Raw genomic sequence first — 69,498 nt, 5'->3', positions numbered from 1 at the left:
TAAAAAACTATTCAAGATTTTAAAAAAGCAACATTTGCTTTGGCACGGTGAGGATGGCGAAGGGAGGAGACTGGTTAACCCACCTTCTGATGGCTCAGCTTAATTTACATATCACTGGGTAAAACACGCAAACAGTGAGCAAAGTCTTCAGTGTATGATAAAAAAACATTAGAAAAGTAGAAAGATGATGATGATGATGATGATGATGATGATGTCAACTAAAGACCTTCAGGCTCCTACAAACAAAACAGAAACATTCAGGTAATCATTGATGAAATATTCATCCTAATAGTCAACAAAATATGAAATAAAATCCAGTCTTCAGCTCCACTGTTTCAGAAAAAACGTTTTTAAAAAGTAAAAAAAGAAAAGTTACAGCCTGTCTGAATGAACAGGTTCTTCCCTCTGAAACTATTAGCTGTTTGCAGCAACTTCAGTCCAAGAAAGATAAACAAACAGGAAATAAACTTACAGGATGTGGTCGTTTAAACACCAGCTCCATTTTCTGGATCAGATGAGTTGGTGTTGGATCCATCAACTGGATTCTGAAGAACCAAAAGGTTCAGAGAAACAGAGATTAATGTTCAGCTGATCCTTCACCTCATGTCTGACGTTCAGACGAAGAGATCTGTTATTATAAGAGAAACTCTGAGACCAACTGAAACGCTCACCTGCTGGGATTTATGACATTTCCACACGATGATGATGATCATGATGATGAGGCCGAGGACGAGGACAGCGAATAAACAGGCTGTTGAAATGAAAGGACCTGCACTTCTTCCTGGGTGAAAGAGGAAACAGGATGCAAGTTTTTTCTCTTTAATAAAGTAGGAAATTAGTTGATGTCTAATTGTTTGAAACTAGGAAGGAAAACTAAACCTACCGTTTGTTTGAGTGGCATCTCTTTGAGGGCTAGGTTCAAAGAGGGCTGTAACAGAAAAAAAAAAACTGGGTTGTTTTTACAGAAATATTTGTGATTTTATCCAGAAAGCAGGCGGATTATTTTAATCAAACTTTAGTTCTTCCTAAAAACATCCCAGAATTTCATCTGAAACACTTTAATAAACGTAGAGATGCTGAAATCCACAAAATATTACAGTATTCATGTTTCTGTGAAATATTAGATTTAGGGTTGTTGTAAATGATTTTAGTAATCGAGTACTCTAAAAAAACAATAAAATAAATTATTGGTAAATACAAACATAACAGCAGTATTACTATAGGCTATCAACGTTGGCAAAGATTTTCATATTCATGCAGATCTACAATAACTTTTCTGTAGTTAAGAAAATTAACCTGTAACAATAATATAATAGCTCACTTTTAAAGTACATCTGGACAAAAATTATACAAAAATCTAAAAGTATGTTCAATCAATCAATAAAGAGGCAGGCTCACAAAGACACCAACAAACAATGTCTATACTCCAGTTTTTAGTTTATGTATTCATCTTCAGTCAGTTTAGGAGATGAACTCTCACTTTGGCTCCTTCATCACACAGAAGCACATCTACCAGCTCTGTGCCGCCACCAGGTGCTTTGCCAGCCATTTGTTGCGACCCGAATGGTGGTAAATTTATTTTCCGGTTCGTCTGTAAAGCATCAGCTGCGCTCAGATTATATCTGCATGCGTCTGCACATGTGTTAATACACACGCCGCGCTCTTCCTCACTGTTGGCTCTGAACCGACCACCAGGCAGCAGCTCTGGGAGGAGAGAGGCTGCCGTACTCCAGGCATCGAGCCAGATAATAAACGATGCTTATTGGTCCCCCAAAAACAATAAAAACACAGATATTATTATTGATCAATGAAATTCCCCAGGACCGAACATGGAAATTAGACCTTATGCTGCTAACACTTAGCATTCATTACCAACTCACAGGCGGAAGTGAGAGAGCTGCACAACACAAATAATCACCTGACCAGAACAGGTGATTATTTAAACTGTTAAACAGTAAAACATAAGTTAACGAAGCTTCGAGGCAGACAATTAACCTCGAAGAATTTTAATAATTGAAGAACTCAAATCATTGGAGGAATTGTTACAGCCTTAATTAAATAATCCGATTTCATAAATAAAATGAGCAAATACTCACTGCTGGGTTTGGGTTGAGGGCAGTCTGGAACAGAAACACCAGGATTAGTTCAAACTGTTCTTTAAACCGTGGAGCAACAAGAGGCATCTAGGGTCAGGCTCTAGAGCGCCACCGATGTGGTCGAAAGGCAACTTCATTTCTTAACAGTGCACCTGAATAATATCAGAGCTCACCCCAGTTCAACCAGTAATTTGAAGGGAAAATAATTAAATACAAAAACATCCTCACTTTTCCCATAGTTTTGCTCAAAAACTGCATTTCCAGTCTGATCTATTCACACTGCTACACAAATTTCTATATTTGTGTCCCCAACCTGAGCACAGTGAGACTGATGTAAGCGCACAGGTTGTAGGTTCGAGTCCAGCTTCCTCCTGCCACATGTTGGTGCGCCCATGGGCAAGGCACTTTACCCCAAACTGGCTACCAATCTACGTAACGTTGTATAAATGTGTGTGTGTTTGTGAGTGCAAATGGGTGAATGTGACTTTGGTGTAAAACGGTTTGAGTTGTCAAAATGATTGGAAAAGTGTTATATAAGTTCAGTTCATTTACCATAACTCCATAACTCCTCTCTGCTCTGAACGTTAAGAGGAGTTATGGAGTTACGATAACTTCTCTGAAGAACTCCTCTGAACATCCTCAACGTTCACAACGTTAAGAGCTTTTAGACTTGACCTTTACGTTGGTGCAGCATTCGGTAAGAAGGAGCCCAGAGGGGTTATGTAGTGCTGGTGCAGGTGAACCTGCTCTGCCACAATAATTACCCCAAGTTTGAGACTTTACAATTGCAGTATGTAACTTATTTAAATATATATAAAATAAAATATATATTTGTACATATTTGTTAAAATTATCATCATGTAGCAACAGTATAATACAAGACTGATAATTCAAAATTGAGTTCCTCTGCCTTCTCCCAGTACTAAGGGCAGAAATACGCTGAGTCAGTCAGAAACCACCAATCAGAGGCAGGAGGAGAGTCTTAGTGCTGTCAATCATGCTCGTGTAGGTGCTGCTCACCCTTCCTCTTGCTCTCTGCTACACTACAGCTGGTTCACCACAACACAGTCTGCCAGGAATGCTAAGGCTAGTTAGCATAGCCACTGATGACGGCAGATAAATGGTTTTCCCGTAACAGTAAGTTGATTCTAAATGTGCTAATGCTAATTCCCCGCCGCCAGTTCTTGTTAGCTTTAAAGTTTTTATTTTTTGATGGGTTTCAGTGTGAAATCTAGAAACATGTTCAAATATAAAAATGTTTGTGGATCTTCTTACCGGTCTTGTTGAAGCTGATGTCGCCATGTTGACCCTCGAATATCGGCTCCTCCCAGCTCGTCAGGTTGCATAAAACCATGACGACGGTTTCTGCTCCAACAGGGTTTTTGAGGCAAACAGAACATTTACGTTTTGAGGCGTAAACAGACGAGAAGTCGCAGGAAGTCAACGCTGAACCATTTCGGAGCCAGAAGTCTCCTGCAGTGCTATGCTTGTTGTACACCATATCGATGGATTCAGCCTCTGACAAAGGGCAGCTGAAGCAGATGTAGTTTGCCTGAACAACAAGAAACAACAAGTTTAAGTTAAAGACAAACAGAATTAAAGCTAAAAGCTCTTTCAGCTCTGGAACAAAAACGATGGTGAAAAAACTCAATCAGTGTCGAGATGAAAACAAACTGGAAACCGATTTTAAAAGACAACAATCAGACCTAAGATGTTAACTAAACTTTACACCTCTTAAATTTAACATTTGACAATCTAAAATCTTTTAATTAATCTGCTGGAAACATTAAATAAAATTTAATACCATTGTCATTCTGAATAAACAGATAGTAAAATTCAGTTTATGCTGACATTTAACTGCGGCTTAGTTCATTTATGCATTGGGCCGGTGTTCTGTCTGTCGGTGCTACCCGTCTAAAACTGCTACCGTCATGTTTACAAACAGAAAATTATAGCAGGTTGTTATTGTTATATATATTGGATAACACTATTCGAGTGACGGGACTGAAGTGGAAGCTTAGCAGTTATGGTTAGCTTAGCATTGGAACAATTTATATACATGACAAAACCACAAGAAGATCACTTCCTTCATCTGAATATCCTACCTGTTTAAAATGAAAAGCTGTAGATGTTTGACCCAATCCTTTATTAGAATATAATGCCTGTTAAAATATATTTGAAACAGATGTTTGTAAGAATAAAACAGCATCAGACAGGGGAAACGCGTTTTTATTGGAATTAAATTAAACACAGACTAATACAGATCACCGCAACTCTTTTTTGCATATTAATACGTTGTATGACTTTATCAAATGCAGCCACAATGTGTCCCCAGACTGCGCAGGTCGTTTTCTTCCTGAAACGATAGGATATGATTAATATACACTAATATTACACGGCTATTAAACTAAAATATTTTAAAGGGACGGTTATAAAGCCAGGTATAAATAAAATAAATTAATTATAGCTTACCTTAATCATCAACGAAATAAAACAGACAAAACGAATCTTCCGCAGGTTGGATGTATTGATAAGAAATCTGCCGAGTAAGCAGTATGTGACGTAGCATCGATGTGCGCATCACCACAGGGATTGATGGGTAGCACAGACAGTCAGAACACCGGCTCTAAATGCAGTCAGCACTGCATCATGTTTTCAGATCCACTGGCTGATGAATTAGTTAGGATTTAACAATGTGCAAAAAAATTATTTCTTTTTTTTTTGCTTTGTTATTTTTAATACTCTATAGTTGTGTGTTAACATCTTCCAGTAACATAATTAATCAGTAATATTTTTACATTTCCCATCACTGTAACATTGTTTAATATAAAAACATGGAGGCTGCCTGAATGAAAAGTTTGGACTGACATCAATTAACACAGATTATTAACCTGAAAACCTCCAGGGAGGGAACGGCTCTGTACTCTGTCTGCATACACTCAAACACAGCTACTCCTCTGCCGGTGCTGAAGGCTGTGTGGTTCTGTAGGATCTCTGAAGGTGTGTGCTCACCTTGCCCTCCAGGTTCTGGGAGCTGCTGACGCCTGAAACCAGAACAAAAACCACGACTAGAACCAGCAGATGGTAGAACTTCCTTTGGCACATCATGTCTGATCTCTGCAAAACAAATAAAAATACAAAGTTAAAGGTAAAACTTCAGCCATTCAGTTCATGTCAGCAACTCTTCTGCTTTTAGACAAGGACAGAAACACCTAAATCTGATTTAGAGATTATATATAATATTTCATAAACTCATATTACACCAGCTGCAACACCAACTGTCTTGATGCAGATCGTAAGACCGGGGTTCGGATTATTAAGTCGTTTTAAGTTACTATGTTTTATTATTATTATTATTTAAAGTCGTTTCGAGTGACAAAAACGAGGCGGGCGTATCCAGTTCGACGCTGTGTACTCTGAATGCAAACCCTAAAGCGTTTTTCTCTTCTCTTAAGAAAGCCTCATGTGGGAACCTTTAGTGGTTGCTCCTCGCTGTCTGGCTACACATACCAAATGTTGTGAGTACAGCAAATATAATATCAAAGTTAACTAAAAGACAGTTATTAGAATTGACCGAGGCTGTGAATCAAATGCAGACAATAGTGTGATGGTTTCGCTTAAAAAACCACAAGTTAACATGAAGAATTATATTTAATTAAGAGCGGAACGCAATCCAGACATCCAGACAGCCCGACTCGGACTCTGGCTGTCCTGGCATGTTGTTTTAGTGAAGGCCACGCGGTGTTTGCCCACAAGATGGCGCAAGTTTCCATTAAATTACAGTAGGACCGAGTAATGGCACTTAGACTTCTGAAGGAGTGGCAGCTAGTGATGATGATGATGGTGGACTCCACCCAAGTGGAACTCCAACCCATAAAACTGTACCTTGTATTTTGATGGAGTCAAAAAAAAGTACCGTCCCTTTCAGTGCTAACGTTTATTAAAGTTTGTTAACACTCTAACAAAAAGTTTTGTTAGCACAGAGGTTTATTAATCTCGTAATTAATAAACCTCGGTAGCCTCCCGCTAAACGTCGGGAGTTTTGCAGTTATTTGGAGGCCCAGCAGAGCGGCACCGTGGAAGCAGACGTTTTAAACCAAAAACTTGTTCTACAATAAGGACAAACTAAATCACCACATATTTTGGTTGCGTTTTTTTAACGGTATCTGTGGAATGAACAGATATATTTTTAATACTTATTCAACAACAAAATCTTTTTTTTTTTACTTAATAAGAACCGATTTGGACAATAAAACATTTTGCGTTCTTACCATGATCTGCACCGAACAAGAAGATATTTTTGTTAATATTATGATCAGTGTCTAATTCAACTGGAATAAAACAGCAACTCACTGTGATCGTTGCGGACCCGCGTTAGGTGGCTGGCTGTCGGTATTAAAGGTGTCCTCATCTGGATGATTGGAGCGGAGGGAGTGGGTCTGGTCCGTAACGAAGCTCCGCCTCCCGTCGCTTCCGACTTCCATCGAGGTTAAGTTCTGGTCGACAAAACCCAAAATGAGGCGCATAGTTCGATCAAATTCCTCCATTATCTCCAGAGAAAAATACATCGTCGGTGTCGCCAACACTTAATGCGCTCTTCTAGATAAAATAAACGTTAAGTCTTCAGTTATTCCAACATAAATCGTGACAGCAGACGAGGTTGTCTCATCGTCTGGTGGCCGGCGGATGAATACTAACAACACCTGTTCCTGTTACACCGATGCGTCGGCGCATGCGTCAAGCCCATAGACCAACACCAGTGTTGGTGCGTATTGATTTCAGCAAGTCACGTGACCGACACAGGAACTGTTTCTAAATTGCGTTGATGCGCCAAACTGTGTTGATAAGGAAGCGAACCTGTCAACAGGATGCATTTGCCAAAAAGATTCTTTATCTTTTATTGTACGGCGTCAACTATGGAGCCTCAAGACAAATGAAAGTTTCCCGCAGTGTGGGACCTTTTTGATCTTACATCGGAAAACAAGTTTTCATTTCGTTGTTTCATCCGGTTCTTTTCAGTTTGTACTTGATCTGTGTGAATCCAAATTCAGCTGAAATTCAGTCTTTCTTTACTTTCATATTATGTTCTGCAGGTTAAGTGTCGCACATGTTTGACAGAAATGTCTTATTTAAATAAATTCACCTCCTCAATGCTGAGTCTTTATAGGGCAAATCATGAGAATGAAGTCCCAGATACACCTGGATAAACTCAGGTATGCAGCCATTCTACAAATTACTCAGTTGCTTTTTATAAATTATTTCATATGAATGTATTGTTTAGTAGTTTTTTCTACAGCAGGAGAAGTTGTGTCAAAAAAACAGAACAGACTAAATTACAAAATGTTGGAAAAACTTATTTTTTTGAATGAAAATTTGTGGGGAAAAAAAACAAAACAAAAAAAAAGTCCACCATCATCCTCATTCCAAACATGTTCACTTTCATTTTCATCGCTTGGTTCATATTCACATTATTTATTGACTGTATCGAAGAATATAAAATATATTTTGAATTTAACTGAATATATGAAATAATACAATATATAATATACAATAAAATACAATGACTTAAATCTTATTGTATAGATTAGCCCAGTGGTTCTCAAACTTTTTTCAGTGATGTACCCCCTTAAAAATATATTTTTAGTCAAGTACCCCCTGACACGGGCAAAACATTTTTGGAATTAAAAAGAGGTACAGTGCTATAAAATCACTGTCTGATTTATTAAAGCCAAATAACTTATATCAATGAACCTGACAAATACATCCATATTGCAAACATTGCATGGTTAAACAAAAAAGAAAAACAGAAGACGGTGACCACCAGGAAGGTATAAAACCAGTCAAACCGTTTTATTTTAAAGGATATTGAAACTAAGTACTGAATATAAAATTCAGTGCATGAACACACATTTATATTTTATCGAACTTTTTACAAAATAATTTTTCCCAAGACTTATTATGAGGAGCCTACTGATTTTTTAAAGATATTTTGAAAAGCTTCACGTACCCCCTGCAGTTCCTCCACGTACCCCCAGGGGTACACGTACCCCCATTTGAGAACCACTGGACTAGGTCATCAAATCAGTCTGTGAACTTCGTTGCCTGTAGAGATTTTGAATGTCCAGCAGGTGTCAGTATTCAGTGACGCAGCATCGACGCAGTATCAATACAGTTTTGCTTTGGGTCGAAACGATACATGACGCCTCATTTACCCATCACTAATAAAAACAGAGATAAATTACAAGATTTCAAATTTCTTAACATTTTTATTGACAAGTCAACTGTGTAAAAGTTCAAAAGATAATGTTTGTAGTTTGATTTATGTGTTACCATGGCTACAATTTGATGCTATGAGTTTAATTTTGTGTTTGAGCTTTGGATTGCTCTAATAACAAATGATCACTGATCACTTTTAAGCTTGGCCTGTTAAGCTTGGCCCCCTTTCCCAGATTCCACCAATCTATATTGAAATTCATAAAGAGGGGCCCCTAAATCATATTCTGCTCAATTTTCGGCTAGCCTTGCGTGAATAAAACTACTGCACTGCATCCTTCTGCTGAACGCAAGAGACGAAAAGGGAGATTTAATTAATGTGTCACTATTTGGGGACCAGGCTTTTCCGTTTCCTGACGGTTTAGTTCATTGTCACAGAAGTTTTTGGGTTGCATGGGACTGGTCGAGGATTAGGGCCAGTGAAAAAGAAAAGATCAGATTTTTTTTCTCATGTTATTGACTTTGATCTAAAAGTCAAGTACAGAAAAATCATTTTCTGTATGAATACTGATGCTCTTACTTGAGTTTATATTTTGTCTTCTTCACTTAATTAAGACAATTTTACATATTCAGATTAAAAAAAAAATGAAATCACCAAAAGTCATAATAAAAACAAGACCAAAAGGAGACAATGGAGAAAAATAAAGAAAAAGTACGAGGTCTACTTATTTTCCTGTCACTCTAGCGGAAGGATACCTTTGAACTTTCAGGTGTTGTTCGGAACACAGAATAATCACGTGACTCCTCCGCTACAGCCGCTGCATTATGGGAGTAGATACGTGCGTTCTCCGGTAGGGGCGCTGTTTAAAACTGAGTGGCTGGAATATTTTCCCGCGAACTTCTTTCTTCCTTTCCACCTCACTTCCCCCGAGCCTCCAACTGAAGCAGGTTTTTAATAAAACTACAGGGACAGTCCAGGTTTCCTCCCGGACCGAGCAGAAGGACGGTTTCAATCTTCCCGCTCCGGTTCCGAGCCGCCAGCAGGACCGACAGGATGAAGTATTTCACCAGGCTGAGAGTCAGACGGATCTATGAATGGCGCGGAGCTGCGCTGGGCTTCAACAGGAAGCTCCAAACTTATGAATATGGGTGAGAAGAACCGAGCAGCGCGTTTCATAACCGCTTTAATCTGACTAATGGACCATTTTATCACCTGATAATAACTAAACAGATCTTTGCATCTTTTTAGGAGATTAGAATGCCACATGAGAAGTTGATTTATTTCAGTTGTTAATGTCAAATTAAATTTATGCAGATTAATTACGCATACATTTCAATAATTTCAGTGATTATGGCTAAATATTACATGAGACCGAAAAATTAGGATTATTAGACAATTACTGAGCCTCTTCACAGCCTCCAAAAAAACTCCCCAGTAAGCTGCATTCAGACATACTGATGGAAAGTTGTGTGGAAGGATAACTGCTGCCTTGAGTATTATGAAGGCAAAGTTTATTAGTCAAGTCCTGCTGGAAAATGAAAGCAGATCTCCTTACAGATGGATCCAGTGAGTTCAGACTTGATCCAACCTGTTGGCCCCAAACAGCCGATGACTCGGTTCTCCTGAAACATCACCGACCCTGGAAACATCAAACTGGACCTCAGACAGCTTTAGGTTCTCAGCCTCTCCACCGTGAGACTATGAGGCCTTGATTTTCTAAATGAAATGCAAGATTTACTTTTATTTGTTTCCTGTTTTCTTTTCCTTCCACTTAATTTTCCGTGACTATATCTGAATGCAGCACTGTGTAAACCTCCAGCCTCTTCAGGCCATAATATTGACCAACCATAACTAAATCATTTTTATCAATGTAACATTAGTTTTTTTCCGTTTGGTTTCCAGCTCTCTCTCCATCAGGGTGGAGGGTCTCCCTCATTCCACCGTCATCAGCGCCGGGCAGCACATCCTGATCGAGGGCGACGACGACGACAACCCGTACGTCGCCCGAGTGGTGCGGCTGTTCGCAGACGGTCGGTTCCAGGAACCGGATTTAAACTAAACCAGCTGACCCGGGTCAGAGCGAGCTGACCTTTGACCTGCTGCCGTTCCAGAGAGCGGCGCGCAGAAGAAGGCCGTGGTCCAGTGGTACGTCCGGGTGTCCGAAGTGCCGCCGGGCAAACTGAAGCTGCTGGGCAGAAACCCTCACCCACAGGAAGTCTTCTTCTACGAAGGTCGCAGCTGTGAGGACGAGGTCAACGCCGAGTCCGTCCTCCGACCCGTTCAGGTCACCGACGCTTTTCAGTTCCACTCTAAAATAACCATGTTGACGTTAACTGAAGGTCTGAGTGGAAAAAATAATCATCTACTTTTTCTCTCAAATGTAAATTTACCAAAACGTAATCAACTAAATGTATAATTAGAGAAAAAAACTACAGATTCAATAAATTAATTCGTCAACTTAAAATTAATGACATTTCAAGACTTAATGGACGATTATATTCTGCAAATTATATTTAAAATACAAAACTCTTATATTGCCAACATATTTATTAATTTGAGAGGATCAGAGTTTTAAAAGTCAAACAAATGTTAAACAAATGGATCAAATTTGATCTAAAGAATCAAATGAATTTATTCTTAAAATTTAGTAGAATGCTGTATCGTTATAATGATTATTTTTATTTAATTTTGCATGTTTTGTGTTTAAAGATGCATCTATATGGATAATTGGATATGTTATAGATGGACTTTTGTAAGATTAATTTTATTTGTTCTTCTATTTATTTTCATTCAAAACTTTTATGTCTTGAATTCAGATTCTGAAGCTTCACATTTTATTATTTTATTTGTTAAATATTTTATTATTTACATCGTAAATGGAATATAAAAAATAGTTTTCTTAGATAAAAATATGCTCAAAGTTTTATAGAAAAACATTTAATGACTCGGTGCATTTTTTATTCTTAATTTTTTTAGTATTTTAAATCTTTGTCATTCTGTTTAATTTTTTTAAATTCTTTTTTATTATTTACAATATTTATTCTTCTTTTAATTAAATGGGTGTATTCCTATTGTGTTAGTTCAGTCATTTTCTGATATTTATATTTAGATATTTTTATTAATAATTAAGTATTAATAATAATAACAATAATGCTATTTATTTATTTAATAGATGTTAAATAATAATACATAATTATAATCATTTTATTATTATTTTGCAAGGTTTAAGTCATTTTCCATTCTTTGCTCTTCTATCTGATTTTATTAGGTTATTTTTGTTCATTTTCATAATTTTTATTTTTTTTCTGAATATTTTCGCTCGTTTTAAATCCTTTCTCTGTGATCTGGTTGTTGACCTTTTGACCTCTGAAGCCCCTCCCCCTGCAGGTGAGACACCTGGACGCCGCCGCTCCGTTCCCCGTCTCTGAGGACGGAGACATTTTCTACGTCAAACTGTCCTGGGATTCCAGAACCTTCCGACCCGTCGACCCGTCTCTGCTGGACGCTTCTCGTCCTCCCTGCCGCTCCCTCCCTCTGTCCCCGCCTAGCTCGCCCCCTGCGGCGGCCCCGGCCCCTGGGGGCCCGGCCCGCCGCGCCCTCCCCACCCCGGACCCCGCCGTGATGCGTGGCGCCATGGCGACGCCAGCGAGCAGCAGGAAGCCCGGCGCCGAGGCCGAGTCGCTGCACTCCCTCACCAAACTGTCGGCCTCCAAATGCCTCAGTGCCAAGCGGCGCAGCGCCACCTGCAGGACGCCGGGCGTCCGCAAGAAGCTGCAGCTCAGCAGTGAGTCTTCCTCGCTCGTCTTTGTCAACCAGGAAGTAAAACTGGCCAATCGCAGCTCTCTGTCTCCTCAGGTCCAGACGACCCGGCGGCGCTCAGAGACGACGTCCTGCAGCAGCTGCTGGAGGCGGAGCTAGAGAAGGGGAGGCGGTCCGCCGCCGCGGCGTCCCCCTCTGAGCCGCTCCGCATCACCCACAGCCTCACCCCCCTCCGCAGGACCAGCAGGACACCCGGTCGCCACGACGACTTTCCCCTGACGCCGTGCTCTGTCCGCCGCCGGGAGTCCCAGAGCGAGACGGACAGTCCGCCGGCCGGAGACGACCTCAGCAGGTCAGAGGTCAACCTTTGATACAAACCAGACAATCAAATTCTGATTTTAATGATTTCCAGTTAAATTTGTTTAATTTTGCAACAAAAACGCAGAAAAACCGCTGTGCTCAGCCGTCACCATGGTAACAAAGAAACAGTTTGTATTTGGGTTAGGGCGATATGGCATAAAAATAAAATATCCAGTTTTTTATATCAGATTTCACTGATTTTTCTCACTTTTCTTTCTAAAAAACATAAATTACAAATAACAGAAAGTGGCTTAATAATTGATTTTATTATTGAGGCCTGAATTTTTATTTAACTACAATAATAAAGTCATAATATTAGCAGAAAAAACATTTGATTTTTCCAGAAAATAACGTTTCAAAACTGTGAGGAAAAAAGTTGTTCAGGATCTGATGTGATCAGCTCAGTTTGTTCGATTTTTCTCTAAGGATAATTTGATGATGATTCCCTAAAAGATGAAGTATTATTTCTAAAACTTATACCAAAACGTAACTTAGTAAGATGCTCCTCCTTTTAGTTTTATTTTTTCTGTTGGAATTCTGTATAATCTGTATAATCTGTGCATATAGCTCCCATATTTATACACAATATCTATATCTCTTGCTATAACCCCTTATAGTCCATACATACATAGTCTTGTACATCTGTGAATAAATATCTATATCTCGTAGAGCACTTCTGGATAGATGCAAACTACATCTGGTTGCTTGTACTTGTGACAGTGCAATGGCAATAAAGTTGAATTCTATTCTATAAAATACAATCTTAATGTTGAAATGCTTTGACTTTATTATCATAATTGAAAAAATAAAAATCTTTGTAGAGTTGATCTGAACTCAAAATCCAAATAAATAAAAGTTTTAAAACAAACTTCTCAAACAAAATGGCCGCCCTCAACTTTCTGCCATCACTCTGATCTTCAGAAACCAAAAAGTTACTACATGGAATCCAGTTTGTTTGAACTGGTTCTGAACTGGTTCTGAACCGGTTCTGAACTGGTTCCTCTCAGTCCTCAGCTGGAATCCTCCAGCAGCAGAAGAAGAGTCGCTCTGCGGAGAAACCACGCCACCTTCAGGGAGACGTGAGTCTGACCCCTGAACGCATCGCCGCGTTGCGTTTAGGTCACCTGGTGACAGTGGGAAACTCCAGCTCTGAAGCAGAGGCTGCTGGGAGTTTGAGTCCTGGGTCACTGTGGGGTCGTGGTTCTACACAGGAGGTGAATCTGGACCTTAGAACCAGAGATGACCTTTGACCTTCTCTGTGTTCCCAGCAGAACCAGCACCAAGAGGAAGGAGGTCCAGACTGGGACAGAACCGGTTCTGGAGGTTCTGTGGGTATTTTTACTTTTCAGTTTCAATCAGTAAAAAACATTTTTCTTAGTGAATCAGCCTAAACGGCCTATCCAAAGTAAAATGAATGCTGTTTTGTACAAACAGATGGAAAATGAATGAAATCACCTGGGCGACATATTGGCCACCTGTTTAAAATATTTTATTAAAAAAAACAAAGTATTATCAGTTATCAAAAGAAAAAAATGAACATTTAATTTAAAAGATTTTTTTCTAAGCTGCTTTTAACCAGTTAACTCATTTGACCAGTTTTAGGGTTTAATTAGATCAAACTCCAGGCCTCCATCCGCCGTCCTGCAGGTTTTAGATGAGCCTCAGGTACAAAACGCTGGAATGAAACGGCTTCATCGCCTCCTCCTGGTGTGGATCAGTTCTCCAGAACCTTAACGACCTAATTATTCTAATCAGGTGGTGCAGCAGAGGCTCATCTAAAGGTTTCAGGGCAGCGGGCCCCCAGGGCCCCCAGGGCCTCCAGGGCCTCCAGGGCTGGAGTTTAACATCTGTGCTGTAGATGGTACCACTGCGCCCCCTGCTGACGCGTTTGGTATCAGCAGCCTGTTAGAAAATGAGCTTTATGGTTGATAAATGCTTTTATATCATCCGATACGTTAATGATCAGAATATATTTTCTAATGCAGTTACTAATAAATCAATCAATAAAATTTGAATTCAAAACTGAGAAAATCTCATGTAGATTCATCAGACACATTGATAATTTCAGATAATAAAAACACAAAATTATTTTTCTCCTGATATTATAATGTTACATCAGATCTTTTTTTTTTTAAGACGGATTTAATCGCATGTTGAGCGTCTGGTGATGAACTGAATGGTTTTGTCTTCCAGCAGGACTTTTGGAGCCTAGTCAAAGTACAGAGTTTGCACACATGGAGATACTTGAGCTCAGGGTTGTTTAAACGTTTCGTCACATGGACCAAAATCATTGAGTCGGGCCAGAAAAAAACTAAAATCAAGCAAATGAAGGAGTCAAATTTTATCTTTTGTTGGAAATTCATTGTAGATCCACACACACACACACATATATATATATATATATATATATATATATATATATATATATGTATATATATATATATATATGTGTGTGTGTGTGATCTAATAATCTGAGAAACAGAACTTCAGTTTTTTATCCCAGAATTGTGTAAATTTGCAGAAAAACAGATTAAAATTGATACATTTTTAGAATACATCGCTGTTTATATGTTACTCTGTTGAGTTGGACCCGGTTCTGTTCAACCCGGTTCTGTTCGCTGCCTGACCTCTGACCCGTCGGGTCCCTCAGAGACGAGGAGGAGGAGAAGAACTGCGCCCTGAGGATCCCCAGGAGGCAGTCAGCTCTGAAGGTGTCGTCTCGGATCAGGAAGCAGCTGTGAGCGCCGACCCGTCCAGAACCAGAACCTCCCTCTGACCCGTGGGTCCGATCTCTAGCGGTTCTGATGTTTCTTCTTCAGGAACCTTCTGGACGACCGGCTGAGCTCTGACGAAGACGAGGAAGAGGAGGAGTTTGTTCCCTCCAGGAAGGAGCTGCAGAGCGACGAAGAGGAGGATGATGAAGGTGATGAGGAAGAGGATGAAGAGTTGAAGGTGAAGAAGAGCCGCCGCTCCTCTTCCTCGGCGGCGTCTCGTACCAAGCAGAAAACCTCAGCCCGAACGCCGAGGAAGGTGAGTGTTGCCGTGGCGACGACGGCCGACAGCAATTCCTGCGGTTCTGAGCTCCTCGGTTCTGGTTCTGCAGGCCGGTCCGAAAACGCCGCGGACTCACCACCACGCCACGCCCAGCATCCCAAACCGGGCCCAGCCGGCCCGTCGCCCCGGCAACATCCTGGAGGAGGCCAGAGCCAGGTGAGAACAGGAGCTGGGTCAGAACCAGAACTGGGTCAGAACCACTTCCTGTATTTCCACCTGGTTGTCCCTCAGACTCGTCTGACCAATCAACAGCCAGAAGGTTCTCTCCTGGTTTTAGAGTCCGGTTCTGGTTCAGTTGGAGTTTAATGTAACAAACTTCCCGGCTTCATTCCAACCGACCCGACCCGACCCGACCCGACCCGACCCACAGATTGGTCCTCCAGCTGCAGCCGCTCAGCGGTTTCTCTCTGCTCCCTCAGGCTCCACGTGTCGGCCGTGCCGGAGTCGCTGCCCTGCAGGGAGCAGGAGTTCCAGGACATCTACAGCTTCGTGGAGAGCAAGGTCCTGGACGGAACCGGAGGGTGAGGACGGTTCTGACCCAAAACACGCAGCCAACAGAACCTTCAGAAGGTGTCTTCAGTTCTGCTGCTTCCTGGCGTTTAGCCTCAGAAAAGATCTGTGTTTAAATGAGGAGAATCAAGTCGCAGTGATACGAACATGAAAATAATAAATCAGGAACATTTTATGAAGTGAAGCTTTTCTTTAACATCAACTTCTAATTATCAGCAGAACTTTTTTGGTTCAAACGACTGAATCTAAGAATTTGACTTTTCTATAATTACGACTTTCTTTTCATATCTTTATTTCATCTTTATGCTGCTAATATTGTGACTTTATTCTTATAATAGTATGAAATATTTATATCTTTTCTATCTTATGCTGCTCCTATTAGTCAAAAACAAAACCTGGACTTCTCTTTGTAACTTTATTCTAATATCTTAACATTTTTATTTTTTCCTGTTTTTAATAATTTGTTGTTGGAGCCAAAGCAGAACCAGAAACATCCAGTTAGAGCTGCTGCAGTTCATCGGTTTGTCTGCAGGGGGAGCTCTCCGCCCTCAGGCTGACCCGCTGCTCTTCCTCAGGTGCATGTACGTGTCCGGCGTGCCGGGGACGGGGAAGACGGCCACGGTGCAGGAAGTGATGCGCTGCCTGCAGCACGCCGCCGAGCAGGACGAGATCCCGCCGTTCGTCTTCATCCAGATCAACGGGATGAAGATGACCGACCCCCACCAGGCCTACGCCCAGATCCTGCAGGTGATTGGCTGAAAACCGACCAATCAGCTCACTGACCCGCCTGACCGCCAGGCTGACCTCTGCCTGACCGCCAGGCTGACCTCTGACTGACCTCTGCCTGACCGCCAGGCTGACCTCCGCCTGACCGCCCGGCTGACCTCTGACTGACCTCTGCCTGACCGCCAGGCTGACCTCTGCCTGACCGCCAGGCTGACCTCTGACTGACCTCTGACTGACCACCAGGCTGACCTCTGACTGACCGGGTCATGTTTTTATTTCAGTTGAGAATTAAAGGATCCACATTTTCAGTTTTTCATTAGTTTTGCTTTGATAGTTTGGGTTCCTTTAAAGAGCCGCTTCCTTTTTATGAGTTTTAGTTCCTTAATTTATTAAAAATATAATATAATCTGGTGAATATCATCCTATATTTAAAGCTTTTATTTCTTGTTATTTTGATGATTCTGATTGACAGAGAATAAAAACCTAAAAATTAACATCTAAAAAAATTAGATTTAAAAAATGTAATTAATTTTAAACAGAAATGTCAGTTGCACCTTTTCCAAACACAACTTTTCCTTCCACTCAACTTTCTATAAATACACTTTTTAAGCTGCATGTTTTCAGGTAGATGAACTGCAATAATATTTTAGAAAACATCAGATTGTATATTATTATCTGTTAATGGTGCACATTTTCACACTTTTTCCTTCCACTTAACCTTCCATGAATATTGAGCTGCAGTTTTTAAGGTACATGAAGCCCAACCATATTCAAGGATATTCTGATTGTGTTATTGCTGTTAATGGTTCACCTTCTACTATCACACTTTTTCCTTCCTCTCAACTTTCTATAAACAATCTTGAGCTGCACCTTTTAAAGTTGATTAACTACAATAATATTCAGTGAAACCCGACTGTAGATTTATATAAACTCATTTATCTACAGTTGATACATGCAGCTACAGTCGCAGCCTCTCTAACTTTATGCAAATCTTTTATTTCTTTCAGTTTGAAGAACAGGAACTGCAACAAAACTCATCTTGTGATTTTACTATTTACATCTCAGTAAAACGTTTTTGATGTTTTTTTCCTCTTTTCTTCTAGTTTTTACAAACAAACATCCTGTTATTGATCATTAATCTGATGATATTAAAACCTGATGATGGAATCAGATTGATCAGGTAAATAAAAAGTTTCTGTTTCTCTGCAGAAGCTGACGGGTCAGAAAGCCACGGCCGACCACGCCGCCGCCCTGCTGGAGAAAAGGTTCAGCCATCCGGCGCCGAGGAAGGAGACCACGGTGCTGCTGGTGGACGAGGTGGGCAAGCAGCGTGGGCATTTAATCCTCATGAGTACAGATTGGATTAAAAAAAATAAAATCAGCAGCAGATTTAAAAATGGCAGCATGAATCTTCTGCTCGTTCTCCAAGGTGTGACCTCATTTCCTGCCCTCAGATTTGTTGGTTTGTAGTTCTTGTACTGAACTTCCTGTTGGCGAAACGCCGACCCAAATAAAGCCGGCCTGGTTTCGTTCACATTCAGTCATGTGATCCGAAACAAAGTCCAGGTTCAAACCCCGAGTAGAAAACAAACTGGTTTAGCTGTGCAGCACGGCGGTGGAGGGGTGGTGATGTGGGCTCAGAGGTCACAGCAGTCCTGAGAGTTCTATGGGTTTTTTTCAGAATAATGTCTTTAAACTGAGCTTCCTCCTCCTCTTCATCAGTCGTCCTCCTCATTAAAGCAAAACGTAAAAAGAATAAAAACATTTAAAAATGTTCAGTCACAAATGAAAAGGTTCTGAATTTTATTCAAACTGACAGTTTGTTCATAGCAGCAGCTTTGCTAAGCCTTCACTACCATAAAGCGTTGACTGGCTGGCCCGTTGCTACGGCGACCTGTCTGTCCGTCTGTGCAGCTGGACCTGCTGTGGACCAGGAAGCAGAACGTGATGTACAACCTGTTCGACTGGCCGACGCGGCGCCACGCCCGCCTGGTGGTGCTGGCCATCGCCAACACCATGGACCTGCCGGAGAGGATCCTCATCAACCGCGTGGCCAGCAGGCTGGTGAGGGAACACTGAGGTCAAAGGTCATGGTGACGCCAGAGGAACTCTGAACAGGTCACATATGGAGAACATGGAGAACCTGAACCATAACTTAAGGATCATTTCACTGGTTTCATGTTTCCTGAGACTTCCAGCTTAGTTTACTGCAGCGGTGCCCAAAGGGCGGCTCCGGGGCCACTTCTGGCCCTATAAACGAATTGATGTGGCCCTCCAACTCAGCTCAAGAATTGAACAAAGACAATTTATCATTTTTGAATTATAAGTTTTATCAGCTTGACATTTAAAATTTTGGCTTTTTATGTCTTTTATCAGCCAACAGGAAGTGAGAACATAAACATCCAATAATGTTTACTAAAATAAAGGTGTGAACACAAAATGTTAGCAAGCTAGCTATCTAGCTCGCTAACTTAAAGAACACACTTAGAGCAGTAATTAAGCCAAAACTGAACAAACAATATGTACATTTTGTATTTAAGGTAAAATAAAATTTCTTTGTCTGTAAATATGTTTGACCCAGAAATCCTCAGTCTGGTGCAAATTATGTAAAAGATAAAAATAATAATAATAAGTCTCCTGTTAAGTACCTTTTGCTTTCCAATTATTGATCAGTTAATGCAAAAAATAATCAATGAATCTACAAACTGTTCACTGAAGCTGTTGTTGCACTTTAGGTAATAAAATAGTTTTTCTTGTATAAAAAATAAAAATGCTTATTTGCATCTTTGAATGTATTTCTAATATTGTATAAAATCAGTGGTTCCATAAAAAAATCTGTCAGAATAATGTAAATAATTATTTTATAATATAAAAACCTGAGTGAAGCCCCTCTGACCTCTGACCTCCAGGGTCTGACCCGGATGTCCTTCCAGCCGTACTCCTTCAAGCAGCTGCAGCAGATCGTCACGTCTCGCCTCAACAAGCTGAAGGCCTTCGAGGACGACGCGCTGCAGATCGTCTCCAGGAAGGTAAGCCTCCCCTCCCCGACCTGTTTCCGGTCTCCATGGGAACCGGCCGGCTCAGCGCTGCTCTCCTCCGCCAGGTGGCGGCGCTGTCGGGCGACGCCCGCAGGTGCCTGGACATCTGCCGGCGGGCGACGGAGATCTGCGAGCGCTCGGCGGCGCAGCTGGTGGGGATGAGCCACGTGATGCAGGCGCTGGACGAGATGTTCTCCTCGCCGTACATCGCCGCCATCAGGTGAGCGTCCCGACGGGAACGGCGGTGGGCGGAGCTTCCAGGAGCGGCTGATGGACCGCCATCTTTGTTTCCAGGAGTGCGTCGACGCAGGAGCAGCTGTTCCTACGAGCCGTCATCGCAGAGTTCAGGAGGCTGGGACTGGAGGAGGCCACCTTCCAACAGGTCAGGTCAAAGGTCACAGCCGGTATCACCTCCAACAGGTCGGGTCAAAGGCCACACATTGGTCAGAGCGGAACCAAACAGAACCAGTGAGCAAAAATTAGAACAAAGAACTCAAATCCTATCGTTCATAGAACCGTTCGAAGGAATCAAATCGCCTGTGAACGACTCGTTCTCGTTTTGTTGCTCTTTTCTGTGTCGGCCATCTTTGAGCTCAAAGATGGCCGACAGAAAGCAGCTCACACAGTGAATGAAACCATGAGAGGAATCTCACACGTTCACCAACCACTGATGTAATTTAAATGTTGGAATGTAGCGAGCTATGATTACAATATTTCTAATAATAAGAACAGTAAAGTGTTGACCGGTTCCAGGCGTTGCTAACCGTCAGATTGTCTGGCTTTGCCCTGCGTTCGGTCTGCCAGGTGCTGGTGCAGCACCAGGCTCTGTGTCGGGTGGAGGGCCTGCAGCCCGTTGGCGTGTCGGAGGGCCTGGCTGCGTGTCGGCGCCTGGGAGCCTGCAGGCTGCTGCTGCTGGAGCCCAGCCGCCTGGGGGTCCTGCAGAGGGTCCGGCTCAACGTGAGCCAGGACGACGTGCTCTTCGCCCTGAAGGCCGACTGACGAGGAGGAGGAGGAGGAAGCTCGGTTTTAAATGTTTCTGTTTCAGCTGTTTTTCATCTCTGGTGTTATTAAATGTTTCTGGTTCTCAAAGTACTTTAATGTTTTCTGTCTTAAATATGCAATAAAACCTTTAAACAAAACTTTTATTGTGATTTTATTTATTGATTATTGACCCGTTATTGTAATTAAACTGAGTCTCTTATGGTTTTTAAGCAGAATATAAAAATCGTTTTACCTTCATTTGAAAGTCGATGTTTTCTCCTCAAATCTTTTAAAACTTTGTAAGAACTTGATAGAAACAAAGCAAGATTTAAACAGGAAACACACACACCATAAAAATTAAAAATTTAATTTATTAAGCCAATAAAAACATCCAGTTATGGAGGTAAAACGTTTTCACAGGTTCATCTGTGCGGCAGCGTCTGGTTCCTCCGCTCTGTGAAAACAGGAACGTTTTCTTTAATCACCAAAACCTGAAATAAAAACGCAGATAAATGGAAAAAACAGATGATCTTTGTATAATTTTCTGTTTATTTAAATTCCTTCATGACTGAACAGCAACAGTGGGAACACGCCTGCTAATGCTAATTTTAGGTTTAGCATTTTTGCTAACTTTGAAAACTTTTAGCACATAGCATTAGCTTCCGCTAACTACCATATTGCTGTAGCACATTAGCTTCTGCTTAATACTGAGTTGGTGTAAAACTTTAGTTGTTGCCAAATATTTAGCATTAACTTCTGCTTGATGATGGTAAATAAGTTTAGCATTAGTGATTTAATATTTAGCATTAGCGCTTTATTGTTAGCCAAACCTTTGTTTAGCTAGCGATGCCCAGCAGACATGTTGATCATGTGACCAACCTCCCATTACAGAGACATAAACCAGAATAATCCTTCATTATGGCACCAACCTGCATGTCTGCCAGGCTCTATGGATTCCTTTCCTCTTCCTGTAAACCAAAACACCGATGATGACGATGAAGATGATGATGGGAATGACGATCAGCCACCAGAGATTCTCAGATGAAGGAAAACGAGTCCAGTTTGTGGTCAGGAGTTTTTCACCTGGAGTTGAATCAACACCAACATCTGATGTTTCTTCATAAATAACCATAAATGTGTTTTTATCCAGGCTGGTTGCAGAGAAACTCACCAGTTTCCATGAAGACGGGACATCCTGCTAACAGATTAATAATCTGGGATTAGAATTACAGGTTAATTACAAACACAAACTGAAGTTTAGTCAGTTCATCTCACCGCTCTCCCTGGTCTGGATCTCTGTGCCGTCTCCCTCCATGATAAGGTCAGAGGTCACGTTGTTGCAAACAGCATAAGCCTTTTCCTGGAAACAGACCAAACATCTGGATGGAGGAGGAGGAGAGACGGTGGAGCAGAGCGGAGTCACACCTGGAGTCTCCCACAGGTTCCCCTCAGCTGCTCCAGCCTGGTACAGCTGATCCACCTGTCTGACCTTTGAACCCGCTGCCTGAATGCATCTGAGAGGATCCATCCTGAAACACAAAGAGCCGAAAAAATCCTGACAAATCTGAGACTTTGTGCTCTTTGTAAACGATCAAGTTCAAACGTTCATATCAGCAACAGTTTACTGCCAAGAAGAGTTTAAGGCCAACAGCTGTGAAGAGTTTAAACTCACTTTAAAAAGGAAATCTTCTGTTGAATATGAAATAAAACTAAAATATGACAGGAAACTAGGCTTTAGATGCCAGAATATTTATATGTTTTCATTCAAATCTATCTCCAAATTTTGAGTATGAAATAATCAAAGCTACATTGTCACAATTACTTTATGATTTTCTTTTTAAAAGTAGCTTTATTGCACTGTAATATTCAGTTTTTCATAAGTCACATTAATATAAAGTATTGTTAATCTTACTTGAATAAAACTTCTGGATCTTCTATCCACAGTAAGAAGCTGAACTGGAAGAAAAACAAACATGATTAAAACCAAAAAATGCACAAAATACAAACACAAACCAGTTTACATCAAAGTGAGACCTCTTGTTAGTTCACAAGCTTTGTAGATTTTATTTTTATCTGCAGAAACATTTACAGGTGTTCATTATTAATGTAGATCTGGGTTTCATTGAGTACCCAAAAATTGTATTCAAGTAAAAGTAGCACAAAGTACTTTTACTCAAGTAAAAGTAAAAAGTTGCCACCCAAGAAATGACTCAAATAAGAATTAAAAGTATTTTGTAAGTGTACTCAAGTACAGAGTAACTAATCAAATTGTTAATCAGTTAATATTTTCAAATTACATCATCAGACAGACCAAAATATAAAGTCAAGTGGAAATTTTGGTTTTTAAGGAGCAAAATGACAATAATTCATAAAAGTAACCAAATATAAAATCAGGCAAAAAAAAAGAAGGGAAAAAAAATCCAAATCAGTTTCTTTCAGTAAAAAAACTTCAACAAAAACTTTTTTTTACACATCCATCCATCCATCCATCCATCCATCTTCTTCCGCTTATCCGAGGTCGGGTCGCGGGGGTAGCAGCTTCAGGAGGGAGGCCCAGACTTCCCTCTCCCCGGCCACTTCTTCTAGCTCTTCCGGGGGAATCCCGAGGCGTTCCCAGGCCAGCCGAGAGACATAGTCTCTCCAGCGTGTCCTGGGTCTTCCCCGGGGCCTCCTCCAGGTGGGACGTGCCCGGAACACCTCACCAGGGAGGCGTCCAGGAGGCATCCTGACCAGATGCCCAAGCCACCTCAACTGGCTCCTCTCGATGTGAAGGAGCAGCGGCTCTACTCTGAGTCCCTCCTGGATGACTGAGCTTCTCACCCTATCTCTAAGGGAGAGCCCAGCCACCCTACAGAGAAAACTCATTTCGGCCGCTTGTATCCGCGATCTCGTTCTTTCGGTCATGACCCAAAGCTCATGACCATAGATGAGGGTGGGAACGTAGATCGACCGGTAAATCGAGAGCTTCGCTTTTTGGCTCAGCTCTCTCTTCACCACGACGGACCGGTACAACGCCCGCTTGACAGCAGACGCTGCGCCAATCCGCCTGTCGATCTCCCGCTCCCTTTTTCCCCCATTCGTGAACAAGATCCCGAGATACTTGAACTCCTCCACCTGGGGCAGGACACCCTCCCTGACCCGGAGAAGGCACTCTACCCTTTTCCGGCTCAAGACCATGGCCTCGGATTTGGAGGCACTGATCCCCATCCCGGCCGCTTCACACTCGGCTGTGAACCGCTCCAGCGAGAGTTGCAGATCATGACCTGATGAGGCCAGTAGGACCACATCATCTGCAAAAAGCAGAGATGAGATCCTAAGGCCACCAAATCGGATCCCCTCAGCACCTTGGCTGCACCTAGAAATTCTGTCCATGAAAGTGATGAACAGAATCGGTGACAAAGGGCAGCCCTGGCGGAGTCCAACTCTCACCAGAAACGAGCCCGACTTACTGCCGGCAATGCGGACCAGACTCTGACACCGGTCATACAGGGACCTGACAGCCCGTATCAAAGGGCCCGGTACCCCATACTCCCGGAGAACCCCCCACAGGGCTCCCCGAGGGACACGGTCGAACGCCTTCTCCAAGTCCACAAAACACATGTAGACTGGTTGGGCGAACTCCCATGCACCCTCCAGGACCCTGCCGAGGGTGTAGAGCTGGTCCAGTGTTCCACGACCAGGACAAAAACCACACTCTTCTTCCTGAATCCGAGGTTCGACTATCCGATGGACCCTCCTCTCCAGGACCCCTGAATAGACCTTGCCAGGGAGGCTTAAGAGTGTGACCCCTCTGTAATTGGAGCACACCCTCCGGTCCCCCTTTTTGAACAGGGGGACCACCACCCCAGTCTGCCAATCCAGGGGAACTGCCCCCGATGTCCATGCAATGTTGCAGAGTCGCTTCAACCAACACAAACCTACAACATCCAGAGCCTTAAGGAACTCCGGGCGGATCTCATCCACCCCCGGAGCCTTGCCACCGAGGAGCTTTTTAACCACCTCGGCGACCTCGTCCCCAGAGATTGGAGAGCCCAACCCAGAGTCCCCAGGCTGAGCTTCTTCAATAGAAGGCATGTTGGTGGGATTGAGGAGGTCTTCGAAGTACTCTGCCCACTGGCCCACAACGTCCCGAGTAGAGGTCAGCAGCACACCATCCCCACTATAAACAGTGTTGGTGCCGTACTGCTTCCCCCCCTGAGACGCCGGATGGTGGACCAGAATAGCCTCGAAGCCGTACGGAAGTCTTTCTCCATGGCCTCTCCAAACTCCTCCCACACCCGAGTTTTTGCCTCAGCAACCACCCGAGCCGCATGCCGCTTCGCCTGCCGGTACCCATCAGCTGCTTCCGGAGTCCCACAGGCCAAAAAGGCCCGATAGGACTCTTTCTTCAGCCTGACGGCATCCCTCACCGAAGGTGTCCACCAACGGGCTCGAGGGTTGCCGCCGCGACAGGCACCGACAACCTTGCGGCCACAGCTCCGATCGGCCACCTCGACAATGGAGGCACGGAACACAGTCCACTCAGACTCCATGTCCCCCACCTCCCCCGGGACGTGTTCAAAGTTTTGCCGGAGATGGGAGTTAAAGCTCCGTCTCACAGGGGATTCAGCCAGACGTTCCCAGCAGACCCTCACAACACGTTTGGGTCTGCCAGGTCTGACCGGCTTCCTCCCCCACCACCGGAGCCAACTCACCACCAGGTAGTGGTCAGTGGACAGCTCCGCACCTCTCTTCACCCAAGTGTCCAAGACATACGGCCGCAGATCCGATGAAACGATGACAAAGTCGATCATCGAACTGCGGCCTAGGGTGTCCTGGTGCCAAGTGCACATATGGACACCCTTATGCTTGAACATGGTGTTCGATATGGATAATCCATGGCGAGCACAGAAGTCCAGCAACAGAACACCGCTCGAGTTCAGGTCGGGCAGGCCGTTCCTCCCAACCACGCCCCTCCAGGTCTCACTGTCGCTGCCCACGTGAGCGTTGAAGTCCCCCAGTAGAACAAGGGAGTCCCCAGGAGGAGCACTCTCCAGTACCCCCTCTAAGGACTCTAAAAAGGGTGGGTAATCTGAACTGTCGTTCGGCCCATAAGCACAAACGACAGTCAGAACCCGTCCCCCCACCCGTAGGCGGAGGGAGGCTACCCTCTCGTTCACCGGAGTAAACCCCAACGTACAGGCGCCGAGATGGGGAGCAACAAGTATGCCCACTCCTGCCCGACGTCTCTCACCCTGGGCAACTCCAGAGTGGAAGTATGTCCAGCCCCTCTCAAGGAGACTGGTTCCAGAACCAGAGCCGTGCGTCGAGGTGAGACCGACTATTTCTAGCCGGAACCTCTCGACCTCACACACTAGCTCCGGCTCCTTCCCCACCAGAGAGGTGACATTCCACGTCCCAAGAGCCAGTTTCTGCAACCGAGGATCGGACCGCCAGGGTCCCCTCCCTTGGCCACCACCCATCACACAATGCACCCGACCCCTTTGGCCCCTCCCACGGGTGGTGGGCCCATGGGAGGGGGGCCCATGTTTCCTCTTCGGGCTGAGCCCGGCCGGGCTCCATGGGTAAAAGCCCGGCCACCAGACGCTCGCCATCGTACCCCCCCTCCAGGCCTGGCTCCAGAGTGGGGCCCCGGTGACCCGCGTCCGGGCGAGGGAACACCAAGTCCAATGTTTTCCTACGTCATTAGGGTCTTCGGGCTGCGCTTTGTCTGGTCGCTCACCTAGGACCTGTCTGCCTTGGGTGACCCTACCAGGGGCATGAAGCCCCAGACAGCATAGCTCCTAGGATCATTGGGACACTCAAACCCCTCCACCACGATAAGGTGGCAGCCCAAGGAGGAGTTTTTTTTTTTTACACAAGTAAAAGTAAAAATACTCCTAAAAGTATATTTTTAAAAAGTTACTGAAGCAAATGTAGCTGAAAATGTAATCGAGTAAATGTAACAGTTTCTGCCCAACTCTGTTGCAGATCTGTGCGCTCACACCGGTCTTTAAAAATAACGCCATGCTGTTTTATTTATGTTTAACACGTGAAAGGGGTTTGTCACAATGGCTCCACCCACCACCGGTTATTTCAGGACTTTCTGAAACAACCGGCTTTCAGGACTGTTTTTCAGGAGCTTCTTCCAAGTTGAAAGAGGCTCAGAAAGGCGCAGGTTTGGAAGTGTGAACTCCTCTCTAGTTTGTCTGGGTCTGAACTAACTTCATGAAAATAAAAACTCCGGCATGTCCCAAAGACACGCCTCCTCCTCCCCATCGTTGAAATTGTGATATTGCGCAGGTTTTTCCTCACATTTTGATGGATATTCCCCATCTTATCCGCAATCGGAGACTAAAGCTGGTCTTCCAGCGGCCAGACCCCGAGGCGGACACCCAGCTTCGGGTGGATGTCCGCCTCCGAAGCTGGACCTAGCAGGTCCTCCGGCTTCGGAGTTCAGGCGCTGAGCTTTCATCCGCTGGAAACTCGGAGCAACAAAGATAACTTTGACTGAAACTAGATCTGATAAACCCGGCATGAAAACGGTCTCCCTCTGGGGAAGGTATCGTCTGGTTTCCACCATTTTAGACAGAATGTTAGATAAATAATCCTGAAAACTCTTACCCACTTTTGACGCTGCCGCCCTGTCAGTCAGTGCAGCAGTACTTCACCTCGTACGGAAGTTACGAGGATCCGCCTCGTACAGTCAGTTGGTTGGGAGAGCTGCTTGTCAAGAAGGAGAACCAATGTTGTTTTGGGGGCCAGTCCTCGGAGATGATGAGGACCAAAAATATGACTTGAAATCTAGCAAATAAGATTTGGACATTTAAATAACGGCATGAATGGAATGAATGTTTCAACCCAGATTTGATTAGTCTGATCATTCTTGCAAAACGTTTTTAGGCACATAGTTTCAAAGCTGAGGAGAATTAAACAAAATACAGCTTATTGTCCATTAAAATAAAGAGATTTCTGATTACTTGGAAGGTCTGCATGACCACCAGACCTCCAAGTGTAGGTTTCTGGCGGTAGGATTCTGGATTAGCTGTTAGACACCATTAAAATAATCCAACCCATTGAAAAAGGCACTTTTTTTTGTCCTTCTGGAAGCCGTTCTTGGGATTTTACTCATTTTTCTTCATCCAAACATGGCAGGTGGAGTTGATACCTGAAAGTTTTGGTCTCGTCTTCTCCACATGGTTTTCAGCCTGGGCCCCCAAACTGATGGAGAAACGGAGCAAGGACCCCCAACTTGACCTCTGTCTTAGATCATTCATCAAATATGTTTAATCAATTAGTCAAGTTTATTTGTACAGCACATTTCAGCTTAATGTCAGAGTCTGTCACTACACCCAGAGTTCATCCTGATTATTCAGCTGTAAGAACTGAAGCTGAGCGTTGACTCCAGATTCTTATTGAGGTCCAAGGATAATAACTTCAGCTTTGGTTTTTAAATAAAAACTTAACACAAATGTATTTTATCTGCTCAATGATAAACTAAACATGCAATATTTAAATGAATCCAACATAATTTTCAGATTATTGTAGAAATTAATCTGTAAATTATTGTCTATTAAATTATTATACACTATAGACGCCGTGTCTTAGACGTCCCAAAGGTCTGGAAAAGTCTGATTCTCATTCATGTGTTTTGGTTCAACATGTTTAGAAAGAACTTCACATAAATCTGGAGTAAATATCTGTGATATAAAGACATATTTTTACAGATTGTTGTAGGAAAGTTTGAAAGCTCCACTACTACAGGTTATAGATGATGAATATGTTAAATTCACAATATTGTCATTTAATAAATTATATACTTATCAGTTTAACATATTTCTGTTTGAATGGAGCAAGCCCAGTTAAAAAAGGAATGAGATCAGTTTATTGTGAATATATATTTATTCTCTCAGATACAACATTGGCACTCATTAGCATAATCTAAAGTATGATTACTGTTTTATTCATATTGCATAACGAAAAGCTTTCACATCAATTTAAGGACACATGAATTCTAGTTATCAGATAAAGAATTTATATCCATTATTGAATTGGATGAATGACGTAAAAAGGAAAAAAATGGAAGTGATAATTAAAACCAAATGTTTACAGTTTTTTTTTAGCTTTAATGGATTTAACTTTATCAAACAGTTTATGAAATGGCAGGTTTAATGGCAGAGAAGGCTGCCATTTGGGTTTCTCTGCTGATTTGAGGGTTTCAAATTCTAATGAAAGATTGTTCTGGAACCGACTGTCTTCAGTCAGAGGCTTCCTCAGTTTCACTGTAACACAGACTGCTACAAGAGATGTTTCCTGCCAACAGCCATCATCACCATCTACAATAACTGAAGATGGTCATTGCAGATTAATTTGAATTCATATGAGTTACAACAACATTTAATTCCCCTTTGGGATCAATAAAATATTTTCAAATTAAAATTTGATGTCCATCATTTCATTGCGTTGTACACCTTCTCTTCATCACTCCATGTGTTTGCAGGAAACCCTGTTTGATTGATGGATTTATATAATACTTGATAACAACAATTAAGGTGACCACAGCCGCATTCACATCACAAGGGTAAGAAAACACAAACACAAAATAATAATAATAATAAGGGAATGCCTCTCTGCTACCTGCTACTAAAGGCTGTCTAAAGAAAACTTGAGCTTAAGTTTAAAGATGTCCGGGTCAGAGATGGAGTGAAGGTCTAGAGGAAGATTGTTCCAGAATCATGGTGCTGCCACCGAAAAGGCCCAGTTACTCCAAAGCTTTAGCCTTTTCCTTGGGACATCTAACAAAACTTCAATTGATGACCTGATTTCTGTTGAACGTTGTGGCAGTTTGGCCAGTGGTCGCTTCTCCAGGCTCCGGTCCTGCAACACAGAGACATTCATGTTGTTAGTGAGAAAACTAATAGATCAAAAGCCAGACAATAAAAAAAGTGCTGTTCAAAAAAAAGGTGCAACAGAGTGCAGCTGCAGGAGCGCAGTGTGTGAGTCACTTTCTCCGACACTGAGAGCAACTTCCTTCTTCACCAGATAGAAACAAGATGGAGGCGTCAGATTTTAGTGTTGGAGGATTTCTCTTTAGTCTTTGGCTGAAGACCAGGAGCCATTTCTCTTGCTAGCGCTAGGCTAACACGTTAGCTTTGGTCATGTTTGCCCAGAATGCCTTGCGCTGTAATCCACTTCCTGCTTTTGGAGCGGTCTCCGGTCAGCTTGGTGTTCACATTCAAACCAAACCAAAGTTCACTTCAATTGAACCCAAACCGAGATTTGAAGAAGGACCAAAAAAGTGGCCGCTCTCTCCAAAAGCGCTTCCTGGTTTTGGGGAGCAGAGGAAATCCTCTCTAAGCAATCACTTCCACTTCCTAGGAACGTCCGTATCTTTGGACCTGAGCTTGTCCTCGGAATAAAGGCGTTTTCACACCTGATGATCCAGTAGACCCGATTCTATTGGAACCAGAACTTCATCATTTGCCAACCCAGACAGATTGAGGCGGTATGCAGACTGAGATTATCACCAGGTTCTGCTGAGGTTCTGCTGGGTTGAAATGAAAAACAGTTGGTGATAACCTACAGAACTCACCAAGTCAGGGTCCATTTGAGACATTCAGCTCTTTGTTCTCCGTCCCACACTGCTTCGACAAAACCATCTCTAGATTATGTGACGGTTCTGCTGTTCCACCAGAACCATCCTGGAACATCAAAACACACATAGTCCGATTTAAATTCAGTCAGATAATGAAGGTCAGCAGAAACAGAGAGCTAAAGAGAAACTGTCTGGTGTCAACACGATCCGTCTGATTCTCTGGACCTGGTTGGTGGTTTGTGAGGGACTCTAACAATCTGACAGAAGACGCTTAATTGGTGGATGTCTTCCAGAACTGGCAACACTCATGGCTGCAGCGAAATATTTCTGACCAGAACAGGAACTTCTAAACAGATTTCATGTGGTTCAACTAATTTATGGTTGTAGTTTAAGCATTTTGAGTCAATCAAGCTCATACACTCGCTGCTAAATGTGCAAATGGTGGAGAAACAATATACTGTTACAGGATAACTGTTCTTCCGCTGTCATCAGTAGCCATGCTAACTAGCTTTAGCATTCAGGCAGGTTGTGCTAGCTCCATTGTAGCAGAAAGCAAGAGGGTGTTTGACAGCACTAAGCTCCGCCTCCTGGCTCTGATTGGTTGTTTGTAGTTACTGGGAGACGACAGAGCAGCTCGATTTTTCACAGATTATCTGTCTCATAATATTCTGTCATGAAACATTGACAGTTAAATTCTATAGCTTTAATAGAAATTAAGGAGCTAAAATCTGTTATTTTTTCAATAAATTAGTTGTACAATAGTTACTTTCTAAAGTGGTAAATGTTTAGAAAAGCTTGAAAATAATATTTACATTTCTTTAAATATAATTTTCCAAAATGACATAACATGCATAATAATAATTAATAGCTGCTGTTCATATTATTCTTTTGTATGACTCTGGTTAACATGTCGCTTGTTGAAAGTGTGATGTGGTGCATCACCATCCGTCTTGCCTTGATTCTAACTTTATTACTATTCTGCTTCAGAAAGACCCACCTGCTGCGAGCCATGAGCTCCACACTGAGCCACCGCGGTGAGGATGAGGATGAGGAAGAGGATCAGGGAGGCGACAGCAGCAAAGTGATTTCTTGTGTTCTCATCTGTAGAAACATGAAGTCAGACTGAATTCGGGTCAAAGAGACGATTCTGGAGCAGAAACTGGATCCGATTCAAACCTAAAGCTGAATGATCTGTGGAACACCTGGCAACAGGTGAGCAAAGATCATCAAGACAGAGGAGAGAGAGTCAGCGCTGAGGAACACGTTAAAGCTGAAACCATCCAGACAGAAATACGCTTTAATCATGATGGATACTCATAGTTTTATTATATTGCTTAGAATAGTCACATGACCAGAGCTCTTTACTTCCTGCCTGTACCACTGGAGGTAAACATCTGTCTCAAACTTGTACCAGAGGATGTCAGTAAAATATTTTAATTAATAAATATAACTAAAATGTTGTGCCTATATGGTCTTTAAAAGTCTTCTACTGATGAATAATGAAGATTTTTTCCCTACATGCATCAGAAGAGTAAATGTAAGAATAGCAACAGATGTTGCTGCTAGCATACTATGCTAGGTGTCAGAGGTTTGGCTGTTTATTCCATTTACCTTGTTTTTCCATACAGGTTTAGACTATCAGATGATTTAGATCCTCCATACCTGAAAGAACCCCAAAGTTAACTGCTCTACATTACCATCATTCACCCAAAAGAAGATGGTTGTTGTTTAAAACCTAAATTTTCACAAATATAACTGACACAAAATGTAATATTTTATAAATGTTATGTGTTAGAGAGGTCTTTGGACTGAAATGAAGGCACTTATTTTGCAGGAGAACAATAGGGATTCAACAAGTTTTAATCTGAAGGGACTAAACTTACCAGCCGGGGGCAGTCTGGGTTCATCCGGAACTGAAAACAGATCGGAGAGCAGACATTAGCTTCATTTACTTCAGTAACTTTTTAAAATAAGAAACTCCTCGGATCCGAAGACCCCAATGATGGATAAGAACATTGGACTTGGCGTTCCCTCGCCCGGACGCGGGTCACCGGGGCCCCACTCTGGAGCCAGGCCTGGAGGGGGGTACGATGGCGAGCGTCTGGTGGCCGGGCTTTAACCCATGGAGCCCGGCCGGGCTCAGCCCGAAGAGGAAACATGGGTCCCCCCTCCCATGGGCCCACCACCTGTGAGAGGGGCCAAAGGGGTCGGGTGCAGTGTGGGATGGGTGGCGGCAGAGGGAGGGGACCCTGGCGATCCGATCCTCGGTTGCAGAAGCTGGCTCTTGGGACGTGGAATGTCACCTCTCTGGTGGGGAAGGAGCCGGAGCTAGTGTGTGAGGTCGAGAGGTTCCGGCTAGAAATAGTCGGTCTCACCTCGACGCACGGCTCTGGTTCTGGAACCAGCCTCCTTGAGAGGGGCTGGACATACTTCCACTCTGGAGTTGCCCAAGGTGAGAGGCGTCGGGCAGGAGTGGGCATACTTGTTGCTCCCCATCTCGGCGCCTGTACGTTGGGATTTACTCCGGTGAACGAGAGGGTAGCCTCCCTCCGCCTACGGGTGGGGGGACGGGTCCTGACTGTAGTTTGTGCTTACGGGCCGAACGACAGTTCAGATTACCCACCCTTTTTGGAGTCCTTAGAGGGGGTACTGGAGAGTGCTCCTCCTGGGGACTCCCTTGTTCTACTGGGGGACTTCAATGCTCACGTGGGCAGCGACAGTGAGACCTGGAGGGGCGTGGTTGGGAGGAACGGCCCCCCCGATCTGAACTCGAATGGTGTTCTGTTGTTGGACTTCTGTGCTCGTCATGGATTGTCCATATCGAACACCATGTTCAGGCATAAGGGTGTCCATATGTGCACTTGGCACCAGGACACCCTAGGCCGCAGTTCGATGATCGACTTTGTCGTCGTTTCATCGGATCTGCGGCCGTATGTCTTGGACACACGGGTGAAAAGAGGTGCGGAGCTGTCCACTGACCACTACCTGGTGGTGAGTTGGCTCCGGTGGTGGGGGAGGAAGCCGGTCAGACCTGGCAGGCCCAAACGTGTTGTGAGGGTCTGCTGGGAACGTCTGGCGGAATCCCCTGTGAGACGGAGCTTTAACTCCCATCTCCGGCAAAACTTTGAACACGTCCCGGGGGAGGTGGGGGACATGGAGTCTGAGTGGACTGTGTTCCGTGCCTCCATTGTCGAGGCGGCCGGTCGGAGCTGTGGCCGCAAGGTTGTCGGTGCCTGTCGCGGCGGCAACCCTCGTACCCGTTGGTGGACACCTTCGGTGAGGGATGCCGTCAGGCTGAAGAAAGAGTCCTACCGGGCCTTTTTGGCCTGTGGGACTCCGGAAACAGCTGATGGGTACCGGCAGGCGAAGCGGCATGCGACTCGGGTGGTTGCTGAGGCAAAAACTCGGGCGTGGGAGGAGTTTGGAGAGGCCATGGAGAAAGACTTCCGTACGGCTTCGAAGCGATTCTGGTCCACCATCTGGCATCTCAGGGGGGGGAAGCAGTACGGCACCAACACTGTTTATAGTGGGGATGGTGTGCTGCTGACCTCTACTCGGGACGTTGTGGGCCAGTGGGCAGAGTACTTCGAAGACCTCCTCAATCCCACCAACATGCCTTCTATTGAAGAAGCTCAGCCTGGGGAGTCTGGGTTGGGCTCTCCAATCTCTGGGGACGAGGTCGCCGAGGTGGTTAAAAAGCTCCTCGGTGGCAAGGCCCCGGGGGTGGATGAGATCCGCCCGGAGTTCCTTAAGGCTCTGGATGTTGTAGGGTTGTGTTGGCTGACGCGACTCTGCAATATCGCATTGACATCGGGGACAGTTCCCCTGGATTGGCAGACTGGGGTGGTGGTCCCCCTGTTCAAAAAGGGGGACCGGAGGGTTTGCTCCAATTATAGAGGGGTCACACTCTTAAGCCTCCCTGGCAAGGTCTACTCAGGGGTCCTGGAGAGGAGGGTCCGTCGGATAGTCGAACCTCGGATCCAGGAAGAGCAGTGTGGTTTTCGTCCTGGTCGTGGAACACTGGACCAGCTCTACACCCTCGGCAGGGTCCTGGAGGGTGCATGGGAGTTCGCCCAACCAGTCTACATGTGTTTTGTGGACTTGGAGAAGGCGTTCGACCGTGTCCCTCGGGGAGCCCTGTGGGGGGTTCTCCGGGAGTATGGGGTACCGGGCCCTTTGATACGGGCTGTCAGGTCCCTGTATGACCGGTGTCAGAGTCTGGTCCGCATTGCCGGCAGTAAGTCGGGCTCGTTTCCGGTGAGAGTTGGACTCCGCCAGGGCTGCCCTTTGTCACCGATTCTGTTCATTACTTTCATGGACAGAATCTCTAGACCAGCCAAGGTGTTGAGGGGATCCGATTTGGTGGCCTTAGGATCTCATCTCTGCTTTTTGCAGATGATGTGGTCCTTTTGCCTTCATCAGATCGTGATCTGCAGCTCTCGCTGGAGCGGTTCGCAGCCAAGTGTGAAGCGGCCGGGATGGGGATCAGTGCCTCCAAATCCGAGGCCATGGTCTTGAGCCGGAAAAGGGTAGAGTGCCTTCTCCGGGTCAAGGGGGGTGTCCTGCCCCAGGTGGAGGAGTTCAAGTATCTCGGGATCTTGTTCACGAATGAGGGAAGAAGGGAGCGGGAGATCGACAGGCGGATTGGCGCAGCGTCCGCTGTCAAGCGGGCGCTGTACCGGTCCGTCGTGGTGAAGAGAGAGCTGAGCCAAAAAGCGAAGCTCTCGATTTACCGGTCGATCTACGTTCCCACCCTCATCTATGGTCATGAGCTTTGGGTCATGACCGAAAGAACGAGATCGCGGATACAAGCGGCCGAAATGGGTTTTCTCCGTAGGGTGGCTGGGCTCTCCCTTAGAGAGAGAAGCTCAGTCATCCAGGAGGGACTCAGAGTAGAGCCGCTGCTCCTTCACATCGAGAGGAGCCAGTTGAGGTGGCTTGGGCATCTGGTCAGGATGCCTCCTGGACGCCTCCCTGGTGAGGAGTTCCGGGCACGTCCCACCGGGAGGAGGCCCCGGGGAAGACCCAGGACACGCTGGAGAGACTATGTCTCTCGGCTGGCCTGGGAACGCCTCGGGATTCCCCCGGAAGAGCTGGAAGAAGTGGCCGGGGAGGGAAGTCTGGGCCTCCCTTCTGAAGCTGCTACCTCCGCGACCCGACCTCGGATAAGCGGAAGAAGATGGATGGATGGATGGATGGATGTGTAAAAAAAAGTTTTTGTTGAAGTTTTTTTACTGAAAGAAACTGATTTGGATTTTTCTCCCTTCTTTTTTTTGCCTGATTTTATATTTGGTTACTTTTATGAATTATTGTCATTTTGCTCCTATTTTTATTGTACCAAACTTTTTACTTTTACTTGACTGATAATATTTTGAAGTAATACTTATATTCTTGATCGAAAGTAGCTGTTAGCACTGAATTGTACCAGACACACAGTTTATGTCAGAGTGAGACATCGTGTTTGTACACAATCTCTATTGTTCAGTTATTTTCCATTTTACGGTTTTACAGTAAACAGTAGATTTTACCACTGTATTGTATTTTTCTCTGTTTGGGTGGAGTAATCATCCAGTCATCTGAAGGTTGGGTGTTCAGTTCCAGCTGCTTCATGTTGATTTGCCCCTGAGCAAGGCACTAAACCTCAAGTTGCTGACTGATCATGTGTAAATGCGGCTCCCTGATTGGTCGGTAAGACTACACCAACACATTCTGTATTTTATCTACTGTAAGTTTTGGGTTCAGAAGCTTTATGTTGTAAAAAAAAAGTCAGTATTTATTATCGTCATTGATTTTTTAAACCAATTTATGATTCTATTCTATAAAATAACCAGAATTTGCACATAACTTTATTTTCCATCTAATTACTTTATTTTCTAGAAAATAAATCAATTACTCATTACTACAGTCACCTTTCTGTTTACTCTTGGGTAATGTTGGCAATTTTTTAAAATTTTACATGAGTAAAACTATATTGACTTGCTGCTACTTTAGCATAATTTTGTGATATTCTTGAATGAATTAACTCATAATCCAGTTTTTACGTTTTTAAATCTAAACACCAGCAGATTTGTTGAATAATGCTGCAGCCGGAAGTAAAGATCAGGTAAAGAGTTGCTGGTTTGATGCCGATTTCAGAAAGTTGCTTTAATGGACGCGCCGACAAAGTTTTTCTTCTCTTTGGAAAAGAAGCAAGGACAGAGCAAGTTTATGCATGGTTTGAAATCAACTGCAGATGTTCTGTTGACTGCAGACAGTGACATCAGGCGGAGAGCAGCAGATTTCTGTACGGATCTGTACAGCTCGGAATACAGCGAGGATGAAGACGGTTTCAACGACTTCTGCAGTGATCTTCCAAGAGTCTCTGTGGATTTTGCCAAGGAGTTGGGAGAGCCCATGACTTTGGAGGAGATTCTTCTGCAAAGTCTGGAAGGAGGGAAAGCTCCTGGCATTGATGGACTTCCCAGTGAATTTTACAGAGCGCTCTGGTCTGACCTCTGCGTTGACCTCTTGGAGGTTTTTGAGGAGAGTTTTGCTGAAGGATTTCTACCACAGAGCTGCAGGAGAGCAGTTCTCACATTGCTACTAAAGAAAGGTGATCTCCAGGAGATTAAGAACTGGCGACCTGTTTCACTGTTGTGTACAGACTATAAACTGTTGTCAAAGTTGCTGGCAAACAGACTGAAAAAGGTGATGGAGCAGGTTGTTCATCAAACGCAAACCTACTGTGTCCCTGGCAGGTCGATGATTAATAATATTTCTCTCATTAGAGATGTTTTGGACGTCTCCAGATCATTGGGATGCAACGCTGGTTTAGTTTCTTTGGACCAGGAAAAGGCTTTTGACACCAGTACCTGTGGAGAGTGTTGGAAAGGTCTGGTCTCGACTCTAGTTTTATTGCCAAGATTATGGTTCTATATGAGAACATTGAGAGTGTACTGAAAATTAATGGCTGTTTATGTAAACCTTTTACAGTCACAAGAGGTGTTCGACAAGGTTGTTCTTTGTCTGGAATGTTATTTGCTCTGTCTATTGAACCACTGTTAAAGAAAATCAGGTCAAATATTGAGGGACTGGTTTTTCCAAGTTGTAATGTGTCTTTCACTTTATCAGCGTATGCTGATGATGTCATTATTATTGTTAAAAATCAAGAAAAAGTGAATAATTTAGGTAGAATTGTCGAGTTGTTTTGTAAATTGTCAGCTGCTCGTGTCAACTGGGCTAAAAGTGAAGCTCTGGCAATAGGAAGCTGGTTTAGTGGGCTTCCTCAACTTCCAGGAGGTTTACAATGGAAAAGAGGGGGTTTGAAATACCTTGGGGTATATTTGGGAGATGAGGACACAGAAAAAAAGAACTGGGAGGGAGTGATGGAGAAGGTGGAGGGAAGGTTAGCGAAATGGAGTTGGTTGCTACCGCAGATGTCTTATAGAGGGAGAGTGCTCATTATAAATAATTTAATTGCTTCTTTATTGTGGCCACCTGTTGGTTTACTAACTAGAATTCAATCTTGTATGATGAAGTTTTTTTGGGATGACAAACTCCCAGGCTGTGCTTTTCTTACCTAAAGAGGAGGGTGGACAAGGATTGGTCCATCTAGAGAGCAGAACTGCTGCGTTCAGGTTACAGTTTATTCAGAAATATCTCATGGGGAGGAAGGAGGATATTTTGTGGAAGCCAGTAACAAGTATTATTTTGAAAAGAGTAGGAGGTCTTGGTTTAGATGTTTCTTTGTTTTTGTTAAACTGTAAAATGTTATTGTTGTATGAAATGCCAATGTTTTATAAAAGTTTGTTTAGAGCATGGACGATTTTTGAGTGGAAAAGACTGGAACCAACTGTGTCTTTGTTTCTAGAGGAACCTTTAATTTTCGAAGCACGTTTGGCGTTAGAAGATAAAGTCGGATTGTCCAGAAGACTTCTGCAGAAAAAAGTTCTGAAATTAAGACACATTGTGGAGACGGCTGGATCAGGACTTCAAAACACAGAAGCGACGGCTTCTTTGCTTGGATTGAAATGGATTTGAGTCATAAGGATTATTTTAGATCTCTGGCTTGGAAAATTGACTTTGGATGAAAAGCAGATGCTGGTGGACTTTTGTAATGGAGAAGAACTCTCTGATTCTATGGATCCGTTTCCAGAAATGGGACTGAATATTGATTTCTCAGAATTGACGGGTCATCTCTTGATCGCTCAAAAAGATTTTATTTTTTGTATGTTGATTGGAAAATGTTTGTATAAACTGGTTGTTCAAGGATTGAATAAGAAACAATTAACTGATACTGTTTGGAGAGACGGGTTTAAAGTCGGGGATAATCAGAAACCAATATGGAGAGTTTTTATAAACCCCCTTTGAGTAAGAGGGTAAGCGACCTTCAGTGGAGGATTTTGCACGGTGCTGTAAGTGTTAACAGTTTTATAGTTACATTTAGAAAAGATTTAAATGAGTTTTGTCCTTTTTGTCAAGAAGTAGAAACTATTTTTCACATGTTTCTTGAGTGTAAAAGACTTTCACCATTGTTTTTCTTGTTAGAAGATGTTTTTAAAAAATGTGGTGTCTATTGGTCTGAAGTAGCGTTTATATTCGGTGCAGGTTATACAAAAAAGGAATCTAGTAAGTGGAATTTGTTAAATTTTCTTATTGGACAGGCGAAATTTTCCATTTATATTAGTAGAAGAAATAAACTAAATGGTGTTTCGGGGGAAAATGTCGACAGGATGTTTATTCTGATGGTAAAACAGAGTAAAAGCAGAATTTATGTTCTTTTCATTGATGAATAACTTAATGGATTTTTTCTCTTTGTGGTGTTTTAATAATGTCATATGTTCTGTGGTTGATAGAAAGCTAGTTTTCAATTCAATGTTTGCGTGAAAGAATGAACTAAATGCTGTCAAAATGTATTTTTATTGAAAAATAAATGTGGTGTTAAAAATCAAAATATCTCTCTCTCTCTCCCTGCCTACCTCTCCCTTTCGGTCTCGCCCCCTCCCGCCCTTTCTGTTTTTCTGTCCCTCCCTCTCTTGTTACAACACACGTCACGGGTCCGGATATTGCGTGATCTGAGACGTGTACGCCCAGTTGTAGTTCATAGCAGTAAGACAGCCCACCTCCTGTTACGTCAACAACCAGCCCCCACCTTTGGGGCATCTCGGACTGCAGAAAAAAAATAAAAAATCTTGGACTGCAGCTGAGCAGTGAGGTTTTTTCCTTTTTTCTCTCTCTATTTGTTCTAATACAGAAGATGTTTAAAGCATAAGCCTTAAATTAACTCAAATAAAACAGACGTTAATCCAAATAATCATTGTTTCTGTGACACTGAACTATGTTGAACATCTTTTAAATATATATATTTACTGTACTTTACTGCGTGCTGTGGTGGCGCAGGGGGTTAGCACGCCCCACATTTGGACCCGCGGACGTCGCGTTCGACTCTCGACGACCTTTGTCCTTCTTCAAAAATGGTGCCGGCTCAGCTGGCTGCCTGCAGACGCAGCTCCTGTCGCGCGTGTGTGTGTGTGTGTGCGTGTGTGCGTGTGTGTGTGTGTGTGTGTGTGTGTGTGTGTGTGTGTGTGTGTGTGTGTGTGTGTGTGTGTGTGTGTGTGTGTGTGTGTGTGTGTATAAAAAATTCTTGCTGTAACTGCGAAATTTCCCTGCTGGGATGAATAAAGTAATTCTTCTTAAATAGAGTTGAAAAGCTGTAGAAAACTCACTTAACTGCTATATCTATTGAAGAATATATAACATATTTAGCTATATTAAGCAACAATAAGCAATTTTTAACTATTAATATAATTATATTCCTCTACACTGACTGATCTACACTGACTCCAACAAAGTCGATAGCCTACTAGCCTGGGCTTGTTCATCACCACCAATAGGATACACCTGTTTTGCTTCTCCCATTAAACACAAAGCAAGTCTCGCAATCAGCAGCAGCCACATGGAGGAGGAGACGGAGACCACAACGACTGCAACTACGTCGGACACGGCTCCAGGGGAACCACCAGCTGGTGATGAGAGCCCATGGCCTTATTTAAACACAATACACGCTTTCGTGGGTGTTAAAGATTCGTCGTACCGCATGCAGTTTATGTTATTCCTGCCCGAAGATGTGGAAATTCTATCTTACAAAAACTCCCCGTCCAACTTGAACACATCGAGGTAACGTCTTATGAAATGGTTATAATCCTCCTGTTTCAGTAACTATAGCTTGGTCACTAGGCACTACTGAGAAATCTTGACCATAAATGAACTTTGTTTGGCATTGTTCAGTTCCACACGTGGTGTATTTAGCTTAGGCCTAATGTTGACTGTAGCAGGCTACCTAGACTCCTCTGTTCAAGGGGGGACAGAAGCCATAGCGATAGCAATTTAGACTAAATTTAACAAATAATCAGTTGTAAAGCAGGTTAAGTTAACCTTGTGCTATAGGTAAAGCACCTAATTTTCTTAACTAAATGATGCCTGCAGGTATATCTATTAGCAGGTTTAATTTTGCCTGCACTTGGTTGGGTACATTATTTTAAGTGTATTTGACAAGTTTACCAAAATATAAAAAATGTCATTCAAACTGCATTTGCTTTGTTTTACTTTTTACTTGTACTTTTCATTACATTACTTGAGTACATCCATTTTTACAGTAATTTCCATACTTAAGTACAAGAAGTTTCAGATACTTTAAGACTTTAACTCAAGTAACATTTCAGTCAGTGACAGACTTTTACCAAAGTCATATTTTGGAGAGGTACCTATACTTTTACTTGACTCTGAGATTTCAGTACTTTATACAACACTGGTCCACACTGCCTCTATAGTACAAAACACGCACGCTGCCTTCCTCTTGCACACATAAAGGCGCCTGGCCTGCAGGATATCAGAGGATTTGCACAGTACTATCACCGCACCTGACCCACAGGAGCACAACCACACCTCCAAGCTGGAGGTGAGAAAAGTAACTGTTGGAGGAAGCCTGACGACTAGAGGTAGGGGATGACGGGGGTTGCGACGTAAATACTCCAATGTGTGAAATTTACGAGACAATTTTTACAGGATGCTAATCTGTTTTTTTACTCCTGTGTCCCCGGGCTGCAGGGGCGAAAAACTGTGGTTTCCCAGCCAAAACGGGAGACTCGGCATGCGGCCAGGAGACGCTAGACCAGCAGTCCAGCTTAAAGTTTTTTTTATTCCTCTCGCCCTCAAAAGAAAACTGTGGAGAGGAGACATCCCACAACATCCCGCATATTAACTTATTTACATTAATATTGTCATGGTTTGATTTAGTTTGCGGACCCACATGCAGAAACCACACGCTGGATGAAAAAGGTAAGTGATTTATTTACAACAGGACAAATTATATTCAGTTCTCTGGACTTCGGCAGGAGGGCGAGGGTCGCCCGACCAGGTGGCCTGAAACGAGAGCTGAATTATAATGGGCTCGGAGTGAGAGAGAGTGGAGGAGGAATCAGGAACTTTCTTACATTTGGCGTGGATCTTTCTGAGCGTGGGGGTGAGGTGCCAGGGTCCGGCGCGAGGGAGTGCAAGGCGGAATCGCGGGTGGTTGGAGCGAGATGGGATCGGTGGAAACGGCGGAGCAGGCAGGTATTCTCGGCAAGTTCTTGAAACGTGAAGACAAAAAATTCCTTAAACAAACGAACAGGACACAGAGAGCTAGTCGCTACGAGTTGCACAACAAAGTTCTAGAAACAAGATCAACAGGTGAGGCCAGAGTGACTACCGGTATGCGTTAACCATCTAGCGAAGACTGAAGGGTTCTGCCGCTCCTATATTCCAGCACGCTGATGAGGCAGATCAGCTTCACCTGAGCTGGCTCCACAGACTCCTCACGAAGATCCTCGCTGAAAGAAGATGTATCACTCGCACTCACATGCACACGCTCTCACACCGGAACTCTGACACTTATCACTTAATTCTTTTGGTTTAGTGATAACAACTTAGTTTCTGTGTTGAATTAACGTAAAAGGCTAAATTTGAACTTAAATTAGCTTTTTACTTGGACTTTACTTGAAAAAATTAAGTTTCCACTGATAGAATTAAATTTGACCTGAAATAAATTCATTGTATCCTAAATTTGACCTTAGGACACAAGTTTGGTGTAGCATTATTATTTTTAAAAAAAATTCTGGTGAGAGTGTCTTGTGGAAAAAGCTCGGAATTGAGTTTACCGCAAACTGTCTCGGCAATTCATTTGCATTAACTACATTGGTGAACAATTTCCTAATGAGTCGTCAAGCCTTTGCTTCACTTTCATTACATTTGCGGACAAAATTTCGACTTAACAAAGTCAACAAACAGATGCGCAAAGTTCTGAAAAATCTGCGGAGAAATCGCAATCTCTGGCACAAAGGCTGGCCTCGCCTGGACCCATCCACACTCAAAGAGAAATCAGCAACGTGACGTGATACTCAGCAAATCATGAATGGAGACGCACAGCGAGTTGGACCCTGGGAGAACTATTGGTTCGGAGTTCGTTTAAACTACAACGAGAGGGAGGAACTGGTGCTGCAGCTGGAGGTCCCCCTCTACAGAGTCTTCATGGCCGTGTGGAGACGCCTTCACCTCTGGATAGAGCAGCTGCAGCGGGCTCTGGTTTAAAGAACCGTTTGGGTTTGAAATGCCCCAGAGTGTTCATGTGGAGCCAATTCGTCTCATCGTGGTGATCCCGAACCGGAAAAACTCCGCCTGCTGCTCGCTTCAAAAACTCCAGGAACGTGAATAAAACTCTGATGGAAAACTTTTTCAATCCAATTTAGTAATCAACTTAATTTAATGCACTGTTGGGGAAAAATGTATGATTGAGTTGAAATTACTTTTTATTTGTAAAATTCCTCCTCCATGTAACATGTATTGTGAATGTGAAAATTCTCCACCGTCTCTCCGAGTCTCTAGCGCGTTAGTAACCGATCATGGAGCAAACGTTGAATCCAGTCCGCCAGCATGTCTCTCCAGAGCTGGATGTGTCGCTCCCCCTTTGCTTCCTTTATCTGCTGTGCTAGAAACTGAACACGTCAAACCGGAAATCCAGCTGATCGAAAAGTCGGCAGTTAGACACAGAGAAGGAGCGCTGTGGAGTGCGGCACCTGTAGAAGAGCGATCAGAAATCCCTGTGTTGGGAGCGCACACTGCAGCCAGAGAGGCGGTCCGACCATTTTCTCCATGAAATCACTCATACAATCATGTCAAGGTTGTAAGATTCAGTTTAATCGGCAGCTGCTGGCAAAAAAACAGCAATAACAAAATTGTTAAAAAATAAATAAATGAGGTCTAGTGTGGATGTCTTATGCTGTTTTTTGTTGTTTTTAATAGCCAAGATAATCGGTCTTAAAATGTCCAGACTGACCTTGAGTACGCAAAAATTATTTTGAAGGAAGAACAGTTCGCTTCGATGATTCTTCTGCTTAGTGAAGCTTGTTGTCTGCTGTGTTTAACTCAATAAAAAAGCAGCCGGCCCCGGCTACTGTCATGGCCGCCTCCACCCTCCCTCAGCTGGGCTTAAAGGGAGAGGAATCTACCGGTGTTACCAAGACCAAAGTTCCGTCGCCATATTGAAAATCCTCAGACGTTACACATTCTGAGTTTTTATAGCAAATATCACCCTGTAATACAGACGTCAGCTTAAAAGTAACTTGCAGTCCCAGAATTGGATGTAAAAATATTTGACCCTAGAAAGTAATAAAAATCTCAAAGTAAAGGAGACGAAGCGGAAAACGCCCTGTTGTCCTCCTGACTTCCTCATTCTTGAGAAAATATTCCAACAAAAGCCCCAAACCAGCGGGTTCTTTTAGTCAATAAAGTAAAGACACAGCAAATTTGAAGTAAAGAGTTGACAATGAACACGGGATACCTCTAAAATTTGAGAAAAATGACTCCAAGAAGTCGCCGATCTTCATAAACGATCCTCTCCGATGGACAACGAGGTGGGAATGAAATGCGCATGCGTGATCTGGTTTCGCTCTAGGTTGGAAGAGAAAACTGAGTTTTTGCACCCGCTACGTCCCGTTGCTGCTATTATAAAGATCAGTCGTCAGTAATAATGCAGTTATTCATAGCTAAACCAAACCTGTTATAACAAATCTCTTGTATTTGATGGGAGAGTTTAGTCTGTTTATGCAGCATACTGAGCAGAAATAAAGTAGAATAGTTTGCAATAAGTTCTGCCTCCAAACATCAACAAAATACATTTCTCAAGTTGTGGTGGGCAAATTATTATAAGTTAACATCTGCTGATCATGTTATATTAAATGCTAGTTGTTTTCTTGCAGCTCCAGAAATATAATTGCTTTAGAAATATAATTTTTATTGTATATTTTCAAGTCAATTATGATAAAATACACTTTAAACTCTTTCGGTAATCAGGTTTAATTGGCTGTCCAATCAGAAGGCAGCTCTCAGTTGGATTTAAAGGTGGCGGACGGAGCATGCAGGTAATCGCCTGATTTCCCACTGCTTCAGAAAACATCATGGGCAGTTTGGAGCTGTGTGTGTCAGATATGTGGACGTAATCCAGGTTTGTAGTTTTCTCTTTATATTCCTGCATGGTTTGTTGTCTTGTTCCACATTTACTTTGTAACATCTCAGCAAAGTCATGTTGAGAAAACGGAGTTTCTGGTTTTCTTCATGTTTCCAGAGTTCATGAAGCATCAGTTTATCTGCAGCGGTTTGAGGATCGTTCCCGTCGGTCCTCTGATCAACATGTAAGCCGCTCGGTCTCCATCAGTCCAGACGCCGCTGCCCTGCTCTGAGGCAAAACCAGCTCCACATGACCATCAACACTGGGGAGAGATGAATCTCAGAGTCAAACCGTCCTGGAAGGTGCAGCATCAGCATCAGTCCGTGATGCTCCTCATAGTTCAAATGGAGTCGGAACTGAGAGACGGTGACGGTCCAGAGTTCAATGCGATCTGCGGGAGTCCGGCCTGTTGCTCCCCGTCTGTCCATGGTTGACACAGAGAGATCCGAAAGGACGTCTGTGGAGTTTGGGTGAAAGGAAACTGCGGCATTTATATCTGTAATACAGCAGAGACCGGCCCCGACCGACAGAAGTAGGAGGGCCCTAAAAGTAAATAGCTCTTGTGTAACCGGGTGGATTATTAGTTTAAATTGTGCTTACATAGAATGGTTGTAAATTCCCATAAGGCGGGTCTTTGAACGCATCATGCCCCGTGTCCCCGCCTCCACTTTCATGTGGCAGCGGTGTTGGGCTCGTTAGCATATAGGTACCAGGTGTGCCAGCCAAAGACAGGAGTCGGGTCAATTGTGGCAGCAGTTTGATCCGTTGGCTGGCGCCGTGCTCGATGAGCTGCTACACCAGGGTTTGCACATTGTGGATTCATTTTAGTGGCTGTTTCACTGTAAGCATTTGAAAGTAGCTGTTGGGAGGCCGATTAAGGAGGCTGACATTGCATATTATGATCTCACCAAGGTGCGATTCTTCTAGGTGTTTCAGTTAAGTGGCTAACTAGATTATCCTCTAGAGCTGGAGGTGTAGCAAAGCACCACAGAACCAAAACCAGAGTTTATATTCCTTCTTTTAATGAATTAGCTAATGGGAGGTTTATTCTTTTATTTTGTGTGATTAATTTGGGTTCTATTAGTTTGGTTTGCAGTGTTTTGTGTGTCTTAGATTGCTCTCTGTGCTAAATTAGGTCTTAATTAGAATAATAAAGTATATTTTAATATTGTGAAAGGAAGTATAAATAAAATATATTTTTGTATGCTATTTGTTTCATCATTTTGAGACAGACTTACTTGAGTATTTTTAATTGGGAAACCCTAGACTACTTAAATAGACTTGAGAGGTCTACTAGTTGGCTTCAGGGCCACGCCCTCGGCCACGATCCGGGGTGCCCTCCCCCCGTGTTACACGTAAATGAAAGGAGTCCGCCCCGGGGGGAAAGAGCGGAACTGACCGGTCAGTCACAGACCTAATTTGGAAAGGGGACCATTACACGCCGGCAGTGAAGGGGGGGCTAATTCCTATATTATCCGCGGCATCCCTTTTTTTTCTTTTGAAATCTGTGATACATCTTCTCCTTTAGGTTGAGTGTTTTAACTTTTCAGCTGGTTTGGTCACATGAGCTGCAGACTAACAGACAATCTTAAGAATACTTACAATGGCAGGTAAAATAATAGGTAATAGTTTGAGCTCATTAAGGTGTTAACTGTGTTCCTCTGGTAACTATAAAACATTTGTTATAGTTCAGTCAAGCCGAAGGGCAATAAACAACCAAAACAAAGTTAATTATTAACGTTTATTATTACACACATAAAAGGGATTCCCTGTTTACTTTATCCATCGTTTGTCAACCCAATAATGTTCGACCCGAATTTAACCACTTCAGGCGGACAAACCCGCATAAACCACAACAATGTCCACTGCAAACTTAAGATTCACCCGATTCACTGCAAACATGATCACATGCAATTCAAACTAGAGATCACACCAAACAGGATCGGGTCTCAATTATTTAAGATTAACGGCGACCTGGGATATAGAAATTCAGGAAAGTGACCCAAAAACAAACAGAGGACAAAGCAAACAAAATAAATGAAAAGTTGTTAGCAAGTACTAAGAAGAGACAAACAATCCTAACTGGGCGGACTAACAAAAAAAAAAAAAAACTGGACAGCAGGAAGCAGTTTCAACACTGTAAAAACAAACACACAAAAATTACTAAATACTTATTAAATCATTTTAATCAAGTCAATCTAAAACACATTAAAAACTCTCAAACATCTCATTATATTTAAAATTCTTTTACTTTTTTCAACTATTTTATCTACATATATCTTCCATGTAAGTTTTTTATCAAACCATATACCCAAATATTTAATTTGATCTTTCTTTTCTATAATATTCTCATATAGTTTGAGATTTACATTATTATTTAATTTCTAAAAACAACAAATTTAGACTTGGATGTTGAGAATCTAAAACCCCATTCTAAAGCCCAAGCTTCTACACTATTTAATGCCTCTTGTAGTTTCCTATTTACAAATTTTGTATTTTTTCCCCTCTTCCAAATAATATCATCTGCAAATAATGAGACACCAAAAGATTTATCTATACTACTAAAAATATCATTAATCATTATAATAAATAGCATAGGGCTTATTACGCTACCTTGGGGAGTACCATTTTCAACTTGATATTTTGAACTTATTTCCCCACCTATTTTTACTCTAAAATTTCTTTCAGTTAAAATTTTTTTTTATCCATCTATATATTTTACCTTTTATACCTATTTGTTTTATTTTAATCAACCAACTAAGAAGAAAGTGAGGAGCTTCTTGGGCCTAGTCAGATGGTACAGGAAGTGTAGCGAACGTAGTCACATAGGCATTTTTTGTGCATATTTTGGGGGGTACTGTTTGATTGGTGGCGTCATCTGACCACATCAGTAATTAGATCGTCACTTGGTCACGTGATGCTTTTGATAGAGAACTTTAAGTTTCGTTTCATACTCAGTTGGTGTGCGCAAGCGGCAATAGGAAAGACAAAGAACTGAAATAGGGAAGAAATGGACTTCTAGCAACTCCTAACCTTCTGGTTGGAGGGGCATACGGTATGGACAATTGAGTGGAATATTCTTGTGTTTGTATATGTGTAATAAGTTTCATTTGAATAATTCATATAAGGGAACATGACGGTTTTACTGATGTATATTTGTCACCGTGTATTTTATTGCAGTGTTCACGGTGGTCTTGGACGTTTATGCAGCAAAAAATTCATTTAATAAAACGTTTGAAACCATCAGTCGAAGTGTTGCACCTTCATCAACCAGCGAGAAACGTTGGGAGCAGCTATAGGAAGTGTATTCCTCAGTTTGCAGAATGCTCAATTGTGTTAAACGACCTGACAAAGGGTAAGTCCCCAAATAAGGTCCAATGGACTGAGGAATGCAGCAAAGCATTTGAAGATCTTAAAAATGCAATCTGCACAGAGTCTGTTTTGCACACCCCTGATTGTTTCAAGTTTTAACTTTTCTAATTGTTTAAAGGATTGTAATAATTTATTATTTTAATATTCTCATCATTTGTCCTAATTTCTACAGCAATAATTTCTAAATCTGATATTATTTGGAGCTGAATAAATAGTATATTTTCCTTTAAAAATATGGCCCAGCCTCCTCCATCCCATTCATCCTGTCTTTACTGAGTAACCATGAATATTAAACTGTAATGACGGCTTGAGCCATAATTCTTGAATGCACATATTATATCTGGTTTTGTATTTAGATTATTAATGAAGCCTTTAAATTCCTGACCATTTGCTGTTAGACTGCAAGCATTTCATAGTAATATTAGAATTGTGTGATGATTTGAGAAGCTTCAGCTTCAGATTATTCTTCCCCATCTCTAAGCTCATCATGGATTTTTTCCCCAAGATAAATCTTTGACATTAAAAAACTTTGTAGCTGCCTTTACTATGATTTTTATTTTTTCAGTTTTAGTTCTTGCTTGTTCTGAGCAATTTATGATATATGCAAGTAAAGGAATCAATTTTTCCAATATTACACTGATTATTGTCTGCAATTCTTTCATAATTTGTTTTTGGATCATTATCATTATTCTTCACTTCTCTCACTGCTTCACCTTCAGTAATTCTCTTATCAGTTTTAACGTTTTGAATTTCAGCTGCCTCTTTTCTTACCATGCACCCTGCATATGCTGCAGTGTTCTTCCTCCACAGTTACATTTAACAGGATTATTTCCACCTGTTCACCTCCACACTTATCACATCTCTGTTTCCCTTTACAAACGTTCACAGTATGTCCATACCTTTGACATTTATAACATCTGAGAGGTGGTGGAATATAAGCTTTTATACTAAAGCTCATGTAACCAATCATAATCTGCTGCTGCTGGCGTTCTGACTAAAACCAGGAAGATAGAGCACATAACACCAGTTTTAAAGTCCCTCCACTGGCTCCCTGTAGCTCAAAGAACAGACTTTAAAATCCTGTTGTTAGTTTATAAATCACTGAACGGCTTAGCACCACAATACATTAAAGATCTGCTGTTGTTGTATCAACCTTCCAGACCTCTCAGGTTCTGAAAGCTGCTTCTCCTCGTTTGGTTCTGGGGATGCAGAGCAGAACCAGAACCAAACGAGGAGAAGCAGCTTTCAGCATCTATGCTCCACAAATTTGGAACAAACTTCCAGAAAATTGTAAAACAGCTGAAACACTGACTTCTTTTAAATCTCAACTGAAAACCCACCTGTATAGGATTGTATTTGAAATGTAATCAATTACAAATTTATTGATGGAACCTGAATTAATGTCGTGTTTTGATTATTGATTCTATGTTGCATTGTGTTTCTGTGTTTGTAATGATGTAAAACTCTTTGAAATGCCTGCTGCTGAAATGTGCTATACAAATAAAATTTGATTGATTGATTGATTGATTGATTGATTGATTGATTGATTGATTGATTGATTGATTGATTATCAGGCAGAACTCTATCTTTGAAATCCAGTAGTACAGATGTACTGTCCATTTTCTCCCCACTCCTACAGGCCTGTAATCTCTCCTCCTTATTATTCTCTTTAGCTCCTCCAAGTTTCTCCTACAGGAATCCCTCATATTACCCCTTTTACTCCTCTTTCTTCCCCAACTACCTTTCTTTCCAGAACTTCTTTTTTACAAACCATTCGTAATTTTAGGGCCTTATTCTTTTGCTTAGCATTTTTACAAATGATAAGTAGGCTTCCATCCCTTAAGACTTTAGTTAGTTCTACATCTCCAATAACTTTCTTTAATCCATTTGACAAACTGATAGGACTTACTCCAATCATATCTTGTCCAGGCTTATATTTTAATATGACTTTAAAACCTTCCTTCATTATTTTCTTTCTTATTTCAACTCTTTCTTCCTCATCCTCAAGAGATCTTTTACCAGCATTTAGTCCCTTTTTAACCTTATCTTTCCCCCCTCCCCCTCTTCTATTTTCTACCATAGATCATCCTATGTCCATATTTTCATCTTCCGAAAGTCCCCACTACAACTAGTCATCTTGATCTACTCACAATCTAGATTATGCCAAAAACCACCTTTAAATTCAACTTATTACTCGCCAGATAACGTTTAATCGCTTTCATTAAAAAAAAAAAAACAACAAAAAACGCGTTCTCCAGCCGCTCCACACCCTACTCTCCTCTTTCAACACTTGGCCACCACCTTCCAGCTTCCCTTTTATGGAGGCTCAGGCTGTGGAGAGTGCGACACCTAATGGTGCCACATGTTACACATCTATTAGAAGTTAGAAGCTAAGAAAGTGCAATAATTATTCCAACTAAATGATAACATTTATCTATAGCATCGAAAGTATTTTACTCAATGCACAAATTGTTGATATTGTAATTCTATGAAAGCCAGTACACCTTGGAGCGGGGGGGCTCTAAAAGCGGGTAAACTCCATACATCATGCGCTTTGGTATGTTGTTGGCCACTGACAGCAACGCTATCTACCTTCTCATTAACAACATGGCTGCCCGCACTGACGCGGCTCAGGGATTACGTCACACGCAGCGCCGTGCGCAGTGCCCCAGTGCCTGTAAATTTAATGGTCCAATGAAGGAAATTTAAAACACAGGACATTTCCTCACTTTCTAAAAAAACCCGGGACGCCCGGGACAGGACGTGAATACGGACATGTCCTGGGAAATACGGACGTTTGGTCACCCTAACATAGCAGTATTTTTAAAGCGCTGTACTTTTTAACTTTTACTTTGGTAATTTTATGATGAAGTGTCTTTACTCTTACTTGAATACAATTGCTGTATTCTCTGTCGACTGTGAGTAACTTCACTGAATGAAGAACAAATGTCATTTAGCCAAAAATTCACCAAGACACACAATTGCAGATTTTAAGTTTTTACATATGTAATATGTTGTTTGCATGCAAACATATTGCTGTAAATTATGTTGGTCATCTGAGGTCATATATAGATATTTATATGACCTGTAGGTCATATATATATAAAAATTCCCTTCTCACCCACCGCGGGTGGTTCTTATCCTCTGAGCTCGGGTCCTCTACCAGAGGCCTGGGAGCTTGAGGGTTCTGCGCAGTATCTTGGCTGTGCCAAGGACTGCACATTTCTGGACTGAGATGTCTGATGTTGTTCCTGGGATCTGTTGTAGCCATTGGTCCAGTTTGGGGGTGACTGCCCCGAGGGCCCCGATGACCACAGGCACCACTGTGGTCTTCACCTTCCAGGCCCTCTCCAGTTCCTCCCTGAGGCCCTGGTATTTCTCTAGTTTCTCGTGCTCCTTTTTCCTGATGTTGCAGTATGCTTGGTATTGCTACATCTACCACAACGGCTTTCCTCTGTTGTTTATCCACTACGACAATGTCTGGTTGTCTGGTATATATATATATATATATATATATATATATATATATATATATATATATATATAAAATGTATCTTCATTAACAGCTTTGTTTTACTTTAATAGCCAGAGGAAGTAGTATGAGCTATCTGCATTTTATTTTAACAGTAACCGGAAGTAGTATAAGTTCGGCGTTTCCAGCTTGATGCCGCCGGACTGAACAGTTGGAAAAGTACCGCAGTCAGCAGCTGAGCAGGACAACTGGGAGAGAAAGTTGAAGCGGAGTTTAGTGAATGAAAATGGACTCTGCGGCGGTGGAGATAGACGGCAGCGTCATGGAGGGAGTGAGTATTCACTTCATTAGCAGAGAAACAACCGGAAAGCCGCAGAGGTTCGTCCTCCGCGCTGAGAATAACAGGCTAACGGGGAGCTAGCGGCTAGCAGCCGCCTCTCAGCGCCTCTGGTGCGGCTTCTGTCTCACCCCGCTGTCGGTTCTCCTTAGGGCGGACAGATCCTGAGAGTCTCGGCGGCGCTCAGCTGCATCACCGGCTCCGCCATAAAGATCATGAAGATCCGGGCAGGCAGGAGCACCCCGGGGCTCAGGTGGGTTAGCGGCTAACAGGCTAACGTTAGCCTATTCATTAAAGTTGCTTCAGTCAGTTTTAAAAGAACAAAACCCGTTTAGTCAACTCTAATGTTCGGTTATTCGCGTCAGATTTATGACTCAGCTCAGGTTAAATGTGTAACTTTCGTATGGATTCTGATGATTTTAAACTTTTAACAGATTTAATGTTTCAGGATCTCCAAACACAGACCAGTCTTCATTCAAAAATCTCCATAAATAAGAATATTAATGAGCATCTGAAGCGTCAGTGAATCAGCCAATAGGAGCGTCTTTCTGTTTCACATTATTCCCAGTTTTCTCTGCTGCTGCCTTTCTTCCAGAACAATATGTTCATCGTTAAACATCCATCAACTCTGTTTCAGCTCAGAGATATAAGAACTAGACTCTCAGCTTTTAGATCAACCTGACATGATGTTGCTTTCAATGAGAACTGGAAAAATTGTTCCAATTTAATGCCATTTTCAGATAACATGATCTGAATTTCAGTAGTGAACTATTTGGAGATCATTGGACCTTGATAATATTTTTACAAAAAACAATTAGTAATGTTCAGCCGTTCTGATTGGTTCACAGATATAGATTTGATTATTTGGTCACAAACCTTTATTTTGGTTCTGTATTTTATTATCTAAATTCACGTGTTGTGTAACATTGACATGTTTTCCAATTAGTTTTTTTTTTTAAAGAAACAACTTTCATATGTTTTATTTGCCAGAGTAAAAAATATATTTTTAAGAAATAATTAAAAATTTAATCTGGGTTATAACCTGAAATCTTTATCACTTTCATAATAACTCTACAGATGCACAGATCCACTTTTTTCACTTGCAATATCTGAGGTCTGCTATCGGCCTGTCGATACAGAAAAACAACTGAATTGACTTAAAATGTTAAAAAAACAAACAAAACAAAAAATCTAAGGCATAAATGTATGTGATAACTCTGCAGTAGTGCAGCTCACTTAAACACACCAACAGCTTGACCAGCTTGGTCAAACATGGAAAACCAATTTTAATTTGTTCAGTCGGTGCAGGTAGGAGTAGAACAGCCAAAGTAAAATAAATAATGCAGAAACAAAGTGACAGAAACAGGATGACTGATTATTCAAACACGTAAAAATAAGCTGCAACAAACCTTCTTTCAAACGGTTCAGAAAATATAATTAGACATTCTAAATACAATGTGAAATAAAGAATAAAGCATGATGTCGCTCACAGCACAAAGCATAGAATTAGACTGAGTAGATGTGCTCTTAGGGATCGGAAACATTGTCGTAGTATCCGATCTAGAGTTTTTTCAATATCAGAACCAATATCAATATGAGGTCAATATCCAATCAGTGCATCTTTAGTTTCAACCCTTTTTATGTATTTTCAGCAGTTAAATTTAGTGGTGCACCGATTTGTCAACCAGCCAATTTATCAGCGCCGGTTTCTTTTATTTTGGGAGATCGGCCGATATTTACATGTGAAGCCGATCTGAGGATTTTATCTTCCTCAGCAAAGGTCTAAACATCAGCCACTGTCGTCTTCTGTTCTGTCGTTAGAGGTTTGACTGTTAGCCCCGCCCACCACGTCACGTCTTCACTTAATAATAGTCACCACTCCTACCAACGCAGTTTTCTTGCTATGTTTAGTGACATTTCAGATTAAAGAAATGGTGTTGGCCAAAATTGGAGTCGGCAGGTCAGGCTTCTTAAAAATTGGTAATTGGCCAGAAAACTGCAATCTGTGCAGAGCGAAGTGTAAACCCTTCCTTTATGCCTATTTTTGTCAGTTTTATCTCTTCCTGAGTGTTTTTCCCAGTTTGAACCATTTATGTGTGTTTTTTCAGTGTAAAACGTTTTTTCTGCGTGTTTTATTTTCAGTTTGAATATTTTCTTTCTGAGTGTTTTCATCACTTTAAGCCAGTCCTGCGTCTTTTATTATTTCACTTTAACCCATTCTTGCGTGTTATTTCTCGGTTTGAACCCTTGCTTGTATTTTCAGCAGTTTAAATCATTTATTTGTATTTTTTCAATTTAAATCTTTCTTCCTATGTGTGTGTTTTTGTTTTTTCTTCCCAGTTTAAACCCTTTTTACGCTGCGTGTTTATTGTTTTTTTTGTTTCAGGCCGCAGCATCTGACGGGCCTCCAGCTCCTCTCGGACCTCTGCTCCGGCAGCCTGCAGGGGGCCAGCATCGGCTCCACCGACATCAGCCTGACTCCAGGGAAGGTCCGGTCGGGGAACCACACGGCCGACACGCAGACCGCAGGGTGAGGAGCGGCCGGCGGCCGCTGCACCGCCCCCCGACGCATCTCGGCCACGGTTTCTGTAATGTGTGTGTTTTCTGTCAGGAGTGTGTGTTTGCTGCTGCAGGCGGCCCTGCCCTGCGCGCTGTACGCTGACGCCGCCTCTCAGCTCCTTCTGAAAGGAGGAACCAACGCAGAAATGGCCCCGCAGATCGACTACACTGTGAAGGTAAGCTGAGTGCTCCCCCTGCTGGAGCCACAGGGTCACTGCAGCAGCGTCCAAAATAAAAGATTCACCAGTTTGTTAAATTTTGACCAGTAGGTCCAGTTAGAGCCTGTTTATATCAGTACACTCAACACAGGATCCATTCTGTTAGTCCATATGGGTGCTTGAAATCCTTGAAAATCATTTAATTTTGATTTGGTGTTTTTCAGGGTTTGGAAAGTTCTTGATTTGTGTATAAAGTCCTTTATAGTGTTTGATATTCAGACTGCACAGTTTGTTACTAAAGTGCATTATTTAATCTAACAATTAATTAAAAGCTTAAATTTGTTAAAAATTGTTTTTTACAATTGAAACCAGATATTTTCATACATCTAATTAAAAGACAGACATGTTTTTTTCTTCGTGTCTGAAGTCAAATCAGACTAAACTATTCTTGCTTTAGGTCAGTTAGAATTACAGAAATTATTTATATTTGCCAAATTACAGAATTTTGTAACTTTCTTTGTGAATTGTGTTTCAGCGTTTAATTTGAGGCAGAAAGGTTTTTTACTTTAAAACAATTTGTGCACTGATTCAGTGTAATAGTTATTTATTACTCATAATGACTGTGCAATTGACACAAAAAGTTGTCTTACATTTCATGCTAAACAGGATTGATTGACAGCAGTAAGCTCCGCCTCCTGGGTCTGACTGGTTGTTTCTTGTTCGCATTAGGAGCAGGAGCTCAGTTTTTCTACAGAATGTCTGTTTCATATCATGCTGCAACAACATGGTGACAGTTACAACAAATATGTAAAAAGTTTTTTTATTTTTTACAAAACTTACAAACTACACCTTTAAGGTGGATATTTAAAGTTTGGAACCATAAATTCTCCATAAACTTCCTGGTTCCTCCTGCAGGTCTTCAAGCCCGTTGTGGAGAAGTTCGGCGTCCATTTTGACTGCGACATCAGGATGAGGTCCGTCTCCTGACTCCGCCGCCGTCCGGCTGCTGTTTCCTGTCAGAGACCCTGGTTGTCATGGCGTCTGTTTGTGCTGCAGGGGCTACTACCCCAAAGGCGGCGGGGAGGTGGTGGTGACGGCTCAGCCGCTCAAAGAGCTGCAGCCCGTCTCCATGACGGACAGAGGAAACATCACAAAGATCCACGGCAGAGCCTTCGTGGCCGGAGTCCTGCCCTTCAAAGTAAAAGCCCCTCTCAGCTGATTTAAAGTCTTTTATTTTGGCTAGTTTTGTCTATCTGAGCTGACTTCCTGTTCCTGTCTGCAGCTGGCTAAAGACATGTCAGCCGCCGCCGTTCGGACCATCAGGAAGGAAATCAAAGAACTTTACATCAACATCCAGGCGGTGCAGGAGAAGGAAAAGGCCTACGGGAACGGCAACGGCATCATGTAAGCCCCGCCCACCCGCTGATGTCACAGCACCAGCAGCTCTCTGATTGGTCTCTCTGTTTCAGAATCATCGCAGAATCATCCACAGGCTGCCTGTTCGCAGGATCGGCTCTGGGAAAGAAAGGTGAGGATGAGCAGCAGGGGGCAGCACCGCTCTGGAAACCAATCAGAGTGTTTATGTCACTGATGACCAGCAGGGGGCAGCACCGCTCTGGAAACCAATCAGTGTGTTTTCATCACTGCAGAGGAATCAGGAGCAGTTTGATGGTTTTACTGGAGGAAAAGCTTGACTTATACCACGGCTGATTTTAGTACCAATGTACTCCTCCAGAGTTCAGAGTGATGTCAGAACTCCCAGGGTGGCCATCTTGTTTCAGAAGTTTGTTTACAGGTTCTATTTATTTGGACTTTGAATTCAGGTCAATTCTACAATGAAATATTAGAACCGGGATACTATTTTTATTATTCATGAGAATAAAGTTTTGTGACAATGACAGAGTATTTAGGACCAGGCTAAGAAAATAAGTTTTATTACAAGAATAAAGTCAACCAAGATCAACCAATCAGGTTTCTAGCCCTGCCCCCTGTGACCTCTGACCTGTTGTTTCAGGTGTCTATGCAGATAAAGTGGGAATAGAAGCTGCAGAGATGCTGCTGAGAAACCTCAGACACAACGGCTGCGTGGACGAGTTCCTGCAGGACCAGGTGAGGCTGCAGCAGCCGTGAGGATGATGATCATGATCGTGATGATGTCACTGACCCTTCTTCCTCCTCCTCAGCTCATCATCTTCATGGCGCTGGCGAAGGGAACATCTAGGATTCGGACTGGCGCCGTGACGCTGCACACGCAGACGGCCATCCACATCGCAGAGCAGCTCACTCAGGTCAGACAGCGAGAAGCTGAACCTGAGATCAGATCACAGCTGGAGACGCTCCAGTGAGAAATGATTAAAGTCCAACTGCGAAATTAGTCATGTTAGTTTCTAAAAGTAATAAATCACAGATTCATAATCATTTGCTCACTGAAATTTGTCAAGAAGTTGGTAAATCATGTGAACTATTTGCTGTTTTCAGTTATTTCCTCTGGTTATCGATGCCAAGGAGTTCTGCTCTCACTTTTACTTTCAGATAGTTATGATATGTAACCATGGCAACAAAGGATGGTTTTTATATAACCTGGAGCAGCTGTTTAGCATCTCAAAAACTGAAATAATTCCTGAACTGTGAGTTGAGAAAAGGAGGAAGTTCAAGCCGTCTCTTCTATCAGAGATTCAAGTGGCGAAAGCAAAGGAGGAGGATTAGCAGTGATGATTTCATCCAGGACGTGTTACTGGGGAATATTGAGCTGTTCGCCTGTCATAAAACTGTCATAAAGCAGCAGTCTTCAGTCAGAGGCCTCTTTAGAGCCTCGTAAGACTGACTGCTGCAGGAGAAGAATAATGATTTGTGATTTGAGTTTAAATCTCCCCACATGATGCTGCCACCACCGTGCTTCCCCATTAGGATGGTAGAAATATTTTCTCCAAATGTTCCTCTTTAGTCTCCAGAAATCATTCTTTCTCCTGGAGCTGCTATATAATTAGAATAAAAATAAACTCAAATAGGCTTTTATTTTGAAACTCTAATTCTTCCTGTTCCTGTTGTGTCTGCAGGCGAAGTTCACAATAACAAAGAGCGAAGACGAGCTGAGCAGCGGCGTCACATACATCATCGAGTGTCAAGGATCCGGAGTGGTTAACCCCAACTTGTAGCCCCACACACACACTCTCACACACACACACACACACACACACACACACACACACACACACACACACACACACACACACACACACACACACACACACACTCTGCTGGACTCGTAGCTGCTCCTGACATGGCTGACCCTCTTAGTTTCTGTCGCTCAGGGTTTTTTTGTTTCCTTAATAATGTGATGAAATAATTAAATAAAAATCTTCCAAGCAATCAAGATTTTTTTATGGTTTTTGTTTCATTTTAAAGATTTTGTTGTTGTTGGACGAAACTGAATGAACTCAGCTGAATTCTGGGTAATGTAGTTTCCTCCAGCTGAGGATGGGGGAACAAAAACAGCGTGACCTTTTCCAGACTCCAGCTGCTGGATCAGAACCAGAACTTCCTGTGCCGCCCCGTTTCCATGGCGTCAGCGGCTCGGTGTCGTGTTGACCTGCTGCAGGTGAGCTGGAGTCCGGCTCGGCGCTCGATGTGTTGAAACCCGAGGCTGCTGTAAGCTCACACCTCTGTCCTCCTCCGCCACCGGCCGTAACCCGACCCGGGTCGCCGCTGGTACCGCCGCAGCGTCCCGGCTCAGTGTCCTCGCAGTCCGCCGGCCGTCCTGCAGCATGACGGAGACGGGGCCCTGGAGGAGGCACCAGGACCAACCCCGGGCCCCCCAGCCCACACCCGGACCTGGACCCGCTCCTGGACCCGGACCAGCACCGAACCGCGTCTGGATCTCACTCATTGCAGGTCAGTTTGGCTTCATGAAGCTGATTTTGCTCATCTGGACTCTGAAACCCTAAAACCTTCAAATCAGAGCAAAATTCTTCATCAGTTTTTCCTCTGCAGATTTTACAGGTGCTTGAAATCCTTGAAAATCCTTGAATTTCAATTTTGTGTTTTTATAGTTTGTAGAGTGTATAATGTCCTTGAAAGTGTTTGAAATTAATACTGCACAGTATAGTAACAAAATTCAAAATGTTTGATTAAAAGCATAAATTTGGGGAACTTCATAAAAGATACAGATACATTTTCCTCACGCACTGAAGTTGACAAATTTATTCTAGTTTTGGGTCAGTTATAATGTCTAAAATTATTTACTAAATGTCTGAAAACTGCAAGAATATTTTTTAAAGTGTTTTTTGTAACTTTATGTATTTAATTTGAGCAGGAAGCTCATTTACCTGAACATGATTTGTTTTGTTTCGATGCATCAAGTTTCAGATTCATTAGAATATTTTATTTAAATTCTCAATATATTAAAATATTTATCAATAATTCACCTCAAAAAGATCAAATTAGGGAAAAACATTTGTTTTGATGACTGGTTCTTGCAGCTAAGCTACTTTCTCGTAAACTTACATCAGATCAGTAAAATATGTATTTAAAAGACAAAAATGAGAAGTCTCCGTTTGCTACAGCTCGTTAACTCAGTGCCTGGTCGGGGCTCCTTTTGCAGGAATTACAATTTACATGCAGAAATGTGTGGTTAATTTATTTCATTTTGTAAAGAAGATTTGGAATCACTATAATTGCTAAACAGCTATGCTGGGTTTTTTTTTAATTTTAGTTCTGGTTTAGCAGCAGCTCAATACAACTGGTCAATTTGTTATAAATTTGTGAAATAAAATTACTTTGTTGATATTCTATTTTATTTAGATGTACCAGTTTAAAACAATTAGAGTAATATTTGAAAATATGTCAATTATTTTATGGAACACTTTGCGTTTTTAATGAGTATTTTATGGTAAATTTAGTCTAAAGCTTCACTTATTCCCTTTTTTGTGATGAAGTCCGAAGGAGTAGAACCAAAGGATACGCTGTAGTCATACACACAAAGTTAAAAATTCACTTCAGAATTACTCAACTCGAAAAACATTTTACTTTTACTGTAAAGCAAGCATTATACAATAAAATGACTTATTTGAGTTAAATTCCCTGGTCTTTCGGGGGTTCCTGTTTTTCTTCCTGGGGTGTTTCCCAGTGGACCATGAACGCGGCACAAAGTGTTCTGTACGCTGATTGGCTGCGGTATCCCGTAGCGCGGCTATCGTTGTTATGGCAACGTATCTTAAGGAGGGATTTGGTCAATCAGAGTTTCAGACTCTCGCCAAGCTTGCGGAGCTTTAACATGCTAATATGCTAATCCGGGCATATTTATCGGGTAAAGGGGGAGAAACAAAAGAAGAGAAACAATGGGAATAAGTTCGCAGTGAACGAGAGGAAGCTACAGTGACCGATGGGAAGCTGAGGAGGAAGTTTTAAAACTTTTTAAGCACGCTGTGTGCGGTTCGCTGCTAGCCCCTCAACGGCTAGAGCTGCTAGCAGTTTGAAAACTTTCTGAAGCCGCCCAGGAGTTAGACGGACCCTTTCTGGAGCTCTCGGCAGGAGCAGAACGAGTGCAGGAATTAGACTTGACTCATGACCGTGGAGGTGTGAATCGCTCCCCGGTCCTGTCTACCCTGTTCCGGATGGCTGAGGAACGCGAGCCGCAGGGAGCGGCAGAGATGATCAAAGGTAATTTTAAGAAATATGACGTTAAAAACTAAACGCCACAAGACTAGGTCATCAATAAACATTAAAATATAATACTTGAATTTAAGAAACTCACTTTATAACCTTTTTTTTTTTTTTTTTTACAACCTTTTAAAGCTCACATTTAATTAGTTTGGACTATTCCCCTCAAACTTTTAAAGTAAAATTTATTTTATAACTTTCATTACATTACACAAATTATATTCTTTATTTACAATTATTTTTAAATTTCAAAACAGATTGTTATTTTTGTATTGAATCTACCAGAGGTGAGGATAATACTAAAGCAGTACTTTAACATATATAAGTAAAAGATTAATGTCAAAGCAATTATTCAAGACAGAAGAATTAAGTATTTTGTTAAAAGACTAACTTATCAGAACATCTGATTTAAGCTTTACAAATATAATTATGCCCCAATATTGATATTTTAAAGACAAAGATATATTTATATATATTAATTATAATAAATAATGTGATTAAAAAACAATAAGTCCAGACAGAAAAAAAAATTCAAAATCAAAGATTTTGATATAGACATGCATCCTACAGCAGGTAATATAGATGTCAGAACTGGGTAGAGTATTTCCAATGACTATATACAGTATTTACTGTATTATTTTAATTTCCAAAAGGCTCAGCAGTTAGAAAAGTATAAAGTATTTAATTTTTTCCCCATAAAGTGTCAACACTGGTAGCTATGGAAAACATCAAAGATTGAATATTGTCTCTTAAAACAATATTTTTATGATTAAACCTGAATTTATTTCTATTCTTTTTTTCTATTTTTGAATCAAAATGTTTGAAGTTCTTTAGCTGTAGCTCCTCACTGGGGGAGGAGCCTCTGGTGGACATTTAATTTGTCTAATTTTGGAGCTGTGAGTTGTTTTTACTTGAGCTGATCTTTCCCGTCTCTCAGGCTGCAGCTTAGTCATGATGATTACAGGAAGTGTTCACAGCCAGTTAGAGGCGTGTGGGAAATCTGGTCTGAACCAAAGTCACTGGTTTGATGTAATGGACAGCAAATATCCCAGTTGATCCAACCCAGGTGGTTTACTGGGACTCAAGAATGCTGGTGGAGGAATGTAAAGGAGTTTGTTGAAAAATAGTAATTGAAAATGTAACTATCAGATTTAATTATCTTTGTATTGTTTCTACAGATGTAGGATTTAATAATTCATTCATTCAAATTAAATAGCATTTTAATTAAAGTTTAGTAAATTGTTTTGTTTTGAACATAGGTTTTAAAAAACAACAATGTAAGAATAAAATCCTCTAAATCTTTTTAAAAAATTTTCCTAAATCATTTCAGTCCCAGATGAAACTTAAACACAAATATTTCACTAATAAACTGCAACATTTTTTAATGGCAACAAATATTTCATGTCACAGAAAAATGCAAGATTCAAACCAAATTACAACCAATTTTCTCCCCCAAATATCTGACATGTTGGTCTTATTTCAGTTTTCCAGCAGTTTGTCTTGTTTATTGCAGAAATGTGTCTTCATATTGTTGTTTTCAATCATTAGGTGGATTTTATCCACTGGTTGTTTTAGATTTCTAAATATCATGAATTTGGTTTGATTCAGATTTTAATTATTCTGTTTCTGCTCTGCATGAGTTGCTGTTTATTCGATGCAGAAAAAAATATTAAATTAAACAAAATAGCGGACTGAACATTGATCCCTGTGGGACACCACAAGTAACGTCTGACAAGTCAATCGTTTACGTTTAGGAAATAGAAATCATTTTGGCAATTTTAACTGACATAAAACTGAAGTTTGGTTTGATTTAACTTCAAATATTAACGAGGAAAAATCAACTTGTGCTTATTTGGCCTGTTGGCTGAACTCTGAAAGCCTTTAATGGATGTTTTATGGTTGGTGGCTGAGATGTGACCAAAGGACAGTCTGGTTTTCTGGACGTATTGAATAATAAAACTTTGGAGTCTTGCTGCTGTTATTGTGTTTCTCCTGATCAGCTTTGTTTTGCCAATCTGTCGACTCATCAGGAAGAAAACAAGTTGTGTGAAAAAGGTCGTTCTGCTGCTTATAGAGTCTGAAACATTTTAAAAATATAATTTATGTGAAGATCAAGAGCTGCTGTGATAATGAAATGACCAAGAATCTCCCACTGATCCGACGTTTATTCCTCTGAATCTCATCTGAGTACTGGAATCATAACCTGTATCATCTGGTTTAACTGTAATATTTATTATTAATGTTTCCCTGCAGACCGTCTGTACTTCGCCACGTTACGCAGCAAACCCAAAAGCACCGTCAACACCCACTACTTCTGCACCGACGACGAGTTTGTCTACGAGAAGTAAGTTTGACTTCAAACTGCTTTCACTCATTTACACCACGGCTACAGATCATTGGGTGACCAGAGAAAAGATGGAGTTTTGACCCAAAAACTTAAATACATGTTTTATTTGTGATATTTGAGACACTTTAAAGGTTAAAAAAGACAGTTTTCTTTTACATGAACCAACTTTCTCCTTCTGTCTCGCTGCTCATGTTTAACAAGTGAAAGTGATGAAATGTTGAGCTTCTGACTCGTTATTCCTGAGTTATGACTGAATGAATCAGTTTGATTTCTTTGTTTATCAGAAGCCTAAAGTTTGAGGTTAAGTGATTTCACGTCCAGATTTATTTCTCTGTTGGGGTTTTGTTTAATATTTGGTGATTCAGTCTCTGTTTATCTGTTCTTGCTGCTTCAGGTCTTTTAATCAAATAAAAACATTGAAAATTAATTAGTTTGATCCTGAGAAAATGGGTTTCAGATTCCTTGCAGCTAGAAAAGTCATGATAACAAACTTTGTGTTAAACCAGTGGCGTCTAAACCTTTTGGACAAAAATGTCAAGTTGGAAGAAGTCTGGCAGCCACAAAATGTTTAGTTTTTTTCTTTTTAATTGTTTATTTTTTTAATTTTTAATTTAGGTTGTTCCTGAACTGTGATCAAGGGCCGCCCAAAATCATCCCGTGGGCCGCAAATGGCCCCAGGCCGCACGTTGGACACCTCTGTGTTAAACGACAGTATTGATGCAGGTTTAACCTCCCTAATGCCACTAAACCTTAATGTTATAAAGAAAACAGTATATTTGAAACATCCAGAACAAAAACGATAAAACAAGATGAAAAAAAAAAGCAAAACTGGAACTTTAAATAAAATGGATTTGGAAACAAAACTGCCTTTCTTTATCATGTGATTAACTGAGTTATTATGACATCCTGCAGCTTCCATGCTGTGTGAGAATAAATGTAAACAAAAAGAATATTTTAATATTTTTCAGTAAAAAGTGTTTTTCCGTCAGCTCTGTTTGGAGCGACCTGCTGAATATTTAGATCGCTCTGAAACTTTCCCACACGCAGGAAGTATTTCTGGACCTGCGGTGGGGATTCTCAGCGTTACTTCCTGTTTCCTGTCTGCGGACCTCGGCATCGCTTCATGCTGTTTCTCTCGTGTTTCTGCCCAGTTTCTACACAGACTTCGGGCCGCTGAACCTGGCCATGCTGTACCGATACTGCTGCAAGCTCAACAAGAAGCTGAAGGTGAGTTTCTCTGCCGCTGATCCTCCCTCTGCAGGAATGTCCTGAATGCGGCGGGGAGCGATCCGAGCGTGACACAGCCTCCCGCTGAGACACCGTTAAACACGCTTCCTCTGTGTTTGTGTTGGTTGCCATGGCGCCCGGATTCCTCAGGCGACCGGACAGTCCGGATCGGCGTGACTTTCTCCGAGTCGGATCATGTTTCATCACAAGCTGACGGAAGATCTGGGTTCACCTGCAGCTGGTTCCCATTTAAACCAGTCAGATTCACTGGGTGCTGATGTCACTCACTGCTCTGAACTTCTAAAGAGCTGAAAATAAAAACTAATTTAGAGCCACAAATGTTGCATAACTTTTAGTAAAAACACAACTTTGACATTTTTAATAATCTGATTCGTGGTCATTTCATAAAACGTACCGTTTTGTTTCTGGTTTGGGGTTTAAAACAAAGAAAAATATTTACACAATCAGGATACATTTTTTTCCACAGGAAGTTTGTAGAAAATAATTTAAATGAAAGAAGGCACTTATTTTCCAACGTAATAAAATATAATAAATAAATCAAGTTTCTTTGTTTATTTCAGCAACAAGGCAGGTCAGAGTGCTTTACATCATAAAAACACAAAAATAAAAAGTAAAAAAACAATAAAACCTTAAAGTGTTCACTCTTTGGTGGCTGAACACAAATGCTTGCCACACTTTTCAGAGTTTTATTACCAAGAAGAATCCTGGAACCAGCATTACTGCTGCTCTACAGTTCATAGTGTTAAATTGTCATTTGGGATCTAATGAGCTCTCCTGCTGGTGCTGCCGGGCGGATCCGGGTCCAGCCGGTTCATCACGGAGCCTCTAATGAGAAAACGGAGGCAGCTGACGGTTTAACAGTCGGCTGAGAGAATCTGCAGCTCGCCGTTTCCTCTGATTCAGCCGCTGCAGTTTGACCCGACCGGCTTTAATTCAGTCATCAGTTCACACGTTCATAACGCACAGAAAACGCTCGGCTTCTGTTTGAATGAAGGGAAACGATGAATAACTGTGTTTGTGTTTCTGTGCAGTCGTTCACGCTGACCAGGAAGCGAATCGTTCACTACACCAGCTTTGACCAGAGGAAGCGCGCCAACGCCGCCGTGCTGATCGGCGGCTACGCCGTGAGTCCGACTCTCAGCACATCCCACCGTCACTTTAAAAACAGGAGAAAAAAACACGTAATATAGTAATATAATGATAAAAATGCAAGAACACATTCTCAAACATCAATAAATTTTAAATTCTGATGAACATTTAATGAGAAGACATTTAAAATGTATAAATAAAAACAACAGAAACAGCAAATCAAATGAATCATGAAGTAAAAAATTATCCTTCAAAAAAAAAGCTGGTTGAGACCAAAACACCAAACTGAAGATTTAAACATCCAGTTTTTGGTAAAAAGATTTAAAAACCATAAATGGAACGACTGAGCTTCTTTTAATTGATCATGTGATTAATTAATTTATTGATTTATTGGGAGGCTGATCTTTATTCAACGTTCAACCCAACATTTCTACTTTAAATGAGCCGTTCTGATTTCCATTTAGTTCTGGTTTTGTTGGATCTTCGTTGTTCAGGATCTTCTAGTTCTGTAGTCCCAGTCCAGAACCAGAAACCCAGCTGGTTCTGGTCCAGAACTCTGCAGGTGGGACGGTAGAAGCACACACTCTCTCCTGCTGCGTTTCGCACGTTGAATATTTGATGGCGCTGAAACAAAAGGTGATTGTGTTCACGGAGCGGCTTCTGGCTCTGACACAATCATACCGGGTCGGACCCGGCCAGAACCGCAACAATAAGAGTTTTTCATATTTTCTGATGCAGAACAGTTTCCAGCGTTCCTCCTGCTTTTCTCTAAGACGACGTCGAAGTTCAGATAATCAGAAATGTTCCCATTAAAATGTGCAAAACTTTGTCAATCAGCAATAAATCAATAAATCAAGTAATCGCATGTTTTCCTCTTTTCTCTCTTTCTCCCAAAAACTGGATGATAAAAGTTTTCACTCTGGTGTTTTGGTCTCAACTGGCTCTTATTTTGAAGGACAGTTTTGTTTCCATAATTGGTTTTATTTGTTGTTTTGTTTATTTTGGATATTTAAATTGTCTCATAGTGCCAGAGTTAAATGTTCATTAGAATTTAAAGTTTGAGAATGTGTTTGTTCTTCATTATTAGCGTCTCAAAACAACAATATTATCATTTTATCGCAATAACCTCTGGGACAATTTATCATCCAGCAAAGTTTTGCTGTCATGACCGGCGAACGCCAAGGTAAAAACAAAAACAACTATTTCCTTTAAATAAGAAACATAATGGGAATAAGATTGTTTACACAATAAGTCATTACTAAACAATCTGCTCCATCATCATCATCGTCTTCTTTGTCATTTCCTCCAGTAGTAACATCCGGTTGTTGATCATTTGACTCTTATGATGCTAAAAAATGTTTTTTATTGCAGTTTTATGAAATAAAAAAAATTCCACCTCATCCTGGCTCCAAAACTTTTATCACAAAATGTAAACATTTCCAACTTGTTGTGTTTCCATGAGCAAATCTATTTCCTAAATATGACATTAGACAGTTGCATGGAAACGCAGCAGAGCCGCTTTATTTCCTTTTCTGGGTTTGTGTCACCATGTTTTCCTTCCTGCAGGTGATTTACCTGAAGAAGACTCCAGAGGAAGCCTTCAGAGCGCTGCTCTCCGGCTCCAACGCCGCCTACCTGCCCTTCAGGTGAGTCACCGTCACACACACACACACACACCCACACACACACACACTTACCTGTTATATTCACTAAAGGAAATGCTACGGTTTTACATTTTAGGCAATAAAATGTTTATTTTCTTATTTAAAAAAGGGATTTAATTATTTGTTTAATGTATATCTAATAATGTTTTAAAAGGTTTGAGGTTAAATTAAAAATCTATAAAATGTTCTGATTGTTTTATCCGATTAATCGTCAGAATAATCGATTAATAAAATAGTTGTTAGTTGCAGCCTTACTCAGGATTATATTTCAGATATAATGTGTGTCAGTTTTATAGTTTTACTGTTATCATAATAATTAGATTTTTGATGAATATGGATGTCTTTTAGAAAATCTAACTAAATTCATTTATTGTTTTCTGTTAATTTAATCGTCTGTAACTTGTTCTTAGTTTGTTTTTCTTTGATAGTTTTTTATGAGCTTGTTGTCGCAGCCTTACAGCAAGTTGCCACAAAATAAATACCACTGTAATAGATTTTTAGTGGAAACATTTATTTTTATCCCAATAAAACCAAATGATGTCCTGACAAACCTTTAGGTCCATCAGAATCTCTGCAGGTTCTGGATGTTTGTCTGTAAAACATTTAAATAACGTGGTGAAACATTGTTAACTTGCACTAAAATTTGGTTTTAAGCACCTTTTGTTGTTCTAGAGAGATTTATGGTTAATCTGCTGGCGTTTATTAACAGGAGGAGTTGATGGTCGCAGGATGTTTGCAGGATTCAGAGGAGATTGTTTAGTTGTTCTGGTTCAGCTGATTATAGAGAACCTGAACTGAACTTTAAAAGTTGACCAAACGAGGGAACTTGAGAGGGAGGAAGTGATTCCTGCTGCGTGTCGTGAGGATTTAAAGGTTTTCTTAAACCTTTTTGGTCAGTTTATCGGGTCCGATCTCCCTTAAAGAGCGGAAATGTTCCAGCTCCAGTTTCCTTCTGGCTGCTTGTTTCTGCAGCGTCTGACAGTAAAAACCCAAAAGTTTAAAACAATTATTTCATCTAAAAACAGAAACAAAACAGTCAGGAATGTCTTCATGCTGCCCAGAACCAGAACCAGAACCAGAGTCCAGCCTAAACATGTGAGCTCTGATGGCCGACGCTCAGCTGGCAGCAGCAGAGGAAATATTTACCCTCAGATTCACTTTTCAAGCCGATGACATCATCAGACTTCCTGTCCTGGAAGGATCTTCTGATAAAAGCTGGAGGAGGAAACTCAGTCCAGTTCCACCAGTAAACGGTTCTGACTGGAAGAACTGGAGTTCAAGCTTCTGCCACTGCTGACCCAAACAGAGGAGCACAGCCTGTGTGTGTGTGTGTGTGTGTGTGTGTGTGTGTGTGTGTGTGTGAGTGAGATAAAGGGCTTTTTGTTGCCATCAACACACTGCGCGGTTACATAACAGCGGAGCCGCTGAAAGGAGGAAGACTTTGTTGTTCTGTCGGCCTCAAGAGGAGCTCTGATGGATTAAACATGATGCAGACAGGCCACGCCCACCGAGCGAGGCCTTCACTGACCGCACAGAAAATGACCGCCAGGCTTCCTGAACCCCCAGATCCTATTAGTGACGTAAAATTAGTTTAAGGAAGTTTTTCCTCAAATGGGAACCCAAAAACAACCAAATCTGGAGTTTTCTGAGTGAGAAAGTTCTGTTTCTCCTTCCTTAGCAGAATATCTGTTTTCCCAAGTTGTTTACAAACAATTGAAAGCTTTATTACAGTAAACATTTCTGACATAAAGTTTAAGAATTGGATGCATGTGATGGATAAAAATCCTCGTCTTGTTGACAGATTGAGACTTCTTCTGGTTCCACTGCTTAAAGAAAGTTTCTCTAAAACTGGCAGCAGGTTCTGGACTTTAAAACCCATCCAATCAGCTCCTCTTTAACAGGGAGTCCAGAAATAAATGGATCTAAAGTTAAGGCATTAAAATGTCTTAAATTCACTTAAAAATGTAAGTTGGCCTTAAGTACGTTAATCCCAGGTCTTACATTGTGTCGTAGCAGGACTTTTTAATTTCATGTTGAGTTTTTATTACTCACAGGATTTTCTGTCAGGCAAACATTTGGGTCGCATGCAGACATCTTCATTACAGTCTCTGGCTTGAAGTGGTTTAGGCTAATGCTAACTAGCTGCTAATGTACCCATGCTAACTAGCTAACTAGCCATTGGGATTTTCCTGATGCAAAGCCACATAATGATCTGCAGAAACAGATGTGATCAGTTTTCCTTCATCTCTCCGATAAACTGGATTAATTTGGTTTGATTTCTTTCATTTAGCATGAAGCTTCCTGATTCATGTCGTTCCCTCAGCTCCGCAGGAAGTCTCAGTCTAAGGTTGTAAAGTCAACATGAGGTTTGACAGGAAGTGAGGATCCAACAGACTGATCGAGTCGTCGCCGTTAGCAACCGCTGACATGTTTTTATTTTGCTAAAATCAACTCGTCTGTATCTTTACTGGCGTTTTGTGTCTCTGCAGGGACGCCTCTTTTGGGAATTGCACCTACAACCTCACAGTGCTGGACTGTCTGCAGGGAATCAGGAAGGTGAGATCAGAGGCCGCCAGAAACGTTTATACTGTGAGATCAGACATTGTTGAGCAGAGATCCAACAAATGACTCCAGAGGAAACAGGAAGCTGTCAGAAACAGGAAGCAGTCTCAGCGTTTGACTCCAGAGGAAGCAGGAAGCAGTCTGAGCGTTTGACTCCAGAGGAAACAGGAAGCAGTCTGAGCGTTTGACTCCAGAGGAA

General features: G+C 41.9%; 4 protein-coding genes and 2 long non-coding RNA genes across 13 annotated transcripts in view; 3 read left to right on the top strand and 3 right to left on the bottom strand.

Annotated features, from left to right (window-relative positions):
* The window catches only part of LOC102235450, a 7,106-nt gene extending 306 nt beyond the window's left edge, over nucleotides 1–6,800 (bottom strand). The window contains exons 1-8 of the mRNA XM_005815700.3: nucleotides 6,450–6,800; nucleotides 5,109–5,213; nucleotides 3,372–3,648; nucleotides 2,097–2,120; nucleotides 884–928; nucleotides 672–781; nucleotides 473–545; nucleotides 1–236 (exon numbers count right to left, since the gene is read on the bottom strand). The exon at nucleotides 1–236 is cut by the window's left edge and continues 306 nt beyond it. Coding sequence (XP_005815757.1) covers nucleotides 486–545; nucleotides 672–781; nucleotides 884–928; nucleotides 2,097–2,120; nucleotides 3,372–3,648; nucleotides 5,109–5,204 — 612 coding nt within the window. The 5' untranslated portion in view covers nucleotides 5,205–5,213; nucleotides 6,450–6,800 and the 3' untranslated portion in view covers nucleotides 1–236; nucleotides 473–485. The remainder of the gene's footprint in view (nucleotides 237–472; nucleotides 546–671; nucleotides 782–883; nucleotides 929–2,096; nucleotides 2,121–3,371; nucleotides 3,649–5,108; nucleotides 5,214–6,449) is intronic.
* Nucleotides 6,801–9,213: 2,413 nt separating this feature from the next.
* Nucleotides 9,214–20,829, top strand: orc1 (origin recognition complex subunit 1). 4 transcript variants are annotated; one of them, XM_023340098.1, is made up of 18 exons: nucleotides 9,214–9,458; nucleotides 10,213–10,340; nucleotides 10,422–10,594; nucleotides 11,698–12,094; nucleotides 12,166–12,421; nucleotides 13,437–13,508; nucleotides 13,701–13,757; nucleotides 15,080–15,166; nucleotides 15,249–15,459; nucleotides 15,533–15,639; nucleotides 15,903–16,004; nucleotides 16,569–16,740; nucleotides 17,929–18,036; nucleotides 18,634–18,783; nucleotides 19,629–19,748; nucleotides 19,823–19,977; nucleotides 20,052–20,139; nucleotides 20,562–20,829. In XM_023340098.1, the coding sequence occupies exons 1-18, from the start codon at nucleotides 9,364–9,366 to the stop codon at nucleotides 20,754–20,756; spliced, it is 2,673 nt and encodes an 890-aa protein (XP_023195866.1). In that variant the 5' UTR covers nucleotides 9,214–9,363; the 3' UTR covers nucleotides 20,757–20,829. The 4 variants fall into 4 exon arrangements, with proteins under 4 accessions (XP_023195866.1, XP_023195865.1, XP_023195868.1 ...); XM_023340097.1 differs by having other exon boundaries at nucleotides 13,698–13,757; XM_023340100.1 differs by lacking the exon at nucleotides 13,437–13,508.
* Nucleotides 20,830–28,624: 7,795 nt separating this feature from the next.
* On the bottom strand, nucleotides 28,625–32,315 carry LOC111609767. Its single transcript, XR_002753315.1, has 4 exons — nucleotides 32,196–32,315; nucleotides 31,310–31,413; nucleotides 30,310–30,418; nucleotides 28,625–29,594 (listed from the first exon to the last, which is right to left on the bottom strand). It is a non-coding gene; the product is annotated as an uncharacterized LOC111609767 (long non-coding RNA).
* Nucleotides 32,316–41,620: 9,305 nt separating this feature from the next.
* LOC111609766 lies at nucleotides 41,621–44,245 on the bottom strand. Of its 3 annotated transcripts, none has more exons than XR_002753313.1 (3): nucleotides 42,041–44,245; nucleotides 41,784–41,945; nucleotides 41,621–41,712 (listed from the first exon to the last, which is right to left on the bottom strand). It is a non-coding gene; the product is annotated as an uncharacterized LOC111609766 (long non-coding RNA). The 3 variants fall into 3 exon arrangements; XR_002753314.1 differs by having other exon boundaries at nucleotides 41,784–41,920; XR_002753312.1 differs by having other exon boundaries at nucleotides 41,784–44,245.
* A 7,619-nt stretch (nucleotides 44,246–51,864) lies between these two features.
* Nucleotides 51,865–58,092, top strand: rtca (RNA 3'-terminal phosphate cyclase). The gene is made up of 11 exons (XM_005808381.2): nucleotides 51,865–52,008; nucleotides 52,167–52,267; nucleotides 54,401–54,544; nucleotides 54,626–54,749; nucleotides 55,647–55,705; nucleotides 55,788–55,929; nucleotides 56,014–56,135; nucleotides 56,201–56,259; nucleotides 56,746–56,840; nucleotides 56,915–57,019; nucleotides 57,788–58,092. The coding sequence occupies exons 1-11, from the start codon at nucleotides 51,958–51,960 to the stop codon at nucleotides 57,884–57,886; spliced, it is 1,101 nt and encodes a 366-aa protein (XP_005808438.1). The 5' UTR covers nucleotides 51,865–51,957; the 3' UTR covers nucleotides 57,887–58,092.
* Nucleotides 58,093–59,970: 1,878 nt separating this feature from the next.
* cdc14a (cell division cycle 14A) overlaps nucleotides 59,971–69,498 on the top strand; it is a 26,165-nt gene continuing 16,637 nt past the window's right edge. For all 3 annotated transcript variants that reach the window (XM_023340103.1, XM_023340104.1, XM_014472272.2), the window contains exons 1-6: nucleotides 59,971–60,389; nucleotides 62,643–62,733; nucleotides 63,888–63,963; nucleotides 65,016–65,108; nucleotides 66,640–66,719; nucleotides 69,227–69,293. In XM_023340103.1, coding sequence (XP_023195871.1) covers nucleotides 60,344–60,389; nucleotides 62,643–62,733; nucleotides 63,888–63,963; nucleotides 65,016–65,108; nucleotides 66,640–66,719; nucleotides 69,227–69,293 — 453 coding nt within the window. In that variant the 5' untranslated portion in view covers nucleotides 59,971–60,343. The remainder of the gene's footprint in view (nucleotides 60,390–62,642; nucleotides 62,734–63,887; nucleotides 63,964–65,015; nucleotides 65,109–66,639; nucleotides 66,720–69,226; nucleotides 69,294–69,498) is intronic.

Source organism: Xiphophorus maculatus, chromosome 9 (assembly GCF_002775205.1).
Source record: "Xiphophorus maculatus strain JP 163 A chromosome 9, X_maculatus-5.0-male, whole genome shotgun sequence".
In the NCBI taxonomy this organism is placed as follows: Eukaryota; Metazoa; Chordata; class Actinopteri; order Cyprinodontiformes; family Poeciliidae; genus Xiphophorus; species Xiphophorus maculatus.
This window is presented reverse-complemented; position numbering and strand designations above follow the sequence as displayed.

Bases quoted from the DNA above. Each gene is read 5' to 3' on its own strand.
- rtca (XM_005808381.2), top strand. From the start codon at position 51,958: ATGAAAATGGACTCTGCGGCGGTGGAGATAGACGGCAGCGTCATGGAG. The intron at 52,009-52,166 runs GTGAGTATTCAC...GGTTCTCCTTAG, and splicing joins ACGGCAGCGTCATGGAGGGA to GGCGGACAGATCCTGAGAGT. The intron at 56,841-56,914 runs GTGAGGCTGCAG...CCTCCTCCTCAG, and splicing joins ACGAGTTCCTGCAGGACCAG to CTCATCATCTTCATGGCGCT.
- orc1 (XM_023340097.1), top strand. From the start codon at position 9,364: ATGAAGTATTTCACCAGGCTGAGAGTCAGACGGATCTATGAATGGCGC. The intron at 10,595-11,697 runs GTCACCGACGCT...CTCCCCCTGCAG, and splicing joins CCGTCCTCCGACCCGTTCAG to GTGAGACACCTGGACGCCGC. The intron at 12,095-12,165 runs GTGAGTCTTCCT...CTGTCTCCTCAG, and splicing joins CAAGAAGCTGCAGCTCAGCA to GTCCAGACGACCCGGCGGCG.